At 42.6% G+C, this 72,089-nt stretch overlaps 1 protein-coding gene across 1 annotated transcript; it reads left to right on the forward strand.

Annotated features, from left to right (window-relative positions):
* The first annotated feature begins 32,408 nt into the window (after positions 1-32,408).
* LOC135932652 (mucin-19-like) lies at positions 32,409-47,746 on the forward strand. Its single transcript, XM_065470175.1, has 2 exons — positions 32,409-47,444; positions 47,681-47,746. The coding sequence occupies exons 1-2, from the start codon at positions 32,409-32,411 to the stop codon at positions 47,744-47,746; spliced, it is 15,102 nt and encodes a 5,033-aa protein (XP_065326247.1).
* Positions 47,747-72,089: the final 24,343 nt, after the last annotated feature.

The following is a 72,089-nucleotide window of genomic DNA, read 5'->3' on the forward strand; positions in this document are numbered from 1 at the left end:
AAAACCTGCAGCTTCATATGTCGGCATTCAGCACTGATGGCCTGTCCGTGTACGTGCAGTCGGGTGAATGATCCACACTTTTTGTTTACATCTTTGCAGAATCTGTTTACCTGCTCTCATTTGCTGTTTTAGCTGTTTGGTGATTTTTGAAATAGTTTTGTGAGCTTTAACCTGAGAGTCTGACGTTTCTGGCAAAATACATTGATTCAACATGAAACAGGGACTAAGAGTGCCTGAAAGTCTCAGTATATAAAGTCTTAATTATTGTTGAGCTGACTTTGTGTTTACCTTTAGATAGATCAAGAAAGAAACTTCACAGGTTTGAAAAGGTTTTAAAATGTGTAAGAATACAGCTTCATATACAGGTTTTGACTGCCAGATTTTCTATGGTTAGACACCTTTTTATGATTCACAGTTCAAGCTAATCCTTAATCCTTATCTTATGCCGGGCCTTTGTTAATCTGAAATAAACTGCTTTATTTCCTTGCCCTTTAATCTAACCAACTACTCACTACACGTCCTTTGCAAACAGAAGGTTTGAACCAGGGGCAATTTTAGCCCATTTTTGGGGGTGCTGAAGCACCCCCAAAAATGAATCAAAGGATTTCTTACTTTTTTTTGACAATATTTGCTGTTTGTGTGTCACACTACTAAAAATATAAAAAGCATACAGTACTTGCTTGAGATGTAACATTTTAACAACAAAAGTATAGATCATTCCAGCTCGCCTCTCCCCTACTCTGGCTCTAGCGCTGTTGCTGCCAGAGCGATAGTTGCTGAGACGCAGCGGAGCGGAGGTGTAAGTGCCTGGCTTAAAACAGGACATGTTAGCTGCATTTAACCTGCAGTTACTCTTTATATAGTTAGGTAGGAGTCAGACCATGTTTCTTTTTAGCTGAAAAACATTACATCCAGGTAACCAGCAGTGTTGGAAACGTGTTTTCCGACGATGTTTGCTACCCTACAATCCGTCCTGCTCTGTAGTAAAATCAGCGACATTTGACCGTCCTGCTGCTCCCATTGAAATTTATACAGCCTATTTAAAATCTAAAAATTAAAATTGTCCGTAGCCTACTGTTGTTACCACTGTCCTGTTTGAAATGGAATGAGAGAAGCTGGTTATTTTGTCATATGTGCATGTGCCGATATTGAACCCAGGAGCAACATTCAGGTAAAAGTGTAAGAACAAATGATCCATCAATAAAGGATAATGTTGGATCAGTGTTTCAGTATTTATATCTTTTATTAGATGTTCGTGTGGTTTGGTTATTTGCCTTTTGGTTGAAAGTACACTGAGAGAGGACTTTTTTATTAGTGATCTTAATAATATTTTTTTTCATATTAATGTAATTTTTTCATCCAATTGAATACAATCTATTTGCGTATGATTGTCAGTCCAAAGAGAGAGAGAGGAAAGAGGGGAACATGTGGAGAAAGTACAAGGTCAGGAAGAACCAGGTAAGAAAACAGACAGGGAACAGTGACAGGCAAAACAGAAACTGTTGAACTGCTTGAGAGAGTTCACCAAAATTGATTTGCCAACCTCAAGGTGAGGCTAAATAGGTTAAAAGAAAAGAAAAGAAATCTGCAGAGCCATAGTAGTATCTGCAGTAAAGATCTTTTCATACATTGTGTGCATTGTACCACAGGCCAAGGTGTCTCCATTTTTATAATTTTTTTTAATCAATATTTTTTACATTTGTACATTTCAAGGACTCTATTTTTGGAGTGTTTTTTTGTATCTGTATTATATTATACATACACATTAAAAGTGAATCTCTGTCCAAAAAATGCACTCAGTTTACTTCTTACTCACTGTGAGCATCATTCATCATTTTCCCACAGTAATTAAGGTTAGGATATGTATTTTTTTTTATTCCAATCCATTCTTCTTTTGCAGCATTTAAATAACCTTTATCAGATTTGATGGTTTTGTTACAGACTTTAAAAAAAGTGTTTTGCTTTTCTTTCACAAATGTGGGGATTAAATTGTGTTAAAATGTACAAAACAGTCATGTCATGTTTTGTGACGAGGACCCAGGCACAGAGAGACTTGATGAATTTAAGAATCTTATGATTTAATAAAGAAATTTGCAGACTTGCACAGAGATGGTAAAATTATGATGACTGATAACGGAGATGAGGACAACAGACGACGATGACAGGGAGGAACAGGGGTTTAAATTCACCAAGGAGACAGTCAGAGGGAACTCGGGACAACTGGAGACATTTAAGGATGCAGGGACTCACAGAGACAGGGAAGAAGTCTCATTGTGACGAGTAAAGTTTATCTTGCCTGGCTGGGCAGCTCTCTGTGTGCTCAGCACCCCCAAAGCTCTGATCCTAGAATCGCCCCTGGTTTGAACCGCCATACGCCTTTTTGACATGACACAGGTTCAAGAGTAGAAAAAAATAGGGTAAATAAGCATTCATGGTAGTCCTTATCCTTAGTTTTGGGCTCACAGTGATTATTTCTGCATATATTTACCTCATTATTTGAAACTTTATCTGACACAGAAAATAAAGTAAATTTTAACTGTGCCTCTTTAAGTGTAATAATTTGTAAAGGTTTTGGTTTCTCCTCTGACCAGATGAATCAGGGCGAGGTGATGACATTACTGAAGCAATTCCTGCCCCTCGGTGTTCTCCTTCTTCTGTCCATTGTTCCCACTGAAACTGAAGTGGTGGCATTACTGGAAAAGTGTAATGAGTTTTTTCTGCTGAAAACTCCACCAAACATCGCGAGAATTTTGGAGAGAGGGAAAATCTTGAACCAAAGCAGATACAAGCTGATTTGCCAGACTTTGAATAACACCAGAACATTTGTGACGCTCTACGACACCCAGAACAAGATTCCAGTTTTTTCTGCTGCAAAGTTCAATGGGAGCACATCTGGAAGACCCCAGATCCCATGGAAGATTGAACCTCAGGTATCAGTATTTATGTGTAATGTATATCAGTTATGTGTAATAACTTATGTGTTACTTCATAATAACCGCTGTGATGCAGCTTTTAAACTGAAATAAAATATTATGACAGTGCAGGCCTACGTACATGATAAACTAATCACTGTACAGGCTGACTCCAAAACTCTAGTGTTGCTGCTACCATTTCTACTAATTCAGTAACTCTGCTTATGATTTGAGGGCTCTACAGATGATTTCCATTACAAAGTAATAATCAACATTGTTCGGTATATTTTCCTAAAGACATCACTGAGTTCGGCTTCATTGAATCTGGCTAAAATTAATTTAAATTATGTCAGTGTAAGTTTGCTCTGTAAATGAAAAAAAAAAAAGCAATATCAGCTGAATAAATTAACAGATTAAAAAAAATTTAATTTTTTTTAATCTGTTAATTTATTTAGCAACAACCATGCATGCATTAATAATCTACCCTTTTGATTTTGACAGCTTGAAAACATAACTGACAATCCAAATATGAGAAGATCAAACGACAATATCACCTACAACTACCAGGCTGGGAACAAAGACTACAAAAATACAGGTTTTGACAGAGGACACTTGTTTCCAAGCTCTTATGGATCTACTGATTTAGAAAGAAAATCTACTTTTACTCTGACTAACATTGTTCCACAAATAGCTGAATTCAACCAGGGAAGCTGGAACAGAATGGAGGAATGCATCAGTTGTGTTTTGAATAAATATTGCCACAACAATAGCAATATAGAAGGCTTTGTAGTTATCGGAGCACAGCCCAGCAACAACAGTCTCAACAATAGCATCAATATTCCTTCAGTGCTCTGGTCGGCCTTCTGCTGCTACAGTGAGAGTCAGAACAAATGGCTGGCAAGTGCACACTGGGGCAACAACACAGTTGGTGGCTCTGATTATCTGGAGACAAGGACCTTGGGAGAACTCAACACAGAGCTGGGAATTGAGACATTTCCTGAAACAAAATGTCCTAAAAATACAAATGTCACTCACCTTTACTCAGAGTCTGCTTGTAAATCTGAATGCAGAAAGTCTGAGAAACAGGAGAAAGTCAGGGGAAAAGGAAGGAAGAATAAATTTCATCCTCCTACAACCACCGCTATTCCTTCAGATTCAACACCTTTGTCTTCTTCTTCCACATCTAATTCACTGACCCCTCCCAGCGCTACATCTTTCTCTTCATCTGGAACATCTGCTCCACTTTCCACCACATCTGGTCCTCTGAGTACTACAACTAGCATTGCTACTGGTGCATCTGTCCAAACTTCTAGTACATCCACCCGTGTTAGAAAGTTTAGAGTAAATGAGAATGATGAGATTCCTCATCAGGCTGTTGGAAGAAAAACATTTTCTTGGAGCTAAAAAGAGGAAAATTATGGTTCAAAAATCAGCTGTTTTCAGTTAAAGTACCTGGAAGCATCATGTGAGAAGTGAAGGTTAAATTGTAAGTGATTGGGAAAAGCTGACAATCATGAAAACATTAAAAGAATAAATCATCAGAAATTGTATAATTTACTTTTATGTAGACAAAAATTAAAAAGAGTCTTAGAATACTTTTACTCGTTATGTGTTTTATTTTTTTATTCATAATAAAGTTGTTCTCATGTGCTGCAGCTGTCTTTAGATTAGTTACTGTGGACACTTCCCTGCTTGGCATTTCTCAGATGATGAATACAGACATCATGCACAGTAAAGGAACAGTGAAGGTTATTCATCTTTATGAGTGCAAATACCTCTTACAGGTTACTCTAACATTTTTAATCATAACCTTCCCTTAGAGCCTGCTGTCCAGGCCTCTAAAGTTAAGCCCAGAAATAAGAAGTGCCATGATCGATAGGGGATCTACATTATCAGGTGGGACTGATAGGATTTGACCTATCAATCAGACTCCTGAATAGAGGTCATGGGTCCTGCAGATCAACAATTGTGATTAAGATAAGATAAGATAACCTTTATTAGTCCCACACGTGGGAAATTTGTTTTGTCACAGCAGGAAGTGGACAGTGCAAAAGTTATGAAGCACAAATTAGAATAAAATAAAATAAGAATAAATACAGTACACAACTGTACAGAATAGAATAAAATACTATATACAGTAGAATAAAATATACAATAGGATAAAAATAGAATACAAATGCTATATACAACTGAGTAAAAATACAACGATGCCAGAAACGATTATTGCACATTAGTGTTATTACACATTTGTGGATGTGTGTGTTTGATCAGTTAAAGTCTTTGTTGTGGAGTCTGACAGCAGTGGGGAGGAAAGACCTGCGAAATCTCTCCGTCCCACACCGTGGGTGCCGCAGTCTCCCACTGAAGGAGCTGCTCAGTGCTGTCACAGTCTCATGCATGGGGTGGGAGATGTTGTCCAGCAGGGATGACAGCTTAGCCACCATTCTCCTGTCACTCACCACCTCCACTGGGTCCAGAGGGCATCCTAGAACAGAGCTGGCCCTTCGGATCAGCCTGTTCAGTCTCTTCCTGTCCCCAGCAGAGATGCTGCCGCCCCAGCAGACCACACCATAAAAGATGGCTGAGGCCACCACAGAGTCATAGAAGGTCTTCATGAGTGGGCCCTCCACTCCAAACGACCTGAGTCTCCGCAGCAGGTACAGCCTGCTCTGCCCTTTCCTGTAGAGGGCGTCTGAGTTATGAGTCCAGTCCAGTTTGCTGTTCAGATGAACACCAAGGTACCTGTAGCTGTCCACAGCCTCGATGTCCATACCTTGGATGTTCAGTGGTTGCAGTGGAGGATGTTTGTGCCTGCGGAAGTCTACCACCAGCTCCTTGGTTTTACTGGCATTGATCTGGAGGTAGTTCAGCTGGCACCAGTCCACAAAGTCCTGAGTCAGTCCTCTGTACTCCTTGTCGTCCCCATCAGTGATGAGGCCGACTATAGCAGAGTCATCAGAGAACTTCTGCAGGAAGCACTGGGTGGAGTTGTGGGAGAAGTCTGTGGGGCCCCCGTACTGCAGACGACCCTGTCCGACACACAGCCCTGAGTCCTCACATACTGTGGTCGGTCGGTGAGGTAGTCCAAAATCCAGGTAGTGAGGTGATGGTCCACTCCTGAGTTCTCCAGCTTGTCCTTCAGAACCGAGGGAAGAATAGTGTTGAAGCCACTGGAGAAATCAAAGAACATGATTCTCACAGTGCTCCCAGCGGTCTCCAGGTGAGCGAGGGAGCGATGTAGGAGGTGAATGAGGGCATCATCCGCTCCAATGCCAGGCTGGTAGGCAAACTGAAGTGGGTCCAGTGATGAGCTCACAAGGCGCCGAAGCTGAGCCAGGACCAACCGCTCCAGGGTCTTCATCAGGTGGGATGTCAGAGCCACCGGCCTGTAGCTGTTGAGGTCCTTGGGGCGTGAAGTCTTTGACACTGGTACAACACAGGAGGTTTTCCAGAGCTGTGGGACTCTTCCCAGCCTCAGGTTGAAGAGGTGCTCCATCACACCACACAGTTGGTCCGCGCAGGACCTGACGACCCTCGAGCTGATGCCATCTGGACCCGCTGCCTTTACAGGAACAAGTGCTGCTGTTTTAGATGATACTGTCTCAGTATGGATTCAACCCCTTTTTACTTCACTGTGTTCCTGTAGACAGACTCCATGTTAAACTATGACACCATCATCTTCACTGCTGCTGTTGTGTTTTCAGCATTTCTGTTGAAAAACTGGGGCTGCTTACTTTTGTAATCCTTTTGATTCACAACATTGCTGTGCATGTGTTTCTACTGCAGTTCTGTTTTTAGATGCAAATGTGGGTGAAATACTAGAGCTTCCACTGTGACTCTACAGAGTTGTGCTTTAAATGAAGCATTGAAGTAAAAAATGTCGTCAAGGATTTTAAAAAAAATATTTGCGTTACTCAGTGAGTCGTTGCAGTCCTAAATATTTCTAATTTCTAATTTTGTTTCTTATCTGTTTGAGATCATCATACAAAGAAACAAAAACAACACAAAACAACAAGGTGACAGGAAGAGAAACAGAATGAAGTCTTTGCATTTCACAGTTATGTTTCTGAAAATAAACGCTCCCTAAAATACACTCCCTATAGAAGTCTAGATACACTGATACACACCAACCAGACTCTATTGTGTTTTCTGGAGACATTGTCCACTTGACAACGATGTGTTTTATGAGGTCCAAAAAAAAAAAACCAACAATATTGGGTCTTTAAAGGGACAATGATGTCATTTTTAAATAGCTCATCATTACCATGAATACACATCTGACAGGACACAGGATTACTGGAACATCATTTTATTAGCTGAACATTAATTTTAACCATAAATAAAAAAGAAATCTATGGACAAAAATGCCCACGCTTCCCACAGAAATATAAAAATATAGAAAACAGAAAAATTAAAAACATTTAAAATGAATTTTAATAGTTTAAAGGTAAATATTAAGGGGAGAAAATATGCATTTATAATTTTTTATTTTAAATATAACCTGTCAAAAAATATATATTAAAATAAGAACCTGTCAAAAAAAACCTAAATAAATTAAATTTAAAAATTATGAAATACAAACTACTTCTGTAATTAACAAGAACTTTTTTTTCTTTAAACAGAACATCAGTGAGGCAGCCTGCTGCACAATAAGTCAGTTTTAACAACAGTTCGGCAATCTGACCAAGATGTAAAACCACATCTGGCTAAACAGTTATTTTAGTTCATTTTTTTCTGCCTTTTTGCAGTTAATCCTCTGTTTCTTACAAAATCTCTTATGTTTTGAACTGTTCTTCCTGCCAACACCGGATCTTCTACCAATTTGCAATGACTGCATTCATTTTTGGTGGCCAGTTTCCCTTCGTTTATGTGGTCTTTAAAATGCCTCATCACTGCAGCAGCCTCAGCCTTGGACCACATGTTTTTGGGAGCTCTTCGGGAATTGTGGGATTGAGCAGCATTTTTATCTGGAAGATATATAAAGTAGTAGTAGTTAAAACAAACAAACCAAACAAAAAAAAACCCAAAAATCATTTGCTTGTAAAAAGAATGGATGCTACCCTGTCCTAACTTCTGAAATGTGTTGGTACCATCAATATCAAAACGAGCTAAAATTCTCTTTGAAAATTTATCAAATATCTAAAATGAGACAACATTTAGTGTTCCACTGTGAATAAAAGACTGAATAAAAAGTTGAATAAAAGTCTCTTGATGCATGCTCAATCATCCAGGTAAGTAAATCCCAAAACGTTGATTCTGTTAATCTGGACGTAGCGTTTTCAGTGGGAGAAACATTTTGTCACTCATCCAAGTGACTTTTTGCCACCACTCTGCAGTTTGCCATATGTTGCAAAGTGATGAAACAATAGATGATGAACAATTCAAGAACCTTAAAGCACAAACATCTAAGTGACGAAACATTTCTCCCACTGAAAAAACTACGTTCAGATGAACAGAATCAACCTTTTTACTTACTTACCTGGATAATGAGAATGCATCATGCAAGCACCATAGTATGTCACATGAAGTAGTCTGTAGACAGGCCTCACCCAGTCATTAAATTGTTTGTCAGCTATACAATTACCCTTGAGCTTCTGAGAATAATAGACTATGCATAATGGCTGTGATGTGATGATTCCGTCAAATCCCTAGAATTAAAGCAGGAAGTCTACTTTAACACATATGGCTATTGTTTGATTTTAAAATCCATTGTGGTGGTGTACAGAGACAGAATTGCAATGAAATTACAAAGAACGTGTCCATAAGCTTAGAGAACCAACTGCACCCCTTACCTTCAGAGGGAGCAGCAGTCTCACTTGCTGCAGGCATTGTGAGTGGTCCTTCATCTGCTGATTACACAATTTGATTAAGTTTTAATATTTGTAACAAACATTTTATCCACAGAAACCAAGCTAGTGGTAACTTACCACAATCTACAGTGTCTTGGAGCTGTGCTGTGTTTGTGGAATCAGCTACTGCATGTACAGGCTCACTGGTGCCACACGCCGACATTGTGAGTGCTGTGTCATCATCATCTGATTCACTCTCACTGTCCTTTGTTTCAGCATCACTTAATGCAATTTCATCTGAGAAATTGTGGGGAAAAAAAACAAAAAAAAAAAAACAAACACACACCCCCCAAAAACCTCACATTAACAACGAGATATGACAAAATACAGAACAAATACTGGAAATTATACTTTTTCCACAGTACATAGTTTTACTATTTAAGGCCACCACTCTGCAGTTTGCCAAATGTTGCAAAGTGATGAAACAATAGACTTCAAGAACCTTAAATCATGGACATTTAACAGAATGGTCTGTGCTTTTAGGTTTTAATTCTGTTGATAAAGCATAATATTCAGCTACTGCCCTAATATTTGCTCCTTTCAATACAAACCTTCAATTTCGATCTCATCCAGTGATTTCCCCTGGATCTGGGAAAGATGTCCTTTTTCCAGTGTTAAAAGCAGTTTGGAAATCTTGGCCAGCTGTGTTGTGGGAACTGGTAATCTGTAGAATTCGCGGTGAACACGGTGAGACACCATCTCGGACCATTTGGAGACATACAACTTCTTGAACGCATCAGTGGACTTGATTAGGGCTTCATTCTCTGTCATGAGGGCACGACAATGGATAATGTCAGACATTTTATGCAGTGCATATCCCAGTTTCAGCGCAAGGCTTGGAGTTTTGTATGACAGTGTCTCTTCATCAAAACCTGAAACTTTCTTTACTGCTTGCACAACTCTCTGGAAGTTAGCAGGCTTAATAGCTTCTTCCATGTTATGCACTGAGAATTCTGTACGCAGACACAACAACAAGCGTCCCACTTCACGAAGCTTCTGTCGTATATAATCATACTTTGTAGGGTCTTGTCCATGTTTATTGTAGAGGGACTGGGCAAACTGAATAACAGTAAAGTCATTTCGCACAGCTGAGGCAATCTCATCTTGTTTCATAACAGCAAGAACCTTCCACACTCCACTTGACACCTGCGGATAACACTGAGACTCCAGAGTTAAAGCCAGGCCGAGTACTTTGGTTCTTCCAGGTTCTTTATCCGTGTCATCTTTTGGTTTGTTAGTACATCTGCGGACATGTTTCCAAAGATCCTTGCGAACATACATCCCTTGACAATAAAAGCAATGAGCAAACTTTCCCTCTACTGCTTTAATCTTGGGTCTTCTCTTCACTTTCAGCGGTCCCACTCCACCATGCAAAACTGCAGCATTATGCTTAAAATTTCCCTTATTTCTCAATTTCTCTAACAGGCTTTTACGCTCGTTTGAGTCTCTAGGCAGGGAAAATGCATGCACAACATCAGGAGCTGTTTTGTGCATTTTCAGGTGGCGGGAAATTTTAGCTTGTGGTTTGCCACAAAAATAGCAGTAATTTCTTTTACTTAAAGTCATTTTTTCTGATTCAGTTTCGCAAAGCTCACTTTTATCTTCTGGCTTGTCCTTTGTCAAGTTGTGGATTAAATTCGTTGAATCTGATTGTTCATGCGCTTTGGAGATATCATCTTGGCATAGCAGACCTTTTGATGTGCTTGGCAATAATGAGATGTCTTCATCTGAATCTTCATCATATGACTCTGAATCTGGCACATATTCTTCTTCTGATATGCTGTGGTTGCCATCATCATCGCTTGATATTTGATCCAGAACTGAATGTGGCAATCCATCCTCCCCTGAATATTCAGAAATTTCTTCTTTCTGGAATGTAAGAATAAAAGTTATTTTAATTGATCAATACTTTAGACAGGTAAAAAATAAACTGAAAAAAAGTCAAGCCAAATATGAATGGGATACACACCTGTGTTGACTGGTGACAATTCTGATTTGCCAATTTTGCAAGGCAGGATTTGTGCCAGACCCCTAAACAAACTGAAACATTTTGATAGACTTAATTTAGCTTTGCAGTTTTATTTAAGTGAAGTAGGTTTTTGTCAAACCATTGCAGTAATGTCAAATGCTGAAAAAAAAAACAAAAAAACAAACTGTTCACACTTAAGGATATTTTAATGACTACACATACATTGCTAACCCCCCCAAAAGGACATCCCAGATGTGAATGAATGAATTATTCTTATTAAATACTTTGTTCTTTAGGTAGTTGAATGGCATGAAAGTGTGTAGTTGAATGTGTGTGGCCTCCAGATGCCTGTATGACTTCCCTACAATGCCTGGGCATGCTCGGGATGAGGTGGCGGACGGTCTCCTGAAGGATCTCCTCCAAGACCTGGACTAAAGCATCCGCCAACCCCTGGACAGTTTGTGGTGGATGGAGTGAGACATGATGTCCCAGATGTGCTCAATTGGATTCAGGTCTGGGGAACAGGCGGGCCAGTCCATAGCATCAATGCCTTTGTAATGGAGGAACTGCTGACATACTCCAGCCACATGAGGCCCAGTGTCGTCTCGCATTAGGTGGACCCCAGGGCCAAACGCACCAGCATGTGGTCTCACAAAGGGTCTGAGGATCTCATCTTGTTACCTAATGACAGTCAGGCTCTCTGGCAGGCACAGAAATGCCACCCCACACCATTACTGACCCACTGCCAATATGATCATGCTGGAGGATGTTGCAGGCAGCAGAACGTTCCCCACGGCATCTCCAGACTGTCACATGTGCTCAGTTTGAACCTCCTTTCAGCTGTGAGGAGCATAGGGTGCCAGTGCCGAAGTTGCCAAACTTTGTATTTTCTGGCAAATGCCAAATGTCCTGCATGGTGTTGGGCTGCAAGCTCAATCCCCACCTGTGGACGCTGGGCCCTCAAGCCACCCTCATGAAGTCAGTTTCTGACCATTTGAGCAGACAGATGCACATTTGTGGCCTGTTTGAGGTCATTTTGCAGGGCTCCTCTTGTTCTTCCTTGCACAAAGGTGGAGGTAGCGGTCCTGCTGCTGGGTTGTTGCCCTCCTATGGCCTACTCCACATCCAGGTAGCACCTCCATGCTCTGGACACTACACTAACAGGCACAGCAAACCTTCTTGCCACAGCTCACATTGATGTGCTACGCTAGATGAGCTGCACTACCTGAGCCACTTGTGTGGGTTGTAGACTCTGTCTCATGCTACCACTAAAATGAAATCACCGCCAGCATTCAAAAGTGACCATAACATCAGCTAGAAAGCATAGGTGCTGAGAAGTGGTCTGTGGTCACCACCTGCAGAACCAGTCCTTTATTATGGTGAATTGACTATAATTTCCACTTGTTGTCTACTCCATTTGCAAAACAGCATGTGAAACTGGTTGTCAGTGTTACTTCCTAAGTGAACAGTTTGATTTCACAGAAGTGTGACTGACTTGGAGTTACATCGCATTGTTTAAGTGTTCCCTTTGTTATTTTGAGCAGTTTATGTTATGGAATGGGGAATTGAGGACAATCCCAAGTATACCATTTTTACAAGGTCCTGCACCAAAAAGGTAATACTACATTTCTTTAATTAGACGTGACCACCCACTGATTAAAAAGGGAGCAGTGTTCATTTCAGCTAGTCTTAACTTGTTGAACTCTATTAATGCTTTTTACTATATACTGTACCTATTCACTAAATGTCTCACCTTTGCACTTATAGCCAAGCCACTTGAGGGAGGAAACCGGTCTCACACACTGAATGCACTTGTCCAAAGAAGATATTGTTGTGCACACCAGACGATGACTGTGACACTGTTAGCAAAATATTACAACATTTATTTGTTTTGGACAGTTGGAAAGGTGAGGTGTTTTCAATTCAGTTGCAGATATCAACTAATACACTTCATCCCAGTATAAAATTTGAACGCAATCGACCTCTTCACTTTTTTCTACTGGAACCATTTTACTGGGATTAGGGGAACTGATTCTTTCACTTTGTTGTTATCTAGAATAGCAAATTGAGTTAAAACACTGCAGCTTCTTAAAAACGGCACATGCATTCTTATCTGTGTGGAGTGGGTCAGAGTGTAAAAAAACAAAAAAACAAAAAAACAAAAAACAATCCTTCCTTATTTGCTTATCCTTGCGGCTGGAACCTATTCCAAATATGATGGGTGTACATTGCCTCTCACCCGAGTTGTATCTGGCAACTACAGCTTCCGCTACACTACAACTTCTTATCTTAATGTTCAAGCCTGAGTTTCAAACCATTTCAACATAGAAACAAAGCACATGCAGTCAGTTCTGCGTGCTGTAGGTCAAACTGTCAAAAAATAAGAGAAGACCCCTCCTAAAACCAGAGTGATGTCACCATGAAGCAAACTTTGACGGAGTCCCCCAATAACAGTGTGGTGTAACAGATAGAGAATGAAAATACAGTGCATTTTTGAAGAGGCTTTTGAAACATTAAAGAAACTGTATGAGAAAGATAAGTTTCAAGCTAATGTCTTTAAAATATTCACTGTCATGTATAGAGAATTTAAGGCCCTATGATTAAGAGAAAAATAGTCCGTGTGATTTCTTTAATCTTTTTTAAGCCATTGCTAAAGGAGTAAAACAATCACCTGTAGCAGCAACGAACTATCACTAGGGTCCATTTATCCTCGAGGGACAAAATTTAAACTGAATCTAACTAAAGAGGCTAGAATCACATTAAACATCAATCACTGTTAAAATTTAGAAACCGAAAGCCATTTTTTATTTCTGCATACCTGCTGATATTTTTTTTAGTGCTTTTAGAGAGCTTTGATGTGGCAGCCATCACAATTGCCTGTTTTCCATTAGTACCTACCCCTGTTTTTCCAGTAGGTTATAGTACCATGTAGTTTTTCAGTAACGACTGCACCAAATTCCAAGTGATCCAAAGTGATCAGAAAATTTGACATAGACAGACTGAATGCCACCAGGTGGCTGGTCAATGGTGTCACTTGATAAGTTATGAGTGCGCCTCCTTCATGAAAATCCAAGCCATCATTTTTGAAACTCTGAAATGTTTGAAATGGCTACCAAAATTAACAGCGTGATCCCTGAATTGAACACTAAAGTATAGACTGAGCAGCAGGCATTTTGTCACCTTGACGTCCATGCTTGCTGTGGCATTTATATCACTGGATGCTCGGCTGCATTGCTATAGTGACCCCAGGCACAGTAGGTGATACTCAATTTCAATGGAAAACTAGATGCCCTAAGTCACGTTAAGCCAATTTGAGTAGGTACAAATGTAAAAATGGCTTACGGTATGCAATTTATCAGTTCCAAAAAGTACAATTGTAGAAATACCTTGCATCTCCAGGGGCAATCCGAGTCACCATAATTATAGTCTATTTCTTCGCCTGGACTTATGTCTCTGCTTGCAAATAAGCATAGATGGGGCTTTCCATTGATATTTAATATTTTCATCTTAGCACTTGGACTGATATGGTTGTTGTTGACAAGTCTGCCTAATGACCCATCTTCTTGAGATGCATCCACACTGTGGGGTTAGGCAAAAAAGTATTAGCTTAACTAGTTTTTGTTAGGAAGCTTTTTTTTCATAAATCAAAAGCAATGTGTAATTTAATCTTAATCAAACTACACTGATATAATACGCACCACCAGAGTTTTCCATCAAACTTGAATTCAAACATGAACACCTTCAGGCTGTCATGATAAACTCTGTGTCTCTGCTAACATACCAAAGCATATAAAGTATTACGATTATCGTCATCATCATCAGTAGTAGTAGAACTAGCAGTATTGTAGTTTACAGCATAAACACAGCTGACTTATTCATAGTCCTAATTTATGCCTTCTTTTAAAATGTTAAAGGCCTAGTTCTCAAAATGGCGACATGTGACATTTCTGTAATGGCGACTGCAGAGAGTGATACAAGTACTGAGAAAGCTTAGGCATCAAAACTGTAAGAAGTTTTTTCTTCAGGCATATAAATAAATACACGACTCAATACACTTATACCCCTTGCTTTTATTTTAGGGCTGTCAGCAGAATGGACAGACATTGGACAAACTGCCCGAAATTAGCTGACAGCGACATCAGGGATTTTGACTCAGACTGCGCTGGTTTAATTGTTAATCGCGTTAGTCGCGATGTCGGCATTAACACGTTTAAGCCACATTAATGCTTTAACACCGAGTAAATCCTAACACGGGTTAGCCCGCTTTATCGCGTTGACGCGGTTAGTCGTCAGCCCTATTTTATGTACTCAATGACAAACACTGAGGCAGTTTTACTTCTTCAAAAACTAACTAACAGTCCATAAAGCATAAATTAAACCAGTTTAACCCTTTAAGACCTACCATAGAATCAAGTCCGCCAGAGCTTATATTATATTTTTACATGCTGTAGTGCCATTTTTGGGAGCATTTCAAGTTGATATACATCAATACAACCTTTATAGCCCAAATTTTAATAATATGTATGCATTAAGTGCATAGTAAGTACATAAATTGCAAAAAAGTGCAATAAACTACAAAAAATTTGAAAATCGTTTTTGTTTTTTTAACATATATTTCTAGTTAGAGAAATTTAAGAGGCTTATCCCTCAAAACTGTAAATACAGAAAAGTTGCACAAACTAGTTTCCCACCACAGGAAATTTATTTTAAGTGTCTTCATAGTTTTATTTTTGAAATACACCAATTTACATATACTGCAGGAAAAACAAAAATAAATATTATAATGCAAATTTGCAAAAAAACAGCATATGCATCAAAATAAACTATTTCCAGCAGTGCAATATGAGTCCTAAGCATCCCAGAAACGACACAGAAAGTCATAAAGTCAAACATAACTTTTAAAAACACCAGTATAGGCTCATGAGGCCCTGGTGGTAAAAAACTACATTTCCGCAAAATGACGTCACTTCCAGTTTCGGGCAGGTCATGGAGGACATGCGAGAGTTCACGCTGATGGATGTAGGAAGTGTTACGAACAGCTGATCGGATCGGCAAAGCGTGTTTCTGGAATATTATGTTTTTGTTGCTGCAAGCGCTTTTTATGCAGTTTTTGCAAAGCTATATGTGGAAGGAAACTGTGACCTAGGACAAGCTGATGGCATAAGATGTAAGTACAACTCCTCCGGTTTCATATGCAAAAAAAAATATCGCGCTAGCTTACGTGGTTGCAGTGCTACAGGGATTTAAAAATAGTTACGCAAAACGGAGCGTGTCCGCTCCGACCGGCTTTAAAGGGTTAATATAGGCCTGTGCACCTATAATTTCATATAGTATTAAAGTCATGGTGCATTTTACATTAAAAAAGGCTTACCTTTGTGCTTTTAGTCAGTCTTCGTATTGCCGTCGACATATACTTGTTAAAGGGCACGCGCACGAAGTCGATTCCTGTAGGTACCGCCTATATATATAGCTTACCAATCACAATGACTTCCAGCCGTGTGTATTGAAAATGTGTATTAAATTGTAGTACTTACACACATCCACTCTAACTCAAAACGTCGCTGTGCAATAAACTGGAATACACAAAAATCAGCTGAGGGGTATAGGTGGACTTTTAAGAAAATCAGAAAATCTTTTAATTATAGTTTAATAAATGAATTTACACTACAGTTTAAGCAAATACAGGTCAAAAGATAAATAATGACCTCATAAGAAGTAGAAAAAATGATTATTTAGACACTTAAAAATGCATTTACGAGTCATGTTTTAGGGGGACACATGAATACACAGCAAAAAGTCGAAATGTCCCCGGAGCCCAGGTACAGTGTCAGGTCAAATGTCCATCCATACCACATAGACCAGGGGTGTCCAAACTTTTTTCACTGAGGGCCACATACATAAAAATCTAGGAGGGGCTGGGCCACTTACTAGAAATTAGGTATATAATCTTAACTTTACTGTATTAAAGTTAGAAAAATCATTTAAAAGTGGTCAAATGTGTTATATTGTTGAATATCATTAAAGACAAAACTGCCTTCATCACAGCTTTCCATAAATGGATCTTTATTGATTTATTCAGAAAAAGCTTTGGTAGCTCATTCTCAGAACAGCAGCCTCAGATTTCTTCTTGGACAGAAGATTTACAGCACTGAGAAAAACAATAAAGGGGAAAATGGGACGGGTACATTTCAAGCTTGTTATTTAAGTTCTTAGGCTTAGCAACACACCTATTAACGTTCGTTTGAAACTGTTATCAACATTAACAGACTGAACTGGACTTAATAACAGGAGTGCATATAATTTTAGTAAATTATTCTGGTGAGTATCAGCTGCGCTGGGTATGTAAATCGGGCCATCCAGCCGCGGTGCTGATCGCCACTCGTGCCAAAAATCCAGACAAATGTCACTTGATCAAGGAGCAGCTCTGCATCAGATGAGATCAGCTGACTTTGCGAGTGCGCGCGCTGTGCACAGCAGTGTGTACTCTGTGTGTGTTAACAAGAAAAACGCATATAAGAAAGTGGTGCGCAAAAGCAGCGTAGTGACAGAATTGATGCGCATTATTGATATTTGAAGCATGTGTACCTGCACATTAACACACGGGTACTGTGGAATATATTTTTTACTCACCTAAAGTGCTCGTGCTCTCGTCCACAATTTGAGCACGAAAAAATACTGTTGCTGACCCCGCAGGCCAGCTAGCATTTGCTTTAATTTCTGCTCTCGCTCAGCACCAGTGTAGGATGCATAGGCCTGATGTTTGGTTTCATAATGACGTCGTATATTATACTCTTTCATAACTGCCACAGTTTCAGTGCAGATCAAACAGACACACGTCCCCTTGAGTTCTTTGAAGAAATATTCACTCTCCCACCGTGTCTGAAATTTTCTGCACTCACTTTCTACCTTTGGCTTCTTTGGTTCTGCCATGTTTAGTAACTTGGGGGTAAATTTCTTCTGTGATTGTCCTTTTTGGTAGAGCAACTGCCTTGATCAACAGTAGCTCCCCTGGTGTTAAAACTAAGAAGTGCAATACACTCAAGCAAAAGTTGAAGTGCAGGCCATATTCTATTCTATTTATAAAATTACTTGAGGGCCAATTAAAAATGGACCGCGGGCCGCATTTGGCCCGCAGGCCGGACTTTGGACACCCCTGACATAGACGCACGCACACACACACACACACACACACACACACACTCTGAGTAGATCCTGACTTCCTCTTTGAGCCTAACTTATATTTAAGGAGGGTGACTCTGCACCACACCATATATCTTGTTTCCACTGCTCTGTTAACCTATAAAGGAAACTGGTCATCTTAGTGGATGTGCACACACACACACACACACACACACACACACTTGGAGTCAACAAAATAAAGCGAAATTTCTTTAGTTATCATAACAGTCACAAGAAGCTGTACAATATAAAGTATACATTAATTAGATTAAAGCAGCACAAATATTTGGTTATATTTAATTAGAATATTCACCATGTTATGTAGCAGTATATACATGAAAAATGAAGGAAGTAGGTCTAATGTAATACTTTTTTTTCTCCCATTACCTGATGACACACAGCTCGCTGATGATGTATCACTGCTCTCCTCCTTCTGTCCATTTTAGTCCATTTAGAAATTTAGAAATTTTAGTGGGAAGTGTCAGGAATAGTAAAATATTATGCTGCTATTATTTGCTGCTATTTTTTATAATCATTATGATTATTCCATTAATTATTAATATTGATATTGCATTTGGATGTTTAAACATATTGGCACCCAATTAAGCTTTTATTACAGGTCCAGTAAGAACCACTTTAAACTGTTGAGGTGAATCTATAATTTTAAAGGCTTTTGAATGTTTTTATATTCTTACACTGAAGTCCAGACTTCAGTGGGTGAGAGGCTGAGTTGCAGGCTGACAGGAAACACAGGCTTGTGCAGAGTATGCTTTGCAAAAGTGAAACCGAAAGCAGAGTCTGAGTGCAAGTATTTTGAGCAGGTTATTTTATTATGCATTTATATCTTTGAGTAAGCTTTGATTAAGTTTTAAAGTTTTAAGTTTTAAGAGTTAAGCAGTCTCGTTTATATTTTGAGTAACATCATTTGAGTGTGACATTTAGTCTAGAAATTACACATATAGTTCCAGTTGTGTACGTGCTGGCCTTCTGTCTAGTGGAAAGGTTACAAGGTCTAGCTGGGGAGCTGAGAGGTGAAACAAAGTGCAAGCAGAGGCTGACACATACACACACATACACACATCGTAGATAGACTCAGTTATATAGGTAAAAGTTAATCATGTTTTGCTTGCAACTGCAAAATTGTGCGTGCATATGTGACTGTTTGATGAAGAAGCAGGTGCAGGATGTTCCAGAGACAAGCGACAGCGAAGGCGAGCTGAGGGGAAGCACCTGGATGGAGACGAGACGATGTTCTTTTAAACTATGTTAAAAGTCATTGCGGTTTTGGATTGATGTAGGAGATATTGTGTCTGCCTGGCAACAGAAGGGGGGCTGTACTATTTCACCCCTATAAATACTGTGTTCTGACTATTGTAAGAGAGTTCAACACTGAATCTGTACAGTGTTGGCTCCACGCTGCGTGTATTCATTAAAATGTCGTCTAACTTTACCCGGCCGGATCAGTGGTCGTTATTTTGGAATCCCCCTCAATTTATGAATCTTAACAGAAGGAACATCCAGGATCAGAACAGATGCAAAGTAATTTGTGAGACTTTAGGAAACATCAGCAGGTTTGTCATGCTGTATGACACCCAAAACAGAATCCCAGTTTTTTCTGCTGCAGGGTACAGAGGTGGAAGCGAGGGACGCAAACCTCTGTGGAAGATTAAACCACAGGTATCATTATTAGTAACAGTCATCAGTTTTAATACATCTTTTTAAGCTGTAATTAAATATGTTGCTGCTGCCGTGCTGCATGACAGAAAATTAATCTATTAATGTTTAATCTTAGTATAATAACATTCACAGCCAGTGCTAATTACAGAACTTTATGTATAAAAATGTAACTATCAGCCCACAGAGCTACTGTAATGTGCTACTGGAACAGCAGCACCCACTACTACAATAACGTTTACTTATTATTCAGTGACCCTGTTTATGAGTTATTACGGTTCTACATTTTTTTTATATTACTCTGTGATATTGGGCAGCACTCATTGTATTTACTATGTAATAGTAAAACAGTTTTACAAAGTTTCCAAAGTTTTCAAGTTTGCTTTGCAAAATGCAAATACAAATGCAATAAAATATGTACAGCTGATAGCATAAGACAGATGTATTATAATGTTTAAATTATTCACCTTTTTTTTTTTACCAAGTAATACATTTACATGTAATCCACTTTGCAGTAGCAATGCATGACTGACTCATGAACTGTTTTGATTTTTATAGCTTGAAAACATAACTGATGATGACAACAAGAACATCTACAAGCACCAGGCTGGAAACACTGATTACTACAACCAGCAAGAGTTCGACAGAGGGCATTTATTTCCAAGCTCTTATAGATCTGATGTAGTGACAAAAGATCTACCTTTACCCTGACTAATGCTGTTCCACAAGAAAAAAATGTAATCATGGAAGCTGGGGAAAAATGTAGAGATGTGTCAAATGCATTCTGGATAATTACTGCATTAACAACATCAACAACAAAGGCTTTGTAGTGATCGGAGCACAGCCCAGCAACAACAGTCTCAACAACAGGATCAATGTTCCTTCGGTGCTCTGGTCGGCTTCCTGCTGCAGCAGAGGCAGTCAGAACAGCTGGCTGGCAAGCGCACACTGGAGTAACAACACAGATGCTGGCCGGACACATCTGCAGACACAGAACCTGACGGAGCTCCACAGAACTCTGGGAAATGAAGCATTTCTGGAACACAATGTCATAAAGACATAAATGCCATTCAGTTTGACTCAGAATGTGTCTGTGCAGCCCAATGCCGACAACAGTGGAATGAAAGAGACTACATCTACTCCTCCTACAACCACCGCTACCCCTTCAGATTCCTCACCTGTGTCTTCTACTTCCACATCAAATACACCAGTCCCCACCAGAATTTATGGTATTCGTTGTGTTTTTAGCCTATTTTTCTCATTGTGTGTTTTATTTTTTATTCATAATAAAGTTGTTATCACATGCTGCAGCAGTAGTTTAGTTACTGTGTACTCTTCCCTGCTTGGCATTTCTCATATGATGAACACACACATATATACCAGCTGTCTTAGTACTGGATGTTTCATGCCTACATACTGTAGCATTGATTTATGTTTTTGTTTTTTTTCCTTTTCCTTTTTGTTTTTTTGTTTTTTTTTTACATGTGCTAACAGAGGATTATATAAAAGTATGTGCTTTTTATACATGTTTATGTGAGAAGGAAGCATGTGTGCACCTGAGTAAGGTGATCAATCTAACTTTGTGTTTATTTGATTAAGGTTTTTCCATTAATTTGTCTGCCATGTTTATGTTAAACCTGAGATGTATTTACTTTTTAATGTAATAATGGCTTCATTTCTTTTAAATAAAATAGCACCGGATGATTTTTTATTAAAAAAAATGTTAGAAGCATTGCGAAATGGACGGACCTGACATTTTTGCCCATGTCACTTTGATTATTTCATGCCAATGTTTTCTCAGCAGTCTCCCTCTGACAGACGGGTACCATAGATCACATCACGAGGTAAACTTACTTTCCTAGGAAAGCTTGTTGATGATTAACTGAGGAAACCTACAGACAAAACTCAGGGTTGAATAAACAACACAACATTATTATTAATTTAAAATGATTGGCAAAGTTAAACTAAAAAAACAAGTTTTGTTATATCATTGTGTTATTTATCATTAAAGGAAACTAAGCACACTTAGTTAAAGGTCTATTTTTATTAATGTATATTTCAATAATTCATCCATCCATTCTATTCCACTTATTATTGGTCAGGGGCAGAGCTGCAGCCTATCCCACCTGTCTTGGGGTTGGATATGTCGCCAGCCTCTCACAGAGCTAACAACCAGTCACATTCAGGTAATATAGGCTACAATTATGGTCTGGTTGACCGAACCCCGGTAACTGCATGTCTTTAGGAAGTCAGAGTACACAGAGCATAGAAACTCACAGAAACATGGAAAGATCATGCCCTGATGGTGGACTTGAATTCAGAAGCTTCTTTCTTTCAGTGCAATGATGATGCACAAGCTGCAGATATAATCTATTAAAATAATGTTTCTGGTCAGGAGTTCACCTACAGTATTTGTTAAGTTTTAGTTCCAGTTTTGTCATTGCCACGTTGTTATGGTCCTCCAGTATACCTGTGCATAACTGCTATTTTCTCTCTCTCTCTTTCAGTGTGCGTGTGCATGTGCGCGTGTTCTAACCACGCCTTACTCTGCCTCGTTCTGTGCTCACCTGAGGCAATGAAGTCCACCTGTTTGTCATCTGGCTCCTTCTTATACAGAGATCTTACCTTCATTCTTCACCTGAGCATTGAACCAGCTGCAATAGAGATCACTCCTCCGATTGGTCAGTCTGCCTTTTATTTCCCTGATGATTTCTTACCTGTCTCATCCTCTGCGCTGAAGTCTGGCGTGTTTCTCTGGGCGAGAAGAGTGAGCTGTGGAGAGGAGCCTGTCCCCGTGTGATTCCAGCGTTATTCACCTGCATCTTGTTTACAACATGTTTATTCCTGATTATATTTTGATAATTGCTTTTTTAACAAAGTTCTCTTTACCTCATGTTGAAGCTCGCTAAGTAGGTACTTACTACTACCGTTAGCCTTTTCTGAGTAAAGGTTTTGATGCTGATTACAGGAACAAGCGCTGCTGTTTTGGATGATACTGTCTCTGTAACAGCTCCACCTCTTGGCTATTCACCATGTTCCTGTAGACAGACTCAGTGTTAAACTATGACACCATCATCTTCAGCACTGCTCCTCTAATTTCTGATTTTGTTTCTTGCCTGTTTCAGATCAACATACAAAGAGACACAAAAACAACATGAAACAACAAGATGACGGGAACAGAAACTGAATGAAGGCCTTGCATTTCACAGTAAAAATATTTCAGAGAACAACCAAGAAAAGCAGAACATGCAGACTAAAATAAATTAGCTAACTATGAGAACAAAACTGCTGTATCAACAAAACACATTAGTGTGACAATACATCTCGAATTGTTAACATAAAGAAGGACAAATGAATATAAAATTCAAAAGTCTAAAAGTTTAAAAGTCTTTTCTCCCAAAAGACTCTTATGCACACACAGCAGTCTTTTTTGCAGTGTTCCCTTTACAGTGGAAACAGACTTGCTTACTATGAACACTATTAAGTCAGAGTTTCCTAAATTTTCTCAGAGTCTTTTTATGGTGAAGAAAATTGTACTCACTGACACGCTGACTTTCTTCTCAGTTTCTCTGTAGGAAGGAACTGCACTCTTATGTGTTATGATGTCTCTCTTCCATTGTTCATTTCCTTTTTTATTTTTAAAAACACACTACTTTCTGCAGCACAGTACTGTTTAAATAATACTCACAAGGTTGCGGTACCACAGTGTGTTCCAACACTACTTCTACAATCCCGCTCTCTGAAGACAGAGAGGTTTGTAGTAATCAAGAAAGTTTGGGACAACTATTGCAATTGGTGAAACCAACTTTTAAGGCTTGATCAACATCCATTTCTGAAAAACAGCTTGAAATTGTTAACCCACTTCCTGCTCTCTGAAAAAGGCCTTTTTTGTGTAATCTTGAAATTTAGGTTATATTTCAGTTTTGGGTAACCTTACCTTTTTTTCTTAAGCTCTCGAATTTCAGCACTTACCTTTGTACTATTTCAAGCTGTTCATTGGACAAGAGCCGCTTGAATTTCAATTAAAAAAGTGGAAGCCTTTGACAAACTGCTGAGTAAATACTGACTTCGTCTTTGAGCCTAGTTTATATTTAGGGAGGATGATTCTGCACCACCCCAACTAACTGCTTTGTTTATTTCATTCATCTCCACATTAGGGTTCTTAGTGGACACTAATTTACTGACACACACACTGTCAAAAAGCAGGAATGAACTGAAGTGCAGAACTTAGTTAAAAAAAGGTTGAACAGTTTGTTTACAACCACACCAGGTGCTACATACAAAATGTGCAAGGGGAAAAAGTCCAGGGAATCCAAGAGTGGGGAAGGGCAACAACAATCCTGTGGGTCACACAAACGAAAACGCCGTCTACACTCACACACGCCTCTTGAACACACTCGCATTTGCACTCTTGGAGTGGAAGCCAACATTTTCATAAATTGCTAATCATGCATAAAAAATAAGCATGATGCTAAAGATCTTTGTGATCTTTGTTATTCTGAAATAATAAATGCAAATTTTTAAACCATAAATAATTACCTACGATGTATACCTGAGGTATTTTTCTTTCCTTTTTCTTTCTTTTTTATTACAAAGTTCTCATTACTTAATGTTGGAGCTTGTTAAATAGATGGCTTAATGCAGGATTCCTGTTAGCTTCTTGTGATAAGTAAAGGTTTTAATGGCGACTGCAGGACCAAATGCTGCTGTTTTGGATGATATCATCTTGGTAACAGTTCTGCCTTTTTGCTCTTTGCCATGTTGATAGATACATTGATAGAAACACTGATAGAAACGTTAAATTGCTGTACAGCACTAATTTCCATTGGAAATAAAATTTCTTTCCTTATCCCAGATATGTTTCTACTGCACATTTGTTTTCTTGGATACAAATGTGCTTGAAACATTCACACTTCCATGGCAATCAGAGCCATGTGTCAAATGAAAAATCAAAGGGAAAAATAGCTTCATGGATTTTTTTAAAAACTCAAGTTATTCATATTAGATTAGATCTAATTTCTAACATGATTCGGTTTCTTGCCTGTTTGCAATGTACAAAGAGTGGTAACACATAAACAACAGGAAACGACAGTGTGACAGGGACAGTAACTCTATGATGGCCTTGCATTTCACACATAATCTTTCCAAGAAAAACATGAAAAGCGGAAAATGCTGAAAATAACATAAAGTCGCGTACCACAAAACTAAAACTGCTGTATAAGTATTTTCAATCAATTAAGTCACATTATTGTGACAGTACATCTCAAGTTGTTTACTTTGACAAGAAGAAGGTCAAATTAATGTAAAACCCTGAAGTATTTTCTCCAGTAAGGCTAACATTTATGACCTTAATGTGTGTTGTTTGTTGAAAGAGCGAGAAAAAGGAAGCTATGGCAGGTCACTGGTGACCATAGATGTTTTGAATACAGTGTAAAACTGATAACAATCACGATTAACACCTTTTGGCAAACTGCTGAGTAAATATTGACTTCCTCTTTGAGCTTAGCTTATATTTATGGAGGATGACGCTGCACTGCACAGACTATCTTGTTTCCACTACTCTGTGAACCTATAAAGTAAACCTGAAATGGTACGAACTGCTGTGTTTCTCTTAGATATCGTATATAGCTTATATCTTATATTTATTCATATATATCCATTACATATACAGTGGCTTGCAAAAGTATTCACCCCCCTTGAACTTTTCCACATTTTGTCACATTACAGCAACAAACATGAATTAATTTTATTGGAATTCGACGTGAAAGACCAATACAAAGTGGTGTACACATGAGAAGTGGAACGAAAATCATACATGATTCCAAACATTTTTTACAAATGAATAACTGACAAGCGCCCGCGTCTGCGTATGTGCCGTCGGGTGAGAAAGGCCACGGATTCTCACTGATTCGGATGCGTTGAGTCCGCGTTTTGCGCTTACGTCTTTGTGCAGAATCCGTGTACCTGCTCTCATTTACTGTTTTAGCTGTTTGATGGTTGTAGAAATTCTGGCGTTAATTACTTTTTTAGAAAAGTAATTATGTGATTATTATTTTTAAACCTTTATTACAGAAGGTTTAAAAATAAAAGCAGCAGTCAGCCTTAATTTGGGGAACAAAACATGTAAAACTGCATAAAATGCATTGAGGAAATCCATTTCAACACACTGTTATCCACAAAAATAAAACTTCCTCCTTAGGGTCAGTTTATATTTGAGGGGAACAACCTTACTTCTCAGAAACAAACGAGAGAAAAGCAGAACAGTCTGGCACTCACAGTCTCTAAACCAGAGTATAAGACTGTCATGCATAAAAGGAAACTTTGTTATTCTTTATTTATTGATGCCATTTTAACCATAAATGTGAGGTTTGTATAATTCATGCAAATACACATCATCTCTATCCACACCCATTACTGTTGGAACTTGTTTTTTTGTTTCAACTGAGATATTTGTTTTCTTTATGAAACTGTAACTTTAAAACTGTCAGTGTGAAAGAGGAATATGAGGTTTCTTTGAAATCTGCTTTTCAGAAATTCAGACATTAACCCTTGTGTAGTCCTCAGCTCTGCAAAACCTGTTCAAAATGTTAATTACAAGAAAAACTTTAAATTTTCAGTGACTCCTGCTGCTACTTTTTTCACACAATATTGTTTCACTTCAAATGCCTACATCTCTTTGCTCCCACTTTCCTGCACATTTCACCCTCTGTTTTACAGAAACTGCTCTACAGTTTGTCACACTCCCAGCTGCAAACTGAGGGTGTGGTGCAACAATCAGTAACTTTCCTTGTGTGGCTCCTTATCCAATTATCCTTATCCTTTTCCAATTTCATTGTACTACTGTACTATGTATGACTGTGCAATGACAATAAAGAGTTATCTTATCTTATCAGTCAAGATAGCAAAAAATCTTATCTGCCCAGAGAACCTCAGTGATTTTAGAAGAAAGACGATTTGAAAGATGAATGTTTTTAGAACTATTTTGCCTTGATTGGATATGTACAGACAGGATGGCAAGGAGAGAGTGAAGAAGAATGACACATAGAAACTGTTCTGGGGCAGACTCAAAATTAGGCCTCCGCAGTAAAGACTAACCTTCAGTATGAGATGTTCCCTGATTTAAACTCTGTTCTGGAACCAGTAGCAACACATAGAGCTGAAATGTATGTGTATAGACAGAAAAACACAGAGTACTCCGTATACATACACACACACACACACACACACACACACACACACACACACACACACACACACACACACACACACACACACACACACACACATATACATACATACATACATATATATCTATATATATATATCTATATATATAGATAGATAGATAGATAGATAGATAGATAGATAGATAGATAGATAGATAGATAGATAGATATATAAATAGTATAAATATACATACTTTTCTGGATGAGAGATCTTGGATGTTGTTCCTACAATATATATTAACCATATATATTGTGTGTGTTGCTAGGAATTCAGATAAAGCAAATATTTGTGAAGTATTTTTACATAAAAGCTTATGGTTGAATTGATTTAAAAACTCCAAAATGCAGTGGATCCAACAGACACATCAATATTATTCAAGCATTAAATATGTAAGTCCCACTGAGGAACACAGTGACAATGACAGTTTAAGGTTTAAAAGATCACATTTAAAAGAGAATTTGCTAACTTCATTAAAATATTTACTGTATTCAAGTTTAGAACAACTGAGGTTTCATTTTTATATTTCTGTCTATAGTGTCCTTTCATTTTAAATGCTGCTCATCACGTTAAACACTGAATGCTTAAGGATCATCTCAATCCTTCAGATCACACAGTCAAAGTTTAAGTGCATTCTGAAGTCTGCAGCTCAAGCCCATACTTAATATACTATGATCTCGAGCTGCATTATATATATATATTTTCCCGACACATGAAGCTCATCATAATCAGGAGCCCATAAATTTTACTTTGCTAACTGTACTCATTAGGAGGCCAGTCCTCTCTCTCTTTTCTATATAGTTTGATGTTTATCAAAAAATACATTTTTAAAAATGTGCCGTAACAATTTTTAGCTGAAGTTTCATGAATTGATACCTTATCAATGATTTATGGTTAATATGAAATTATACTTTAATTAATAAAATAACATAATGGTTTTTAATAAATACATTCTGTATTATAAAAAGAGATCAAATGAAACCTACAGCCAGTTCGAACGTGGCTATTGAGAAATGTGCTGCTCAAGTCCACATTGATGGTCTATTGGATGCAAAAATTAAACTTCCTCATTGGGATCAGTTTATATTTGAGGACAACAGTCTTGTGCCTTACTGACTGTCTTGTTTGTACCATTGTATGGACCTATGAGGACACCAATGTAGCTGGTTTTCAGGAGACGAAAGACAGTAAGAATTTCTTTTTTTTTAATTTTTGTATTTGGAATTTGAGTGCTGATAAATTTGGAGAAATGACAGAACAAAACAACGTTCATGTTTGTTTTTGCAATTACGAAAGGCTTCCAACACAAATAGCATGCTTTAACTCTATGATTATCATATCATTCGGTCATTTTTAATGTGAGCATCCTTTATTTTAACATATGTATATGTATATATATAAATACCCACCCATTGCTTTGCACACTCTTGGCATTCTCTTCATGAGCTTCATGAGGTAGTCACTTGAAATGGTTTTCCAACAGTCTTGTAGGAGTTCCCAGAGATGCTGAGTGGGTTTAGCTCAGATGATCGAGGAGGCCACACATTCCAAGTTTTAGCAATTTTCTGGACTGACTGACCTTCAGTTCTTAAAGTAATAACGGACTGTTAGAATTCATATTATGTTGCCATAATATGAATTCTAACAGTTGTCAAATAGGGCTGTCAGCTGTGTACCAACCTGACTTCTGCAAAACACAACTGAGGGTCCCAATCCCATTAAGAAGGCAAGAAATTCAAATCAAATCAAATCACTTTTATTGTCACGTCACATGTGCAGGTACACTGGTACAGTGAGTGAAATTCTTGTGTGCGAGCTTCACAAGCAACAAAGTTGTGCAAAAATACAATAACGTAAAAAAAAGCAAAATATAAGAATGGCTAAATCTGAAAGTAATAAATATATGTACAATATATAAGAGTATATGCATTACTGGATGTGTATACTAAATATGTTTCTCTACGTGTGTATGTGTGTGTGTGTGTGTGTGTGTGTGTGTGTGTATGTGAGTGTGTATATACATATTTTACAAATGAAATAGAGTAAACAATAAAATAAGATATATAAAATATACAGAGGTCGGTAGTTGACATGTGCAAAACAGTGGCATTAATGTACAGTATGGAGTGCATAATGTTGAAGTTCCAGTAGTGAGGGTGAGGTGTCTATGACGTGTTCAGCAGTCTGATGGCCTGGTGGAAAAAGCTGTCTCTCAGTCTGCTGGTACGGGACCGGATGCTGCAGAACCTCCTTCCTGATGGAAGTAGTCTGAACAGTTTATGGCTGGGGTGACTGGAGTCCTTGATGATCCTCTCCGCTTTCCTCAGGCACCGCTTCCTGTAGATGTCTTGGAGGGAGGGAAGCTCACCTCCAATTATCCGTTCAGCACACCGCACTACTCTCTGGAGAGCTTTGCGGTTGTAAGCGGTGCTGTTGCCGTACCAGGTGGTGATGCATCCAGTGAGGATGCTCTCAATGGCACAGCGATAGAAGGTCCTGAGGATGCGGGGGCTCATGCCAAATCTTTTCAGTCTCCTGAGAAAGAAGAGGCGCTGCTGCGCCTTCTTCACTGTTTTGTTTATGTGTACTGACCACGTAAGATCCTCAGCCAGATGTACACCAAGGAAGCGGAAGCTGCTCACTCTCTCCACAGCAGCGCCGTTGATGGTGATGGGGGTGTGCACTTCTCTGCACCTCCGGAAGTCCACTATCAACTCCTTTGTCTTTGCGACGTTGAGGGTGAGATGGTTGTCTTGACACCAGTGGGTCAGGGCGCTGACCTCCTCCCTGTAGGCCGTCTCATCACCGTTGGTGATAAGACCCACCACTGTAGTGTCGTCCGCAAACTTCACAATGATGTTGGAGTTTCTAGTGGCCGTGCAGTCGTAGGTGTAGAGTGAGTACAGGAGAGGGCTCAGTACACACCCCTGTGGAGTACCAGTGTTCAGTGTGATGGGGGATGAGGTGGCGCTGCCCAGCCTGACCACTTGGCGTCTGTCAGACAGGAAGTTAAGGATCCAGCTGCAGAGGGAGCTGCTCAGTCCTAGATCCTGCAGTTTCCTGTCCAGCTTCGAGGGAACGATGGTGTTGAATGCTGAGCTGTAATCTACAAACAGCATTCTCACATACGTGTCTCTCTTCTCCAGGTGTGACAGGGCAGCATGGAGTGTCAGGGCTATGGCATCATCAGTGGACCTGTTGTGGCGGTATGCGAACTGTAGAGGGTCCAGTGAGTCGGGTAGTGCAGAGCAGATGAAGTCCCTGACCAGCTTCTCGAAGCATTTGCTCACGATGGGGGTCAGGGCTACAGGTCGCCAGTCGTTCAATGAGGAGATGGTGGAGGATTTGGGTACAGGGACGATGGTGGCCGTTTTGAAGCAGGCTGGGACTACAGACAGAGAGAGGGAAAGGTTGAAGATTTGTGTAAACACTCCAGCCAGCTGAGCCGCGCATGACTTGAGGACGCGGCCGGGAATCCCGTCCGGACCAGTAGCTTTGCGTGCGTTCACCCTCCTGAAGCACTTCCGCACATCCTCCTCAGACACAGTGTGCGCACTGACGTCATCCGCGGTGCGCACACTGTCCGGTCTCATGGTGTTCGCTGTGTCGAATCTAGCGTAGAATACGTTCAGATCCTCACACAGAGAGGCCGTGGTCTGCGGTGTGCTGGTTTTCCCTCTAAAGTCTGTGATTGTGTTTAGTCCCTGCCACATACTCCGAGGGTTGTCAAACTGTTGCTCCACCCTGTCCCTGTACTCACGTTTGGCTGCTTTGATCGTCTTCCGGAGTTGGTAATGTGCGTGTTTGTAGTCCGATGTGTTCGTGGAGGCAAAAGCGGTGCTCCGTGCCGCCAGCGCCGTGCGAACATCTCTGTTAATCCATTCCACAAATGACCCTGGACAAGGCACACCTGTGAAGTGAAAACCATTTCAGGTGACTACATCATGAAGCTCATTGAGAGAAGGCCAAGTGTTTGCAGCACTGTCAACAAAGCAAATGGTGGCTACTTTGAGGAGTCTAAATTATAAGACATATTTAGAGATACTTATTAGTGTTTTCTTTGCTACATAATTCAATATATCTTGCTTCGTATAGCTGATGTCTTCAGTATGTATCTACAATGTAGAAAGTTGTAAAAACAAAAAAATAACATTAAATGAAAAGATGTGTCCAAACCTTTGGCTGGTATGTATGGCATGGAATCAGGGAAATCAGAGTAAATGTAATGAAATTCTTTATTTCTTCTCTTGTCTGGTGACAGAGGGCTTGAAAATGATATTTAGGAAGGTAGAGCACCTTCTGTCCCTTGCTGTACTCCTCCTTCTGTCGATCATTCCCACTGAAACTAAAGTGGTGACATCAGTGGAAGAATGTAATGAGTTTTTTCTTCAGCAAACTCCACCAAGAATCCCGAGAATTTTGGAGGGAGGGAAGATCCTGGACCAGAACAGATACAGACTGATTTGCCAAACCTTTAATGACATCAGAACGTTTGTGACGCTCTACGACACCCACAACAAGATTCCAGTGTTTTCTGCAGCAAAGTACAGAGGAGGGGGAGGCAAGAGACCAAACAGCATTTGGATGATTGAACCACAGGTATCAGTAATAGTAATTCTCATCAATCGTAATATATGATTTTAAGCTCAAATAAAATATTATGATACCATATTGCTGCATTGCTGCATTCCTGAAATAAGATATATTTACTACCTTGATCATAATGAATCAACACGTGGCCACAGTACCATCTACAGCATTTCACTGGCTGACGCCAAAGCGCTACGGCTGCTCCTATTGCTAAAGGGCTGGACTTCCCATCACTAATAGATTCACACATAACAAGATTATGACATCAGTTTTTATACTTTGTAAATACTCAAGTAACAATTTCTAAATAAAGTGTTATATTAAGGTGTCATTTTATTGTATTTACACTCTGTAACTTTCTGTGTTTACACAATTCAATAGGATCCACTTTACAGCAACCAGGCATAGATCACTAATGTACCCTATTTATTTTTACAGCTTGAAAACAATGACAACATGAGAGTAGCAAAGAATATTACTTTGAAAAATCAGGCCGGGAACGATGATTATAAAAACACACATGGGTTTGACAGAGGACATTTATTTCCAAGCTCGTATGGATCTACTGAAAGTGAACAAAGCTCTACTTTTACCCTGACTAACATTGTTCCACAAACAGACAACTTCAACCAGGGAAGCTGGAATAATATGGAGAAGTGCATCAAATGTGTGTTGAATGAATATTGCATTAACAATAATGGCAATGTAGAAGGCTTTGTAGTGATTGGAGCACAGCCCAGCAGCAGAAATATCCTGAACAAAAAGATCAATATTCCTTCAGTACTCTGGTCGGCATTCTGCTGCTACAGTCACAGTAAAAAAAAATGGCTGGCAAGTGCACACTGGGGCAACAATACAGCTGATGGGCCAAAATATCTGGAGACACAGAACTTGAAAGCACTCCAAAGAACTCTGGGAGTTGAAGCATTTCCTGAAACACAATGTCCTATTCATACAACTGTAACTCAGCTTTACTCAGACCTTTCCTCTAACTGCAACTGCCCACCAGCCATGTCAAATACAACCACTAATGGCCCTCCCAGCACCACGCCCTCCGCCACCTCTGGCCTGCCCAGCACTACTCACTCTACCACTGACACCACCTCTGGCCCTCCCAGCACCATGCCATCCACCACTTCTGGTGCACCCAGCACAACTCACTATACCACTGGCACCAACACTGGCCCTATCACCACCACGCCCTCCACCACCTCTACTGCTCCCAGTGCTACTAACTGTACCACTGACACCACTTCTGGTGCTCCCAGCACTACTCTCTCTGGCACTGGAATCACCTCTGGCCCTCCCAGCACCATGCTCTCCACCACTTCTGTTGCTCCCAGCACAACTCAGTATACCACTAGCACCACCTCTGGCCCGCTGAGCATCACACCGTCCAACACTGACACTACCTCAGAGGCTCCCAGGACCACGTCCTCCACCACCTCTGGCCCTCCCAGCACTACTCACCCTAGCAGTGGCACCACCTCTGGCTCTCCCAAAACTACTCACTCTACCACTGGAACCACTTCTGGCCCTCCCAGCACCATGCTCTCCACCACTTCTGGTGCTCCCAGCACTACTCACTATAACACTGGCACGACCTCTGGCCAGCTGAGCACCACACATTCCAACACTGGCACTACATCAGAGGCTCCCACCACCACGCGCTTTACCACCTCTGGCCCTCCCAGCACCACAATGTCCAACAATGGCACTACCTCAGAGGCTCCCAGCACCACGTCCTCCACCACCTCTGGCCCTCCCAGCACTACTCACCCTACCAGTGGCACCACCTCTGGCTCTGCGAAAACTACTCACTCTACCACTGGAAGGACTTTTGGCCCTCACAGCACTACTACATTTCCGCTTACTACCACATCTAGTCTTTTCACTACCACATTTCTTCCTCCTACAACAACATCTGGACCAACTTCTACCACATCTGGCCACTTCACTACCACATCGGACACTGTCACAAATACATCGCTTAATATTTCTACAACAACTGGCCTCTTCACTACCACATCGGACCCTGTCACTACTACATCTGGCCCAACTTCTACCACATCTGGCCCCTTCACTACCACATCGGACCCTGTCAGAACTTCATCTCTTCCTCCTACTACAACATCTGGCCCAACTTCTACCAAATCTGGCCCCTTCACTACCACATCGGACCCTGTCAGAACTTCATCTCTTCCTCTCACTACAACATCTGCCCCCTTAACTGACACATCTCTTCCTGTTATTGCAACATCGGGTTCAACATCTACCACAACTGACACTGACACAACTACATCTCTTCCTCTCACAACAACATCCGGCTCCTTAACTACCACATCAGACCAAGTAACTGCATCGTTTCCTCTTACTACAACATATGGCCCCTTCACTACCACATCTCTTCCTGTCACAACAACATCAGGACCAAATTCTACCGAATCTGGCACCTTCACTACCACATCGGACCCTGTCAGAACTTCATCTCATCCTCCTAGTACAACATCTGGCCCAACTTCAACCACATCTGGCCCCTTGACTACCACATCGAACCCTGTCACAACTATATTGCTTCCTATTTCTACAACAACTGGCCACTTCACTACCACACCAGACCCTGTCACTAACAAATCTGGAACAACTTCTACCACATCTGGCACCTTCACTACCACATCGACCCTTGTCACAACTACATCTAATCCTCTCACTACAACATCTGGCCCCGTAACTAACACATCACCTCCTGTTATTGCGACATCTGGCTCAACATCTAGCACATCTGACGCATTCACTACCATATCGGACACTGTCACAACTACATCTCTTCCTCTCACAACAACATCTGACCCCTTCACTACCACATCAGACCCAGTCACAACTACATCCCTTCCTCTCACTACAACATCTGCCCCCTTAACTAACACATCTCTTTCTGTTACTGCGACATCTGGCTCAACACCTAGCATATTTGACACCTTCACTACCACATCAGACCAAGTAACTACATCGTTTCCTCTTACTACAACATCTGGCACCTTCACTAACACATCTCTTCCTCTCACGACAACATCTGACCCCTTCACTACCACATCAGACCCGGTCACAACTACATCTCTTCCTCCTACTACAACATCTGGCCCCTTCACAACTACATCTCTTCCTCCTACTACAACATCTGGCCCAACTTCAACCACATCTGGCCCCTTCACTAACACATCTCTTCCTCTCACGACAACATCTGGACCAATTTCTACCATATCTGGCCCCTTCACTACCATATCGGACACTGTCACAACTACATCTCTTCCTCTCACAACAACATCTGGCCCATTCACTGCCACATCGGACCGAGTCAAAACTACAGCTCTTCCTCTCACTACAACATCTGCCCCCGTAACTAACACATCACTTCCTGTTATTGCGAAATCTGGCTCAACTTCTACCACATCTGGCCCCTTCACTACCATATCGGACACTGTCACAACTACATCTCTTCCTCTCACAACAACATCTGGCCCACTCACTGCCACATCGGACCAAGTCAAAACTACAGCTCTTCCTCTCACTACAACATCTGCCCCCGTAACTAACACATCACTTCCTGTTATTGCGACATCTGGCTCAACATCTAGCACATCTGACGCATTCACTACCATATCGGACACTGTCACAACTACATCTCTTCCTCTTACAACAACATCTGGCCCCTTCACTACCGCATCAGACCCGGTCACAACTACATCCCTTCCTCTCACTACAACATCTGCCCACTTAACCAACACATCTCTTTCTGTTACTGCGACATCTGGACCAACTTCTACCAAATCTGGCACCTTCACTACCACATCGGACCCTGTCACGACTACATCTCTTCCTCTTACCACCACATCTGTCAGCTTCACTACCACATCGAACCCTGTAACAACTACATTGCTTCCTATTTCTACAGCAACTGGCCACTTCACTACCACATCGGAGCCCGTCACTAACAAATCTGGAACAACTTCTACCACATCTGGCCCCTTCACTACCACATCGAACCCTGTCACAACTACATCGCTTCCTATTTCTACAACAGCTGGCCATTTCACTACCACATCAGACCCTGTCACTAACAAATCTGGAACACCTTCTACCACATCTGGCCCCTTCACTACCACATCGAACCCTGTAACAACTACATTGCTTCGTATTTCTACAACAGCTGGCCATTTCACTACCACATCTCTTCCTCTCAATAAAACATCTGGACCAACTTCTACCAGATCTGACCCCTTCACTACCACATCGAACCTTGTCACAACTACATCTAATCCTCTCACTACAACATCTGCCCCTTTAACTAACACATCTCTTTCTGTTACTGCGACATCTGGCTCAACAGCTAGCATATCTGACACCTTCACTACCACATCAGACCAGGTAACTACATCGTTTCCTCTTACTACAACATCTGGCCCATTCACTAACACATCTCTTCCTCTCACGACAACATCTGCACCAACTTCGACCAAATCTGGACCCTTCACTACCACATCGAACCCGGTCACAACTACAATGCTTCCTCTTACTACAACATCTGGCCCCATCAATACCACATCTATTCCTCTCACAACTACATCTGGACCAACTTCCACCAAATCTGGCCCCTTCACTACCAAATCAGACCCTCTCAGAACTTCATCTCTTCCTCCTACTACAACATCTGGCCCAAATTCAACCACATCTGGCCCCTTCACTACCACATTGAACACTGTGACAACTACATCTGGACCAACTTCTACCAAATCTGGTGCCTTCACTACCACATCGGAGACTGTCACAACTACATCTCTCCCTCTCACTACAACATCTGCCCCCTTAACTGACACATCTCTTCCTGTTATTGCAACATCGGGTTCAACATCTACCACAACTGACACCGACACAACTACCTCTCTTCCTCTCACAACAACATCCGGCTCCTTAACTACCACATCAGACCAAGTAACTGCATTGCTTCCTCTTACTACAACATATGGCCCCTTCACTACCACATCTCTTCCTGTCACAACAAGATCAGGACCAAATTCTACCGAATCTGGCACCTTCACTACCACATCGGACCCTGTCAGAACTTCATCTCATCCTCCTAGTACAACATCTGGCCCAACTTCAACCACATCTGTCAGCTTCACTACCACATCGAACCCTGTAACAACTACATTGCTTCCTATTTCTCCAACAACTAGCCACTTCACTACCACATCGGAGCCCGTCACTACCACATCTGGAACAACTTCTACCATATATGGCCCCTTCAATACCACATCGAACCCTGTCACAACTACATCTCTTCCTGTTTCTACAACAACTGGCCATTTCACTACCACATCAGACCCTGTCACTAACAAATCTGGAACACCTTCTACCACATCTGGCCCCTTCACTACCACATCGGACCCTGTTACGAATACATCTCTTCCTTTTACTACAACATCTGTCAGCTTCAATAACACATTGAACTCTGTAACAACTACATCTCTTCCTATTTCTACAACAACTGGCCACTTCACTACCACATCGGAGCCTGTCACTACCACATCTGGAACAACTTCTACCACATCTGGCCCCTTCACTACCACATCGGCCCCAGTCACAACTACATCTCTTCCTCCTACTACAACATCTGGCCCAACTTCAACCACATCTGGCCCCTTCACTAACACATCTCTTCCTCTCACGACAACATCTGGACCAACTTCTACCAAATCTGGCCCCTTCACTACCACATCGGACCCTGTCACGACTACATCTCTTCCTCTTACTACCACATCTGTCAGCTTCACTACCACATCGAACCCTGTAACAACTACATTGCTTCCTATTTCTACAACAACTGGCCACTTCACTACCACATCGGAGCCCGTCACTAACAAATCTGGAACAACTTCTACCACATCTGGCCCCTTCACTACCACATCGGACCCTGTCACGACTACATCTCTTCCTCTTACTACCACATCTGTCAGCATCAATAACACATCGAACCCTGTAACAACTACGTTGCTTCCTATTTCCACAACAACTGGCCACTTCACTACCACATCGGAGCCCGTCACTACCACATCTGGAACAACTTCTTCCAAATCTGGCCACTTCACTACCACATCGAACCTGGTCACAACTACATCTCTCCCTCTCACTACAACATCTGGCCCATTCACTGCCACATCGGACCAAGTCACAACTACATCTCTCCCTCTCACTACAACATCTGCCCCCTTAACTGACACATCTCTTCCTGTTATTGCAACATCGGGTTCAACATCTACCACAACTGACACTGACACAACTACATCTCTTCCTCTCACAACAACATCCGGCTCCTTAACTACCACATCAGACCAAGTAACTGCATCGCTTCCTCTTACTACAACATATGGCCCCTTCACTACCACATCTCTTCCTGTCACAACAACATCAGGACCAAATTCTACCGAATCTGGCACCTTCACTACCACATCGGACCCTGTCAGAACTTCATCTCATCCTCCTAGTACAACATCTGGCCCAACTTCAACCACATCTGGCCCCTTGACTACCACATCAAACCCTGTCACAACTATATTGCTTCCTATTTCTACAACAACTGGCCACTTCACTACCACACCGGACCCTCTCACTAACAAATCTGGAACAACTTCTACCACATCTGGCACCTTCACTACCACATCGAACCTTGTCACAACTACAACTAATCCTCTCACTACAACATCTGCCCCCTTAACTAACACATCTCTTCCTGTTATTACGACATCTGGCTCAACATCTAGCATATTTGACACCTTCACTACCACATCAGACCAAGTAACTACATCGTTTCCTCTTACTACAACATCTGGCACCTTCACTAACACATCTCTTCTTCTCACGACAACATCTGGACCAACTTCTACCAAATCTGGCCCCTTCACTAACACATCTCTTCCTCTGACGACAACATCTGGACCAACTTCTACCAAATCTGGCCCCTTCACTACCATACCGGACACTGTCACAACTACATCTCTTCCTCTCACAACAACATCTGGCCCATTCACTGCCACATCGGACCAAGTCAAAACTACAGCTCTTCCTCTCACTACAACATCTGCCCCCGTAACTAACACATCACTTCCTGTTATTGCGACATCTGGCTCAACATCTAGCACACCTGACGCATTCACTACCATATCGGACACTGTCACAACTACATCTCTTCCTCTCACAACAACATCTGGCCCCTTCACTACCGCATCACTTCCTGTTATTGCGACATCTGGCTCAACTTCTGCCACATCTGGCCCCTTCACTACCATATCGGACACTGTCACAACTACATCTCTTCCTCTCACAACAACATCTGGCCCATTCACTGCCTCATCGGACCAAGTCAAAACTACAGCTCTTCCTCTCACTACAACATCTGCCCCCGTAACTAACACATCACTTCCTGTTATTGCGACATCTGGCTCAACATCTAGCACATCTGACGCATTCACTACCATATCGGACACTGTCACAACTACATCTCTTCCTCTTACAACAACATCTGGCCCCTTCACTACCGCATCAGACCCGGTCACAACTACATCCCTTCCTCTCACTACAACATCTGCCCACTTAACCAACACATCTCTTTCTGTTACTGCGACATCTGGACCAACTTCTACCAAATCTGGCACCTTCACTACCACATCGGACCCTGTCACGACTACATCTCTTCCTCTTACCACCACATCTGTCAGCTTCACTACCACATCGAACCCTGTAACAACTACATTGCTTCCTATTTCTACAGCAACTGGCCACTTCACTACCACATCGGAGCCCGTCACTAACAAATCTGGAACAACTTCTACCACATCTGGCCCCTTCACTACCACATCGAACCCTGTCACAACTACATTGCTTCCTATTTCTACAACAGCTGGCCATTTCACTACCACATCAGACCCTGTCACTAACAAATCTGGAACACCTTCTACCACATCTGGCCCCTTCACTACCACATCGAACCCTGTAACAACTACATTGCTTCGTATTTCTACAACAGCTGGCCATTTCACTACCACATCTCTTCCTCTCAATAAAACATCTGGACCAACTTCTACCAGATCTGACCCCTTCACTACCACATCGAACCTTGTCACAACTACATCTAATCCTCTCACTACAACATCTGCCCCTTTAACTAACACATCTCTTTCTGTTACTGCGACATCTGGCTCAACAGCTAGCATATCTGACACCTTCACTACCACATCAGACCAGGTAACTACATCGTTTCCTCTTACTACAACATCTGGCCCATTCACTAACACATCTCTTCCTCTCACGACAACATCTGCACCAACTTCGACCAAATCTGGACCCTTCACTACCACATCGAACCCGGTCACAACTACAATGCTTCCTCTTACTACAACATCTGGCCCCATCAATACCACATCTATTCCTCTCACAACTACATCTGGACCAACTTCCACCAAATCTGGCCCCTTCACTACCAAATCAGACCCTCTCAGAACTTCATCTCTTCCTCCTACTACAACATCTGGCCCAAATTCAACCACATCTGGCCCCTTCACTACCACATTGAACACTGTGACAACTACATCTGGACCAACTTCTACCAAATCTGGTGCCTTCACTACCACATCGGAGACTGTCACAACTACATCTCTCCCTCTCACTACAACATCTGCCCCCTTAACTGACACATCTCTTCCTGTTATTGCAACATCGGGTTCAACATCTACCACAACTGACACCGACACAACTACCTCTCTTCCTCTCACAACAACATCCGGCTCCTTAACTACCACATCAGACCAAGTAACTGCATTGCTTCCTCTTACTACAACATATGGCCCCTTCACTACCACATCTCTTCCTGTCACAACAAGATCAGGACCAAATTCTACCGAATCTGGCACCTTCACTACCACATCGGACCCTGTCAGAACTTCATCTCATCCTCCTAGTACAACATCTGGCCCAACTTCAACCACATCTGTCAGCTTCACTACCACATCGAACCCTGTAACAACTACATTGCTTCCTATTTCTCCAACAACTAGCCACTTCACTACCACATCGGAGCCCGTCACTACCACATCTGGAACAACTTCTACCATATATGGCCCCTTCAATACCACATCGAACCCTGTCACAACTACATCTCTTCCTGTTTCTACAACAACTGGCCATTTCACTACCACATCAGACCCTGTCACTAACAAATCTGGAACACCTTCTACCACATCTGGCCCCTTCACTACCACATCGGACCCTGTTACGAATACATCTCTTCCTTTTACTACAACATCTGTCAGCTTCAATAACACATTGAACTCTGTAACAACTACATCTCTTCCTATTTCTACAACAACTGGCCACTTCACTACCACATCGGAGCCTGTCACTACCACATCTGGAACAACTTCTACCACATCTGGCCCCTTCACTACCACATCGGCCCCAGTCACAACTACATCTCTTCCTCCTACTACAACATCTGGCCCAACTTCAACCACATCTGGCCCCTTCACTAACACATCTCTTCCTCTCACGACAACATCTGGACCAACTTCTACCAAATCTGGCCCCTTCACTACCACATCGGACCCTGTCACGACTACATCTCTTCCTCTTACTACCACATCTGTCAGCTTCACTACCACATCGAACCCTGTAACAACTACATTGCTTCCTATTTCTACAACAACTGGCCACTTCACTACCACATCGGAGCCCGTCACTAACAAATCTGGAACAACTTCTACCACATCTGGCCCCTTCACTACCACATCGGACCCTGTCACGACTACATCTCTTCCTCTTACTACCACATCTGTCAGCATCAATAACACATCGAACCCTGTAACAACTACGTTGCTTCCTATTTCCACAACAACTGGCCACTTCACTACCACATCGGAGCCCGTCACTACCACATCTGGAACAACTTCTTCCAAATCTGGCCACTTCACTACCACATCGAACCTGGTCACAACTACATCTCTCCCTCTCACTACAACATCTGGCCCATTCACTGCCACATCGGACCAAGTCACAACTACATCTCTCCCTCTCACTACAACATCTGCCCCCTTAACTGACACATCTCTTCCTGTTATTGCAACATCGGGTTCAACATCTACCACAACTGACACTGACACAACTACATCTCTTCCTCTCACAACAACATCCGGCTCCTTAACTACCACATCAGACCAAGTAACTGCATCGCTTCCTCTTACTACAACATATGGCCCCTTCACTACCACATCTCTTCCTGTCACAACAACATCAGGACCAAATTCTACCGAATCTGGCACCTTCACTACCACATCGGACCCTGTCAGAACTTCATCTCATCCTCCTAGTACAACATCTGGCCCAACTTCAACCACATCTGGCCCCTTGACTACCACATCAAACCCTGTCACAACTATATTGCTTCCTATTTCTACAACAACTGGCCACTTCACTACCACACCGGACCCTCTCACTAACAAATCTGGAACAACTTCTACCACATCTGGCACCTTCACTACCACATCGAACCTTGTCACAACTACAACTAATCCTCTCACTACAACATCTGCCCCCTTAACTAACACATCTCTTCCTGTTATTACGACATCTGGCTCAACATCTAGCATATTTGACACCTTCACTACCACATCAGACCAAGTAACTACATCGTTTCCTCTTACTACAACATCTGGCACCTTCACTAACACATCTCTTCTTCTCACGACAACATCTGGACCAACTTCTACCAAATCTGGCCCCTTCACTAACACATCTCTTCCTCTGACGACAACATCTGGACCAACTTCTACCAAATCTGGCCCCTTCACTACCATACCGGACACTGTCACAACTACATCTCTTCCTCTCACAACAACATCTGGCCCATTCACTGCCACATCGGACCAAGTCAAAACTACAGCTCTTCCTCTCACTACAACATCTGCCCCCGTAACTAACACATCACTTCCTGTTATTGCGACATCTGGCTCAACATCTAGCACATCTGACGCATTCACTACCATATCGGACACTGTCACAACTACATCTCTTCCTCTCACAACAACATCTGGCCCCTTCACTACCGCATCACTTCCTGTTATTGCGACATCTGGCTCAACTTCTGCCACATCTGGCCCCTTCACTACCATATCGGACACTGTCACAACTACATCTCTTCCTCTCACAACAACATCTGGCCCATTCACTGCCTCATCGGACCAAGTCAAAACTACAGCTCTTCCTCTCACTACAACATCTGCCCCCGTAACTAACACATCACTTCCTGTTATTGCGACATCTGGCTCAACATCTAGCACAGTTGATGCCTTCACTACCATATCGGACACTGTCACAACTACATCTCTTCCTCTCACAACAACATCTGGCCCCTTCACTACCGCATCACTTCCTGTTATTGCGACATCTGGCTCAACTTCTACCACATCTGGCCCCTTCACTACCATATCGGACACTGTCACAACTACATCTCTTCCTCTCACAACAACATCTGGCCCATTCACTGCCACATCGGACCAAGTCAAAACTACAGCTCTTCCTCTCACTACGACATCTGCCCCCGTAACTAACACATCACTTACTGTTATTGCGACATCTGGCTCAACATCTAGCACATCTGACGCATTCACTACCATATCGGACACTGTCACAACTACATCTCTTCCTCTCACAACAACATCTGAACCCTTCACTACCACATCAGACCCAGTCACAACTACATCCCTTCCTCTCACTACAACATCTGCCCCCTTAACTAACACATCTCTTTCTGTTACTGCGACATCTGGCTCAACACCTAGCATATTTGACACCTTCACTACCACATCAGACCAAGTAACTACATCGTTTCCTCTTACTACAACATCTGGCACCTTCACAAACACATCTCTTCCTCTCACGACAACATCTGGACCAACTTCTACCACATCTGGCCCCTTCACTACTACATCGGACCCTGTCACGACTACATATCTTCCTCTTACTACCACATCTGTCAGCATCAATAACACATCAAACCCTGTAACAACTACGTTGCTTCCTATTTCCACAACAACTGGCCACTTCACTACCACATCGGAGCCCGTCACTACCACATCTGGAACAACTTCTACCAAATCTGGCCACTTCACTACCACATCGAACCTGGTCACAACTACAACTTTTCCTCTCACTACAACATCTGCCCCCTTAACTGACACATCTCTTCCTGTTACTACGACATCTGGCTCAACATCTAGCACATCTGATGCCTTCACTACCACATCGCACACTGTCACAACAACATCTCTTCCTCTCACAACAACATCTGACCCCTTCACTACCACATCAGACCCGGTCACAAGTACATCTCTTAATCCTACTACAACATCTGGCCCCTTCACTACCACGTCTCTTCCTCTCACTACAACATCTGGACCGACTTCTACCAAATCTGGCTGCCTCACTACCACATCGACCCCTGCCACAACTACATCTCTTCCTCTCACAACCACATCTGGCACCTTCACTACCACATCGGCCCCAGTCACAACTACATCTCTTCCTCCTACTACAACATCTGGCCCAACTTCAACCACATCTGGCCCCTTCACTAACACATCTCTTCCTCTGACGACAGCATCTGGACCAACTTCTACCAAATCTGGCCCCTTCACTACCATACCGGACACTGTCACAACTACATCTCTTCCTCTCACAACAACATCTGGCCCATTCACTGCCACATCGGACCAAGTCAAAACTACAGCTCTTCCTCTCACTACAACATCTGCCCCCGTAACTAACACATCACTTCCTGTTATTGCGACATCTGGCTCAACATCTAGCACATCTGACGCATTCACTACCATATCGGACACTGTCACAACTACATCTCTTCCTCTCACAACAACATCTGGCCCCTTCACTACCGCATCACTTCCTGTTATTGCGACATCTGGCTCAACTTCTACCACATCTGGCCCCTTCACTACCATATCGGACACTGTCACAACTACATCTCTTCCTCTCACAACAACATCTGGCCCCTTCGCTACCGCATCACTTCCTGTTATTGCGACATCTGGCTCAACATCTAGCACATCTGACGAATTCACTACCATATCTGACACTGTCACAACTACATCTCTTCCTCTCACAACAACATCTGGCCCCTTCACTACCGCATCAGACCCGGTCACAACTACATCCCTTCCTCTCACTACAACATCTGCCGCCTTAACTAACACATCTCTTTCTGTTACTGCGACATCTGGCTCAACAGCTAGCATATTTGACACCTTCACTACAACATCAGACCAAGTAACTACATCGTTTCCTCTTACTACAACATCTGGCACCTTCACTAACACATCTCTTCATCTCACGACAACATCTGGACCAACTTCTACCAAATCTGGCCCCTTCACTACCACATCGGACCCTGTCACGACTACATCTCTTCCTCTTACTACCACATCTGTCAGCTTCACTACCACATCGAACCCTGTAACAACTACATTGCTTCCTATTTCTACAACAACTGGCCCCTTCACTACCACATCGGAGCACGTCACTAACAAATCTGGAACAACTTCTACCACATCTGGCCCCTTCACTACCACATCGGACCCTGTCACAACTACATCTCTTCCTCTTACTACCACATCTGTCAGCTTCAATAACACATCGAACCCTGTAACAACTACGTTGCTTCCTATTTCCACAACAACTGGCCACTTCACTACCACATCGGAGCCCGTCACTACCACATCTGGAACAACTTCTTCCAAATCTGGCCACTTCACTACCACATCGAACCTGGTCACAACTACAACTCTTCCTCTCACTACAACATCTGCCCCCTTAACTGACACATCTCTTCCTGTTACTACGACATCTGGCTCAACATCTAGCACATCTGATGCCTTCACTACCACATCGCACACTGTCACAACAACTTCTCTTCCTCTCACAACAACATCTGGCCCCTTCACTACCACATCAGACCCGGTCACAAGTACATCTCTTCCTCCTACTACAACATCTGGCCCCTTCACTACCACGTCTCTTCCTCTCACTACAACATCTGGACCGACTTCTACCAAATCTGGCCGCCTCACTACCACATCGACCCCTGCCACAACTACATCTCTTCCTCTCACAACCACATCTGGCACCTTCACTACCACATCGGCCCCAGTCACAACTACATCTCTTCCTCCTACTATAACATCTGGCCCAACTTCAACCACATCTGGCCCCTTCACTAACACATCTCTTCCTCTGACGACAACATCTGGACCAACTTCTACCAAATCTGGCCCCTTCACTACCATACCGGACACTGTCACAACTACATCTCTTCCTCTCACAACAACATCTGGCCCATTCACTGCCACATCGGACCAAGTCAAAACTACAGCTCTTCCTCTCACTACAACATCTGCCCCCGTAACTAACACATCACTTCCTGTTATTGCGACATCTGGCTCAACATCTAGCACATCTGACGCATTCACTACCATATCGGACACTGTCACAACTACATCTCTTCCTCTCACAACAACATCTGGCCCCTTCACTACCGCATCACTTGCTGTTATTGCGACATCTGGCTCAACTTCTACCACATCTGGCCCCTTCACTACCATATCGGACACTGTCACAACTACATCTCTTCCTCTCACAACAAAATCTGGCCCATTCACTGCCACATCGGACCGAGTCAAAACTACAGCTCTTCCTCTCACTACGACATCTGCCCCCGTAACTAACACATCACTTACTGTTATTGCGACATCTGGCTCAACATCTAGCACATCTGACGCATTCACTACCATATCGGACACTGTCACAACTACATCTCTTCCTCTCACAACAACATCTGACCCCTTCACTACCACATCAGACCCAGTCACAACTACATCCCTTCCTCTCACTACAACATCTGCCCCCTTAACTAACACATCTCTTTCTGTTACTGCGACATCTGGCTCAACACCTAGCATATTTGACACCTTCACTACCACATCAGACCAAGTAACTACATCGTTTCCTCTTACTACAACATCTGGCACCTTCACTAACACATCTCTTCTTCTCACGACAACATCTGGACCAACTTCTACCACATCTGGCCCCTTCACTACTACATCGGACCCTGTCACGACTACATATCTTCCTCTTACTACCACATCTGTCAGCATCAATAACACATCAAACCCTGTAACAACTACGTTGCTTCCTATTTCCACAACAACTGGCCACTTCACTACCACATCGGAGCCCGTCACTACCACATCTGGAACAACTTCTACCAAATCTGGCCACTTCACTACCACATCGAACCTGGTCACAACTACAACTCTTCCTCTCACTACAACATCTGCCCCCTTAACTGACACATCTCTTCCTGTTACTACGACATCTGGCTCAACATTTAGCACATCTGATGCCTTCACTACCACATCGCACACTGTCACAACAACATCTCTTCCTCTCACAACAACATCTGGCCCCTTCACTACCACATCAGACCCGGTCACAAGTACATCTCTTAATCCTACTACAACATCTGGCCCCTTCACTACCACGTCTCTTCCTCTCACTACAACATCTGGACCGACTTCTACCAAATCTGGCTGCCTCACTACCACATCGACCCCTGCCACAACTACATCTCTTCCTCACACAACCACATCTGGCACCTTCACTACCACATCGGCCCCAGTCACAACTACATCTCTTCCTCCTACTACAACATCTGGCCCAACTTCAACCACATCTGGCCCCTTCACTAACACATCTCTTCCTCTGACGACAGCATCTGGACCAACTTCTACCAAATCTGGCCCCTTCACTACCATACCGGACACTGTCACAACTACATCTCTTCCTCTCACAACAACATCTGGCCCATTCACTGCCACATCGGACCAAGTCAAAACTACAGCTCTTCCTCTCACTACAACATCTGCCCCCGTAACTAACACATCACTTCCTGTTATTGCGACATCTGGCTCAACATCTAGCACATCTGACGCATTCACTACCATATCGGACACTGTCACAACTACATCTCTTCCTCTCACAACAACATCTGGCCCCTTCACTACCGCATCACTTCCTGTTATTGCGACATCTGGCTCAACTTCTACCACATCTGGCCCCTTCACTACCATATCGGACACTGTCACAACTACATCTCTTCCTCTCAGAACAACATCTGGCCCCTTCGCTACCGCATCACTTCCTGTTATTGCGACATCTGGCTCAACATCTAGCACATCTGACGAATTCACTACCATATCTGACACTGTCACAAATACATCTCTTCCTCTCACAACAACATCTGGCCCCTTCACTACCGCATCAGACCCGGTCACAACTACATCCCTTCCTCTCACTACAACATCTGCCCCCTTAACAAACACATCTCTTTCTGTTACTGCGACATCTGGCTCAACACCTAGCATATTTGACACCTTCACTACCACATCAGACCAAGTAACTACATCGTTTCCTCTTACTACAACATCTGGCACCTTCACTAACACATCTCTTCATCTCACGACAACATCTGGACCAACTTCTACCAAATCTGGCCCCTTCACTACCACATCGGACCCTGTCACGACTACATCTCTTCCTCTTACTACCACATCTGTCAGCTTCACTACCACATCGAACCCTGTAACAACTACATTGCTTCCTATTTCTACAACAACTGGCCCCTTCACTACCACATCGGAGCCCGTCACTAACAAATCTGGAACAACTTCTACCACATCTGGCCCCTTCACTACCACATCGGACCCTGTCACGACTACATCTCTTCCTCTTACTACCACATCTGTCAGCTTCAATAACACATCGAACCCTGTAACAACTACGTTGCTTCCTATTTCCACAACAACTGGCCACTTCACTACCACATCGGAGCCCGTCACTACCACATCTGGAACAACTTCTTCCAAATCTGGCCACTTCACTACCACATCGAACCTGGTCACAACTACAACTCTTCCTCTCACTACAACATCTGCCCCCTTAACTGACACATCTCTTCCTGTTACTACGACATCTGGCTCAACATCTAGCACATCTGATGCCTTCACTACTACATCGCACACTGTCACAACAACATCTCTTCCTCTCACAACAACATCTGGCCCCTTCACTACCACATCAGACCCGGTCACAAGTACATCTCTTCCTCCTACTACAACATCTGGCCCCTTCACTACCACATCTCTTCCTCTCACTACAACATCTGGACCGACTTCTACCAAATCTGGCCGCCTCACTACCACATCGACCCCTGCCACAACTACATCTCTTCCTCTCACAACCACATCTGGCACCTTCACTACCACATCGGCCCCAGTCACAACTACATCTCTTCCTCCTACTACAACATCTGGCCCAACTTCAACCACATCTGGCCCCTTCACTAACACATCTCTTCCTCTGACGACAACATCTGGACCAACTTCTACCAAATCTGGCCCCTTCACTACCATACCGGACACTGTCACAACTACATCTCTTCCTCTCACAACAACATCTGGCCCATTCACTGCCACATCGGACCAAGTCAAAACTACAGCTCTTCCTCTCACTACAACATCTGCCCCCGTAACTAACACATCACTTCCTGTTATTGCGACATCTGGCTCAACATCTAGCACATCTGACGCATTCACTACCATATCGGACACTGTCACAACTACATCTCTTCCTCTCACAACAACATCTGGCCCCTTCACTACCGCATCACTTGCTGTTATTGCGACATCTGGCTCAACTTCTACCACATCTGGCCCCTTCACTACCATATCGGACACTGTCACAACTACATCTCTTCCTCTCACAACAAAATCGGGCCCATTCACTGCCACATCGGACCGAGTCAAAACTACAGCTCTTCCTCTCACTACGACATCTGCCCCCGTAACTAACACATCACTTACTGTTATTGCGACATCTGGCTCAACATCTAGCACATCTGACGCATTCACTACCATATCGGACACTGTCACAACTACATCTCTTCCTCTCACAACAACATCTGACCCCTTCACTACCACATCAGACCCAGTCACAACTACATCCCTTCCTCTCACTACAACATCTGCCCCCTTAACTAACACATCTCTTTCTGTTACTGCGACATCTGGCTCAACACCTAGCATATTTGACACCTTCACTACCACATCAGACCAAGTAACTACATCGTTTCCTCTTACTACAACATCTGGCACCTTCACTAACACATCTCTTCCTCTCACGACAACATCTGGAACAACTTCTACCACATCTGGCCCCTTCACTACTACATCGGACCCTGTCACGACTACATATCTTCCTCTTACTACCACATCTGTCAGCATCAATAACACATCAAACCCTGTAACAACTACGTTGCTTCCTATTTCCACAACAACTGGCCACTTCACTACCACATCGGAGCCCGTCACTACCACATCTGGAACAACTTCTACCAAATCTGGCCACTTCACTACCACATCGAACCTGGTCACAACTACAACTCTTCCTCTCACTACAACATCTGCCCCCTTAACTGACACATCTCTTCCTGTGACTACGACATCTGGCTCAACATCTAGCACATCTGATGCCTTCACTACCACATCGCACACTGTCACAACAACATCTCTTCCTCTCACAACAACATCTGGCCCCTTCACTACCACATCAGACCCGGTCACAAGTACATCTCTTCCTCCTACTACAACATCTGGCCCCTTCACTACCACGTCTCTTCCTCTCACTACAACATCTGGACCGACTTCTACCAAATCTGGCCGCCTCACTACCACATCGACCCCTGCCACAACTACATCTCTTCCTCTCACAACCACATCTGGCACCTTCACTAGCACATCGGCCCCAGTCACAACTATATCTCTTCCTCCTACTACAACATCTGGCCCAAATTCAACCACATCTGGCCCCTTCACTAACACATCTCTTCCTCTGACGACAGCATCTGGACCAACTTCTACCAAATCTGGCCCCTTCACTACCATACCGGACACTGTCACAACTACATCTCTTCCTCTCACAACAACATCTGGCCCATTCACTGCCACATCGGACCAAGTCAAAACTACAGCTCTTCCTCTCACTACAACATCTGCCCCCGTAACTAACACATCACTTCCTGTTATTGCGACATCTGGCTCAACATCTAGCACATCTGACGCATTCACTACCATATCGGACACTGTCACAACTACATCTCTTCCTCTCACAACAACATCTGGCCCCTTCACTACCGCATCACTTCCTGTTATTGCGACATCTGGCTCAACTTCTACCACATCTGGCCCCTTCACTACCATATCGGACACTGTCACAACTACATCTCTTCCTCTCACAACAACATCTGGCCCCTTCGCTACCGCATCACTTCCTGTTATTGCGACATCTGGCTCAACTTCTACCACATCTGGCCCCTTCACTACCATATCGGACACTGTCACAACTACATCTCTTCCTCTCACAACAACATCTGGCCCATTCACTGCCTCATCGGACCAAGTCAAAACTACAGCTCTTCCTCTCACTACAACATTTGCCCCCGTAACTAACACATCACTTCCTGTTATTGCGACATCTGGCTCAACATCTAGCACATCTGACGAATTCACTACCATATCGGACACTGTCACAACTACATCTCTTCCTCTCACAACAACATCTGGCCCCTTCACTACCGCATCAGACCCGGTCACAACTACATCCCTTCCTCTCACTACAACATCTGCCCCCTTAACTAACACATCTCTTTCTGTTACTGCGACATCTGGCTCAACAGCTAGCATATTTGACACCTTCACTACAACATCAGACCAAGTAACTACATCGTTTCCTCTTACTACAACATCTGGCACCTTCACTAACACATCTCTTCATATCACGACAACATCTGGACCAACTTCTACCAAATCTGGCCCCTTCACTACCACATCGGACCCTGTCACGACTACATCTCTTCCTCTTACTACCACATCTGTCAGCATCAATAACACATCGAACCCTGTAACAACTACGTTGCTTCCTATTTCCACAACAACTGGCCACTTCACTACCACATCGGAGCCCGTCACTACCACATCTGGAACAACTTCTTCCAAATCTGGCCACTTCACTACCACATCGAACCTGGTCACAACTACAACTCTTCCTCTCACTACAACATCTGCCCCCTTAACTGACACATCTCTTCCTGTTACTACGACATCTGGCTCAACATCTAGCACATCTGATGCCTTCACTACCACATCGCACACTGTCACAACAACATCTCTTCCTCTCACAACAACATCTGGCCCCTTCACTACCACATCAGACCCGGTCACAAGTACATCTCTTCCTCCTACTACAACATCTGGACCGACTTCTACCAAATCTGGCCGCCTCACTACCACATCGACCCCTGCCACAACTACATCTCTTCCTCTCACAACCACATCTGGCACCTTCACTACCACATCGGCCCCAGTCACAACTACATCTCTTCCTCCTACTACAACATCTGGCCCAACTTCAACCACATCTGGCCCCTTCACTAACACATCTCTTCCTCTGACGACAACATCTGGACCAACTTCTACCAAATCTGGCCCCTTCACTACCATACCGGACACTGTCACAACTACATCTCTTCCTCTCACAACAACATCTGGCCCATTCACTGCCACATCGGACCAAGTCAAAACTACAGCTCTTCCTCTCACTACAACATCTGCCCCCGTAACTAACACATCACTTCCTGTTATTGCGACATCTGGCTCAACATCTAGCACATCTGACGCATTCACTACCATATCCGACACTGTCACAACTACATCTCTTCCTCTCACAACAACATCTGGCCCCTTCACTACCGCATCACTTCCTGTTATTGCGACATCTGGCTCAACTTCTACCACATCTAGCCCCTTCACTACCATATCGGACACTGTCACAACTACATCTCTTCCTCTCACAACAAAATCTGGCCCATTCACTGCCACATCGGACCCAGTCAAAACTACAGCTCTTCCTCTCACTACGACATCTGCCCCCGTAACTAACACATCACTTACTGTTATTGCGACATCTGGCTCAACATCTAGCACATCTGACGCATTCACTACCATATTCGACACTGTCACAACTACATCTCTTCCTCTCACAACAACATCTGGCCCCTTCACTACCGCATCACTTCCTGTTATTGCGACATCTGGCTCAACTTCTACCACATCTGGCCCCTTCACTACCATATCGGACACTGTCACAACTACATCTCTTCCTCTCACAACAAAATCTGGCCCATTCACTGCCACATCGGACCAAGTCAAAACTACAGCTCTTCCTCTCACTACGACATCTGCCCCCATAACTAACACATCACTTACTGTTATTGCGACATCTGGCTCAACATCTAGCACATCTGACGCATTCACTACCATATCGGACACTGTCACAACTACATCTCTTCCTCTCACAACAACATCTGACCCCTTCACTACCACATCAGACCCAGTCACAACTACATCCCTTCCTCTCACTACAACATCTGCCCCCTTAACTAACACATCTCTTTCTGTTACTGCGACATCTGGCTCAACACCTAGCAAATTTGACACCTTCACTACCACATCAGACCAAGTAACTACATCGTTTCCTCTTACTACAACATCTGGCCCCTTCACTACCACATCTCTTCCTCTCACTACAACACCTGGACCGACTTCTACCAAATCTGGCCGCCTCACTACCACATCGACCCCTGCCACAACTACATCTCTTCCTCTCACAACCACATCTGGCACCTTCACTACCACATCGGCCCCAGTCACAACTACATCTCTTCCTCCTACTACAACATCTGGCCCAACTTCAACCACATCTGGCCCCTTCACTAACACATCTCTTCCTCTGACGACAACATCTGGACCAACTTCTACCAAATCTGGCCCCTTCACTACCATACCGGACACTGTCACAACTACATCTCTTCCTCTCACAACAACATCTGGCCCATTCACTGCCACATCGGACCAAGTCAAAACTACAGCTCTTCCTCTCACTACAACATCTGCCCCCGTAACTAACACATCACTTCCTGTTATTGCGACATCTGGCTCAACATCTAGCACATCTGACGCATTCACTACCATATCCGACACTGTCACAACTACATCTCTTCCTCTCACAACAACATCTGGCCCCTTCACTACCGCATCACTTCCTGTTATTGCGACATCTGGCTCAACTTCTACCACATCTAGCCCCTTCACTACCATATCGGACACTGTCACAACTACATCTCTTCCTCTCACAACAAAATCTGGCCCATTCACTGCCACATCGGACCCAGTCAAAACTACAGCTCTTCCTCTCACTACGACATCTGCCCCCGTAACTAACACATCACTTACTGTTATTGCGACATCTGGCTCAACATCTAGCACATCTGACGCATTCACTACCATATTCGACACTGTCACAACTACATCTCTTCCTCTCACAACAACATCTGGCCCCTTCACTACCGCATCACTTCCTGTTATTGCGACATCTGGCTCAACTTCTACCACATCTGGCCCCTTCACTACCATATCGGACACTGTCACAACTACATCTCTTCCTCTCACAACAAAATCTGGCCCATTCACTGCCACATCGGACCAAGTCAAAACTACAGCTCTTCCTCTCACTACGACATCTGCCCCCATAACTAACACATCACTTACTGTTATTGCGACATCTGGCTCAACATCTAGCACATCTGACGCATTCACTACCATATCGGACACTGTCACAACTACATCTCTTCCTCTCACAACAACATCTGACCCCTTCACTACCACATCAGACCCAGTCACAACTACATCCCTTCCTCTCACTACAACATCTGCCCCCTTAACTAACACATCTCTTTCTGTTACTGCGACATCTGGCTCAACACCTAGCAAATTTGACACCTTCACTACCACATCAGACCAAGTAACTACATCGTTTCCTCTTACTACAACATCTGGCACCTTCACTAACACATCTCTTCTTCTCACGACAACATCTGGACCAACTTCTACCAAATCTGGCCCCTTCACTACCACATCGGACCCTGTCACGACTACATCTCTTCCTCTTACTACCACATCTGTCAGCTTCAATAACACATCGAACCCTGTAACAACTACGTTGCTTCCTATTTCCACAACAACTGGCCACTTCACTACCACATCGGAGCCCGTCACTACCACATCTGGAACAACTTCTACCAAATCTGGCCACTTCACTACCATATCGAACCTGGTCACAACTACAACTCTTCCTCTCACTACAACATCTGCCCCCTTAACTGACACATCTCTTCCTGTTACTACGACATCTGGCTCAACATCTAGCACATCTGATGCCTTCACTACCACATCGCACACTGTCACAACAACATCTCTTCCTCTCACAACAACATCTGGCCCCTTCACTACCACATCAGACCCGGTCACAAGTACATCTCTTCCTCTTACTACAACATCTGGCCCCTTCACTACCACATCTCTTCCTCTCACTACAACATCTGGACCGACTTCTACCAAATCTGGCCGCCTCACTACCACATCGACCCCTGCCACAACTACATCTCTTCCTCTCACAACCACATCTGGCACCTTCACTACCACATCGGCCCCAGTCACAACTACATCTCTTCCTCCTACTACAACATCTGGCCCAACTTCAACCACATCTGGCCCCTTCACTAACACATCTCTTCCTCTGACGACAACATCTGGACCAACTTCTACCAAATCTGGCCCCTTCACTACCATACCGGACACTGTCACAACTACATCTCTTCCTCTCACAACAACATCTGGCCCATTCACTGCCACATCGGACCAAGTCAAAACTACAGCTCTTCCTCTCACTACAACATCTGCCCCCGTAACTAACACATCACTTCCTGTTATTGCGACATCTGGCTCAACATCTAGCACATCTGACGCATTCACTACCATATCGGACACTGTCACAACTACATCTCTTCCTCTCACAACAACATCTGGCCCCTTCACTACCGCATCACTTCCTGTTATTGCGACATCTGGCTCAACTTCTGCCACATCTGGCCCCTTCACTACCATATCGGACACTGTCACAACTACATCTCTTCCTCTCACAACAACATCTGGCCCATTCACTGCCTCATCGGACCAAGTCAAAACTACAGCTCTTCCTCTCACTACAACATCTGCCCCCGTAACTAACACATCACTTCCTGTTATTGCGACATCTGGCTCAACATCTAGCACATCTGACGCATTCACTACCATATCGGACACTGTCACAACTACATCTCTTCCTCTCACAACAACATCTGGCCCCTTCACTACCGCATCAGACCTGGTCACAACTACATCTCTTCCTCCTACTACAACATCTGGCCCCTTCACTACCACATCTCTTCCTCTCACTACAACATCTGGACCAACTTCTACCAAATCTGGCCGCCTCACTACCACATCGACCCCTGCCACAACTACATCTCTTCCTCTCACAACAACATCTAGCCCAACTTCAACCACATCTGGCCCCTTCACTACCACATCGGACCCTGTCAGAACTTCATCTCCTCTTCCTACTACAACATCTGGACCAACTTCTACCACATCTGGCCCCTTCACTACCACATCGAACCCTGTAACAACTACATTGCTTCCTATTTCTACAACTGGCCACTTCACTACCGCATCGGAGCCTGTCACTACCACATCTGGAACAACTTCTACCACATCTGGCCCCTTCACTACCACATCGAACCTTGTCACAACTACATCTATTCCTCTCACTACAACATCGGCCCCCTTAACTAACACATCTCTTCCTGTTACTGCGACATCTGGCTCAGCATCTAGCACATCTAACGCCTTCACTACCACATCGGACACTGACACAACTACATCTCTTCCTCTCACAACAACATCTGGCCCCTTCACTACCACATCTCTTCCTCTCACTACAACATTTGGACAAACTTCTACCAAATCTGGCCCCTTCACTACCACATCGAACCCTGTCACAACTACATTGCTTCCTATTTCTACAACAACTGGCCACTCAACTACCACATCAGACCCTGTCACTACCACATCTGGAACTAATTCTACCACACCTGGCCCCTTCAATACCACATCGGACCTTGTCACAACTACATCTCTTCCTCTCACTACAACATCTGCCCCCTTAACTATCACATCTCTTCCTGTTACTGCGACATCTGGCTCAACATCTAGCACATCTGACGCCTTCACTACCACATCACACCCGGTCACAACTACATCGCTTCCTCTTACTACAACATCTGGTTTCTTCACTACCACATCTCTTCCTCTCACTACAACATCTGGACCAACTTCGACCAAATCTGGCCCCTTCACTACCACATCGGACCCTGTCAGAACTTCATCGCTTCCTCTTACTACAAGATCTGGCCCCTTCACAACAACATTTCTTCCTGTTACTACAACATCTTTCCCACCTACTACCACATCTGCCACTTCCCCCTCTTTCACTGGCCACCCTAGTACCACATTCATACCTACATCTGCACTAACTACTTTAAAACTAACAACCGCTTTCCTTACCACCACTCTTCCTACAACCAAAGCCCAGACTTCAAGAGTTTCAACAACACACCCCATTACCACTACAACAACAACTTCCACTACAACCACGGCTACCACAACAAAAAAGAAGCAAGATGAGGAGGAACACAAAAAGGAACAAACTAATACACCAAATGAAGGCAGTCCAGAGGGAAATTCAGTTCAGGACTTAAAAGCCGTTTTAAAAAAAATACTGAGTGGAACTCTTGCACTTGGTGGAGGTGGAAGTGTGCTAGCTGCAATCATAGCTGCAAGTGCTTCAGCAATAGGGGGAGGTGCAAGTGCATTAGGAGTAGGAGGTTCTCTAAGTGTACTGGGAGTAGGTGGTACTGGAAATGCACCAGAAGTAGGCGGAGTTATAGGCAGAACTGAAAGTGGATTACCAGTAGGAATAGCTGGACATCAGTTAGGCATAAATGCAGATGGAAATGCATCTTATCCACAGAATGTTTCTTTCAGTGGCTCTGTTACTACTTACAATGCAACATTTCCTGTTAGCTCATCATCCAATGATAGTAACATACCTGGTTTTCAAGCTATAAATGCTTCTCATCCAACACCAAGTGTTTCTAACTTGAACACCACTTCAGCTTCCATCCTCATTTGGAGTTTGGATTCTCTTTCAGTTCCATCTCCAACCTCAAACCCCCAACCAAATTCTTTGTTTCCTTTTTCAAATTCCTCAAGCCCATGTCTTTCTCTTACACAGTTTATTGATCATTACCAGAATATTCTTGCCTATTACCAAATGTTGTACCAGTATCAGAATAGCAGCTAGCTTTTTGCTGGAATATTAATTAAACTGAAATAAAAAAAACTATTACAATTAATCTTTTTAAATCAGTTAATATGAAAGAAATATACAACAGAATCAAAGGCCTTTAAAGACTTTAAAATAATTGAACATAGTTTATATTCATTTACTTTCATTTCATTGTCATCTTCAAAAATCCAATAAAAGGATATTCTGTGAAATTGTGGCTTGTAACTTTTTGCTATATTGCTAAAATACATATTTTTCTTTTTAGCATATTATTTGCATATCTTGATTTGCACCTGTTTGTAAATTTTTTAATTCTAAAAGAAAATGCACAAGTGTCTGCCAATAAACAGTTTTAATATTACTTAACATTTATTTAACCCAGATACCCATACACACAAAATGTGTACATGAGATAAAAACCATGAAAATTATAACCTTCAAATCTAAGTGTAAACTTAAACTTGACTATAAACAATTGTCTCTGGTAAAAAAAAAAAAGGTTTAGTTTCAGCATCTTTTACATTTTTACACCTCAAAAATTGCATACTTTAACATACTAAAAATTAACTCAGACATTTACAATCATCTTTCTAGTTTTGTTTTGACTTTTTATAGTTAGGTGTGTTGAATTTTAGTGCAACAAAAGGATGCTTTTCTTTTAATAATGCTTAAATGTATTTACAATAAATGTACTAACTAGCAGTTCTCTTTTAGTTGATTCTTACTGTATTTATATAAAGTGGAATAGCATTAAGTTCATTTCTTTTATTATTATTGTTGTTAGCAAAAGGTTTGCTCCTAGAGGTATTGCTTAATGTTTATGGTCATTTGTGCAAGTTAAAGCAAGCTGTTTCCCTGTACCTAATTTTTGATGTCAATGTGGTTTCACTTCATCAAAATAAAAAATACACCAGATCATGTTTACTGTCGTCTTCCACTTTTCAGGGTTGTTTTCAGAAAACTTATTGTGAAATGGAAAGGCACCATCCAGTTTTTTCCAGGAAAATTATTCACCTGCTCATGATAGTCAAGCTCCTGCCCCTCACCCATGCAATAGCCGCCTATCCGTCTGTTACAGAATCCCTCCCGTTCCTCTGTTCTCTTTACTGTGACCACTTCTGAGACCTAACTTTCGAGGACAATCCCTCTTGGTCCCAGTCACCGACACTCCAGGGCTATAATTTACCTAAGCCTTTGAGCACTCAGGATTCTATTAATCTAAAATATACATTCATGTAAAAAATTACTTTGCAAATTTTTGGTAGGGGTGGGTTTTGATTATCGATTTATCGATTAAAATCGATTCTAGCTTGGATAACGTGATATCGATTGATTAAAATACTGAATCGATTTGTAAATATAAAATTAATTTGCCCTCAGGTTAAACCTCACAAAATTTCAACAACTACCAAACCAACACGTTCTCACTCCCAACTCGTCAAATGTGTGACGCATGGTCAGGCTCCCTCTGCTTCACTTATCGATGCGCAGGGTACCCCCCTCGCGTCGAGAATTGATGTGAAGGGTCCTCCTATTGAATACAATAGATCTCCTTAAATGTTGTGTATCGACGACAAGAGATTTCCGCGGAAGAGCCTGTTGTCCTTATATTTATACATTTCCGAAATCACATTGTAGTGACGTGTACTGAACACAATATATTATATAATGTAAGCAACTACCTGAGAAACAGCAGATGCAGCAGATAAATTAATTATAGGCCATTACTTTTGTATCGTTTATTGCATTTATGGAGGGAGAGGTGTATGCTGGGTAATGGCACAGCCAGTGACTGGGTGACTTTATTCACCTGCTTCAGATGTTATCAGTCCATACAATGGGTGTTATTAGCAGAAATCAGTCCGATAGATATGGGCCATCCACCTGCTAGATTGTTCAGAAGGTTGTTATCATCCATCCAGATGGAGGATCACTAACACGAGCGTGGGAAGACTCCGGAATCCACTCTGGCTGGGGCCGTTTGAAATGACTGAAAGATTAATAGGCGTTGTTTTGAGTTTTGTTCAAACAAGAATGACTTCATATAGGGAAAAATAAATATCACATATGCAGGACACCTTAAACTAGTTTTTTAATTAAGCAGCAAGGTAGAACAAAATCAGGGCTGTATCAAGACACGAGGAAAAAAACCCAATTCAACCAGACCCAGAACTGATCCGGAATTAAAACAGGACTACAACAGTTCAAAATCAGGAATACTTAGGACTTCACCAAAACAGAACCAGAATCAGAACTAGATGATAGTAGCACTAAAAATCATCATAGACCTGCACTACACTTATTTTTTAATTCTACCAAAGTCCACTATTTAGATTCAGAAAAGTTTATATAATTATTTAGCCTTGTTGTGCAAACAAGCCTGCATAACTTAATAAATATAGAATTTGAAAAATAACAAACCTAAAAAGAAACACTAGGTACTAGATACATGAGTACCTATGATACGGTGATACTTTTGGTAAACAACCATTTGACTAACATGTGTGTCTCACCTGCTCTTGTTCCATCTCTGTTCTGTCCTCATTCTCCATCTCCCTCTCTGTTCCTCTCTCTCCCTCTCTGTTCCTCTCTCTCCCTCTCTGTGCTGACAATCAAGCCAAACACCAACATCATCAAATATACAGTTGAAACCAGATATTTACATCCTCTTCAGATAAAAACACAAACACTTTTTTAATTGTAACATCAAATCATACTGAATGTTTATTTTTTTTAGATTGATAAATATAAAAAACACATTTGTTAACTTTAAGAGTAAAGAGAGAAACTATCTGTATTTCTTAAATGTAAATGGCACCAAATTGTATTCAAAATTGAGTCACACTTATGGAGGTCCATTCGTCTGGAGTGTTCTTATTAATTAACAATAAACTTAGTGTATATGTACTCCTAAATTTGATGAAAGTGATAAAAAATAGACGGCTCTGTCTCTCTTTATTCTGACATTTAACTAATTCAAAAGATATTTCAATATTTATTTATCCAAAACAAAACAAGTTTACTCTAAATTGATGTTTAACAGTAAAAAAAATGTTCTTGTGTTTTCCATAAAGTGTATGTAAATATCTGGTTTAAACTGTGAATATACTGCTGTGTATTGAAATTCCTCTTGTTTTGCATAGAAATATACTGAACAACATACAAAGCATAATATATAAAGTAACATCTATCTGAGTTTTTTCTTTGAAAGAAGCTCCTTATGTCCATTCTTGTATATCAGTACATTACTGAAACTGATTTATTTAGCCGTGAAGGGTAACAACTGAAAATATGAAATAAACATACACGTAAGCTAAGACTCTCTAAAGAAACAGCGTTGTTGTTGTTCGGCTTTTCATTTCGCCATTTGTTGATTCACTTGAGGAGCAAGTAATGTAATATGGGTCACGTGATCAGTTTGATATCAATCTTTGGTGATACACCGTCATATTTACATTATTTGTACAGTACGAATGATTTACTTTGGCACCTGGTCGAACTTCAGTTCTCCTCTGTCTGCCTGGATGCGTTTCTCCAACAGCGCACTGGCAGGCAGCAGTCGCTTAGTGCCTGAGCTCGGATCATACCATTATTAGGGGGGGATTTACGCACAGTCGTAAATTCCCACAGTGTGCACTATGTGCTTCGAATATTGTGTGTAGTTTTTGTTTTATACAGTTGTCAGCCAGGCATCTAACTATAAAAAAATTACACTCCAAAAGACCCCGGGCTTCAACTCGGGCTTAAGCCCAGTAAGCCACCCCCCCGCGAGTGTCAATAATGTTAATGTGGTTATGTTAGTGATGCACCGAGTGCTAATATAACAGCTTTAAGATGCATTTGTAGATATTATTACGTGTTTTACGGTCTTTATGGTGCTAGCTTAAAGTTACGGTGTAACGTTAGCTTATATTGTAGTAAAGCTGTTACTGTTTAAACGATGTTAGCACAGAAATATTAGCTTCTGTCATGACTGATGAAGTTACTAGTTAATAAAGTTGCCAGTAAAGTGATTAATCGCAGCCACAGATTGACAGTAAATATCTCGATTAGCTTCAATGCATCTCTAATAAATATGTGCAAGTTTCAGTGCTTCGTTTAAACTGTATGATACTTATACTGACCCAGGGTCAGTATAAAATACAATCCTAGCTGTGTGAATAAAGTCTGGCTCTTTTAATCCTGCATGACAAACCTCAGGATGCAGGTTATTATTACTCTTTCCTGCTGGCACACCTGTCACACCTGAGAGTCAGCTAGAAACTTACAGTGACGTGGACATCATGCAAAGACTGCCAGACTCTGTAATACTGTAAATGATCAGTGACTCAGGTTAACACTAAACTTTAAACAGTACCTCTGTGTCTCTGTGTGTGCTGAACATCTAGAATCAGATTGAGTCAGGCTGCATCAGCTGAAGCTGTTATATGTAAATATCAGTATTTTTTATTCAGGTGTGGGGAAAATATGTAAGACTGCAGTGAAGCGATGTACCAGATTAATCCCTGGCCAAAGGTATCGTACTTAAATCAGACTACTGATCCAGCCACATCAGCCTTTTGTGAGGTCTGTTTAAAGTAGACTAAAAATGAACTCCAGGTTCCTGAGAGGTGGACTGTGAGCACAGAAACACATGTTCATACATACAGCTGCAGCAAGCTTACATTAATTTTAAATAGATTTGTTACTCTGATGTCTGTCTCTCTGTTAGTCCTCTGACAGACTGGTACCTGTCCAGGTGTGCTCTACCTGTGACTACTGGGACAGGCTCTGGCTCCTGTAATAGAGATTTTATTTATTTATTATTCTTTTTTAAAGTATTTAAGTGCTTATGCATATGCTTAGTTGTGACACTGTTATAGACTGTTCAGTGAAAGTTTCTAAAACTAGATGAACTTACTTCAGCATCAGCAGTTTGAGAAAACAACTCCCTTTACAGGTGCTGATAAGGCCAAGGGCACAAAACAGCTTAACCATTGTTCGGTTAGGTTTCATAGCGAGGCACGTGAAATGTGGTATGATCGGTTTGTAGCTTCCTCCCTCTTCCTTGGAATGCATAAAGGAATGGGAGCAACAATCCTGTGGCAGAGCTAACCCACCCTCCCACTGTGAACTTGAATTGAATATTCAGAAGACATTTGTTTAAATACTTCTAGAAATCTGAGCTGTTGGTGTGTCCTTGGATTGGTGGTAATAATATTAGAGCTGGCAATCTTTCTTACTAAATCTCTGCTATGAGTCATGTTACCTGAGATTAATTCTGTTTACCCGACAGCCTGGACAAATGTGCTGTGTGAAGGATGTAAATCAAATCAGATCTTATCTGTTTACATTTAAGGAGCCTGTTCATATTTAATTGAAATATGATTCAATGATTTTTTGATTGCTGATTCTAAGAGAGTCTTTGTGGAAATCCTGTTTGGCTTTTTGTCATTTTAATTCTCTTTTCCGTTTGCCAGAACAGTTCTCCACAGTCGCTGTCCACATGGGTCAGTGGGACCAAGCAGCACTCTGCTAATGTGTGGACTCTGACCAGCAACATCCAGCAAGACCCAGGCAACGTTTTCTATCTCCCAGCTGGTGTTTTTTGTTTGTGACTGGAGAGTCAGATTTTTGTTGAAGCTGGAGGAACAGCCTCACACTTGCAGAAGTACAATCAGGTCCATAAATATTGGGACATCGACACAATTCTAACATTTTTGGCTCTATACACAACCACAATGGATTCCAAATGAAACGAACAAGACATGCTTTAACTGCAGACTGTCAGCTTTTATTTGAGGGTATTTACATCCAAATCAGGTGAACAGTATAGGAATTATGACAGTTTGTATATGTGCCTCCCACTTCTTAAGGGACCAAAAGTAATGGGACAATTGGCTTCTCAGCTGTTCCATGGCCAGGTGTGTGTTATTCCCTCATTACCCCAATTACAATGAACAAATAAAAGGTCCAGAGTTCATTTCAAGTGTGCTGTTTGCTTTTTGAACTTGTTGCTGTCAACTGCCAGGATGAGATCCAAAGAGCTGTCACTACCAGTGAAGCAAGCCATCATTAGGCTGAAAAAAACAAAACAAACCCATCAGAGAGATTGCAAAAACATCAGGCGTGGCCAAAACAACTGTTTAGAACATTCCCAAAAAGAAGGAACGCACTGGTGAGCTCAGCAACACCAAAAAACTAGGAAGACCACGGGACACAACTGTGGTGGATGACCAAAGAATCCTTTCCCTGGTGAAGAAAACACCCTTCACAACAGTTGGCCAGATCAAGAACACTCTCTAGGAGGCAGGTGTATGTGCGTCAGAGTCAACAATCAAGAGAAGACTCCACCAGTGTGAATACAGAGGGTTCACCACAAGATGTAAACCTTTGGTGAGCCCCAAAAACAGGCAGGCCAGATTAGAGTTTGCCAAACGACATCTGAAAAAGCCGTCGCAGTTCTGGAACAACATCCTATGGACAGATGAGACCAACATCAACTTGTACCAGAGTGATGGGAAGAGAAGAGTATGGAGAAGGAAAGGAACTGCTCATGATCCTAAGCATACCACCTCATCAGTGAAGCATTGTGGTGGAAGTGTCATGGCGTGGGCATGTATGGCTGCCAGTGGAACTTGTTCTCTTGTATTTATTGATGATGTGACTGCTGACAAAAGCAGCACAATGAATTCTGAAGTGTTTTGTGCAATATTATCTGCTCATATTCAGACAAATGCTTCAAAACTCATTGGACGGCGCTTCACAGTGCAGGTGGACAACGACCCAAAGCATACTGCAAAAGCAACCAAAGAGTTTTTGAAGGGAAAGAAGTGGACTGTTTTGCAATGGCCAAGTCAATCACCTGACCTGAATCCGATTGAGCATGTATTTCACTTGCTGAAGACAAAACTGAAGGGAAAATGCCCCAAGAACAAGCAGGAACTGAAGACTGTTGCAGTAGAGGCCTGGCAGAGCATCACCAGGGATGAAACCCGGCGTCTGGTGATGTCTATGTGTTCCAGACTTCAGGCTGTGATTGACTGTAAAGGATTTGCAACCAAGTATTAAAAAATGAATGTTTGATTTATGGTTCTTATTCTGTCCCATTACTTTTGGTCCCTCAAGAAGTGGGAGGCACATTTGCAAACTGTTGTAATTCCTACACCGTTCACCTGATTTGGATGTAAATACCCTCAAATAAAAGCTGACACTCTGCAGTTAAAGCATGTCTTGTTCGTTTCATTTGGAATCCATTGTGGTGGTGTATAGAGCCAAAAATGTTAGAATTGTGTCGATGTCCCAATATTTATGGACCTGACTGTAAGTCAGTTTGTAGAGATCCCTCCCACCCTGGCTTTTATGTGCTAGATTTCTTATCTGAAACAGTAATATTTCAGTGACTGCTGCTTATATCACAGGTTAATACACGCTACTGATCCCTGATGGGAGAATCATCACCTCTGCCAACAAAGAAGCCTGGTGGATGTCTGTTTGCAGTCATCTCCTGCACCTCTCCCTCCATGGGACATCATACTCTGCATCTTCAAAGTTTACCTCCTCATTATTATTCATACACAGTAATGTGACGTATGCTTATATCTAGTATAACTGAACCAACGTGGTGCTCTTCATTTATGGAGGCTGTTGAGTCTGAATGTTGGATGTTGTGTAGCTCGTGTTCTCTGGGCTTTGTTGTCCTCAGTCTTTTTGCAGGATCAGAAAACAAAACCAGGAGGCACGTAAATGTTTCTTCTCCAATTGGAGACTGTGACACCGGATGCCACCTTTAGTCTTGTGATGAAGCAAAGCTCAGGAAGAAGTGTGATTAAATGGTACCCACATGTGTGCTGCTGAGAAGGATACACAGGGGCACCTGCAGCCAAATCCAAGCATCCTCAGGTTAGTTGTAGTTGCAGAATGCTATAGGACTGAGACAGCTGAGGCATCAAATGTTTGATTAAACGGATAAAAAAAAGAGAAGTTTCTTCCCTATAATTATCACTTGTTTAGCAACTTCAGGTCTGTCAGCGTGCTGAGGTCACAGAAACGGTGGTGTTTCCTCAGAAGAACTAGCAGAGTCACCAAGGGCACCAGTCCATCTCACCACCTTGACTTGCTGACTGATGCTCGTCTGCACTGCACAGAGGAAATCAACTGACCGAGGTTCGTCCAGTGACGTGTTATGAAATGTATATTTGTTTTATGCTTACAGATATGTTTTTCTTGACAGAGGGGCTCTGCAGGGGTTAGACAAAGCAGAGAAAACATGTGCTTTACGTTTTACTGTGATTTACTGTGATATTTGTTGCCTGATGTTCAGCAGGAATGGAGGAATGGAATCAAAGGGAGATGTTTTTGTAATGTTGTGAGTAAATCTTCAATATTATTTATTTGCTTGGTTATATTAGGAGTGTTTCTGAGTGAGGGAGAGAGGAGTCATCATCCAGGTAAAGTGATGTGGATCAGTGGATACACTTGTCTCCCCTTTAAAGGAGACACTCTTAGAGAGAGACGATCTGAGCCATCCTTAAATGTTAGTGCTTTCAAATACACAAACATTTTTAAAGGACAAAAATGAACATCCAACTTTGACTGTAACACAAAATAAATCTTTGCATGTGTGTTTTCAAACTGTCAGATGGGAAGGATATCAGTCTTGGACTGTCTAACCTGCCTGTGCAGCACTGAATGATCACCACACATGAGCATGTTCCTGCAACATTCAGCAGCTTTGCTTTTAGTAAGTAGAGTTACCTAACTACAGTAACTCTAAATACATGCCATCCATTTCTAACGGCCTGGTGACTTCCTGTCAGTTATTTTAGAAACCATGTGGTCACCTGACCTAACACTGTTTTTTCTTCTTCCCCTTAATGTTGAAGTGTCAAATGTCAAACAGCTGGAGAGGAAACTAAACCAGTGTACTGGCATGTTTCACCAACACGTGCCAGATGCTGTTCCTTCATGTTTTCATCACCAGAGACGGAATTCTCTGTATGTTTGACCCTGTAGACTGTTTAATGGACTGCTTGTCTTCCTGTTTGTAACCACCGCCTGTTTTTGACTAAAGATTTGGATTTCTGACTTTAACACAGCCTCTGCGTGTCCTCCCTTTGTGTCCTCTTCCTCTGTGAATGTGTTGTATGTGTCACAGATTCATTTTATTAACAGCTTTCCCACAGTGAGTTGCATCAGCATTCATTCACAGCACAGTTCAGAAGGATTCAGATTAATACAGTGATCTTACAGTCAGAATTATCCTGACAGACTGCCACTGTAAATTATCTTTCATCAGGTAAATTTTAAAGTTCAGTATTTCAAAGCAGGAGTTATGAAGAATCATACTGGCATTAGGACTGTAACAATATGTACTTACAAAGTCAAAGTTTTTTAATTATGCTAGAATATTGGAAGACAATCAACTTTTAGTGTTTTCTGCATATTAATTATACTGAAATAGAGATGGTGACCCTAACTGTACAGAAGCACACTAAACAACTGACAATCTAACAGACATCATTGGCCTGAGCCGTCATGCACAGTGAGTCTGATCCTGTGCTGTGAGAGTCTGACAAGCATGTTTCTGGTCAGTTTGGAAGAAATAATATCACAATGTTGATCTTTTTTTCAATATTGCTTTTACAACATAAACTGTGATCAAAGCTACTTATGTTCACAGCATGTAATAATAGTGACAGTCCAGGGCATTGTGGTCTGTTGAGCTAGGGTTAGGGTTAGCATTTCTGACATATGTAATCAATCTCTTGCTGGATATAACAAACACCTAGGAATTCATATTATAATTTGATTTTCATGAAATATTCATATTCAGTATCAGTCATTTTATATTATAACCACGTATCCACCCAGGCTCATGGTGGGGCAGGGCTCTGTCCTGGGATGCTTGAGTGAAAGGTAATGTACACCCTGACCAGGTATCCAGTCTGTCAGAATTGTTTTCAATATTTGGTTAAAAAATATGAGTGAAAACAAAAATCCAACTAGGATTCTTGCATATGATGGATGAAGTCTGTCTTTGACTGTATTGTCCAGCTGATCCATCAAACCCCCAGCAGGTGAACCTTATTCATGACATAACACAGTAACAATGTAAAAAATTAAACAGCAACAGTCTAAATGTAAAGTGCATTCTAAACTCCTCTTCAATAAATTATTTGGATGTGCAGTGAGTCATTCGGGACTGTAAAACGTGAACTACAGAACCCAGAGTCTTCATCATTAAATCTCTGGTTGCTTCATTTTTCTATCCTATATCAGATACTTTAAAGGTTTTAGTAAAGTTGCATTCTCATGGTGAGGCAAAGTGCTTTATGTGTGTGTGCGTGTCATGAACGGCTATAAAATGCCTTTAATTACAGAACAAAGCGGGGTGTGAGTTCGAGTTATGGCAGACTGTCGCTACTTCTAAACGGAATGCAGCCTTCCTACGGCGGACAGCTAATAACAGGAATTGGACGCGCGGTCCACCCTAGTCCACAGCAACCACCATAGCAACAGCCTAGCATGAAATGATTTGTAAAGTGTGAAAGTGTTAGAGCTGCAGAGAGCTATGGCAGCATCTTTGGAAGCTGTTTACAGAGCTAATAATATACGATGTAACCATGGAGACAGTCAGTCACGTGAGCAAGCGGTGCATGTTTACTACAGTGAATAAGGTGATTGTGTGCACAGCGTCCACACACTGCAGAGGGTAAAGACATTACTTCAGTATTGTTTTATATTTATATATATTTGCCTTGTGTTGACCATCACCTCAGGTTCACCATTACAGTTTCAGTATACAATGTAAACTGTCTAAATATGAACACATTAAAAAAAATGATGTCTCAGAAATAAGCACAGCTGTTCATGTTTGTCATTATAGTTTTATTTGTAAGAAAATTGTGAACTTCATATTGTGTATCTAATCAAAGAACATTTGACAAGTCTGAGTCATTCCTTTGTCCTGTGAGAGCTGGAATAAATATATATCCTGACAGTTACAGTTGAAACAGTAGAGACAGGTAGAAATGGGATCAGATTAATCTTTGCTTAATCAGATACCTCCTGTGTTCAGTCCATCATATTAAAAAACAAACAATAGCACGATCTGTATGATTTTGCATCCATTTCCAAATTGTAGTCAAGCAGCCCAGTCTCATACATAGGTAACAGAAATGTCTGTAATGTAGACGTGTACAGTGTAGTGTAAGCATTAAAAGACCATAAAGGAAACACTAACTTTTATTTGAAACTAATTGTAATAAAAAAAAAATGAACAGGTGCTTTACAGATTTAAAAGAAAGAATCTGAAAACAACACTTTTTTTTGGTCTAAGTGGTCAAAGTAGAAAACAGAACTGAGGTTCAAGAACAAACCGTAGCTGCACTAATATTACACATCTCGATTGTTGTGGTGAACAGACATGTTGCTTTTAAAACCACATGCAGTGTGTGACCATGACTGTCCACTGGCCTGTTTGGCGCCCCGGGCGAACACTCCCCCCCCACACACACACACACATATAAAACATATTAAGGATTGTACATTAACATAAAACTGTTGTCGGAACCATACTGAATTTCACCAGAGAAACATACACACATATGAAGAGAGAGAGAGTATGCGTTGTATGCAAACAGCTACCAAACAGCCATCATAATTCATCATACAATGAGAGCAGGACAAATCAACAATTGACACTGACTAATTAATATTAAAATCTGTAACATAATGTATTGTTTGGAGTTTAGTCTGTTACTGTTACTATTTTTACCATTTCTTTTTGGAGCAACTGTAACCCACATCTTTTCCTTAGTAATAAAGTATTCTGATTCTGATTGTTTCAGGATGACCTGCCATTATCCAATGACACATCTGCTTACCTGTATCTTTTGCTCGTTTCTCCTCCCCTTCTTTTCTTTTTTTTTTTTTTTCTTTTTTTTTAAAAGAAAAGGGAGAAAGAAAGAGGGGGGAAAAAACAAAACAAAACAAACAAAAAAAAAAACAGCGGAGAAGAGGGACGGGGATAAAGGGCAAAAAACAAAAACCAACAAAATAAGCAGACAAAAAATACATATATCGATCACCTGGATCACCTGTTGAGAAAGAAAAAAGAAAACAAGCAGAAGAAAACGAGAGTAATAGAATAAACAACATCACAATGATATATGGGAATATAACACTAAATACTTAATATTAAACATTATTGTGCAGCACGTAAGATCGACAGCGCACAGTGTGCTTTGAGGTAGGAGCCAAAAAGGGTGTAGTTTGTGTGTGTGATCACCTGTGTGTACACCTGTGAGCATGAGCGCGCTTGTATTTAAAAGGTTCCTTAATGTAATGATCTGCTAGAGGGTGTGGGGGGCCACAGTCCCATCCTCCAGGGCATGAAGCAGGTATGGAGGAGATCAAAACTCCAGACATCCAGAGGCCCCCAGAACACAAGAGACCAAGGAAGACCAACAGAGGGGCAGCCGCGCCACTGTCCCAGAAAGAGCTGAGGAGAGTCCCAGATGAGGGATCACTCAGCAGCCGCGGAGCAGAAGCCAGGGGGGGTTGCAGTGACGTGCCCGTGAGCTCCGCCGGCAGCCAGCTGTGCCTGAGTGACCGAGCCCCAGGCCGAGAGGCCGAGGGCACCCCACCCCCGAAGTGGCCCGAGCGAGCCCCAGGTTCCAGGCCCGGATAAGCAGCCACCAAGGAGTGAGCCGGTGTGTACCCGGACGCCCACCCCCGGACACAAAGAACCACCAACGATTCGATGTCTGAGGGCGTCTGCCACCGGCAGGGGAAGTGGTGGGGGGAGATAGGCCTCCAAACCTTGGAGGGCCTGAGATGTCCCCAGAGAGGTGGCGTCTGATACCCAACCTGACATATAGACACAGACATACAGGCACACTCAAATACAAACATCCATTCCCACCCTCATGCTCTCATAGGCAATTACTCCACACTCAACCAACGTGGAGACAGACATAAAGAGACGCTGTACACACAATCACACTCCCCAAGCGTACTCTAAGAACCGGGTCTAGGTACCCTTGCCCCTGGAGGGGGAAACTGCACCCAGACCCAGGTGGTGTTACCCTTTTCCCTGCAGTGGGGAGAAGCAGACTGCCCCGACTCCGCAGCAGCAGGGAGGCCCCACACACCAGACCCCAGTCGGACGGCCAACTCCTCCTCCTAGCCCCCCCGCTCCAGCAGGCCGCAGAGACCGGGGGTGTGAGAAGACTCCAAACCTCCCTCTACCCGCTCATATGTAGTGTTGATGTATATGTGTTCTAAGGTGCAATTAAAACCCAGGAGGGCATGGAGCTACCTGCCAGAGAGCAGCAGGTAAGCGCATAGCCCCTCCTGATAGCCCTCAATGTCTACGTGTATTTAAAATTGAGAGGTGGGCAACGACGCCAGGGGTGCGGTGTACACCCTGATGGTAATTTGGAGTCCGTGTTGTGAGCCCACCCCCAAGATCCTATATGTATGTGTTATGAGAGTGTGAGTAATGTGAATGTCTAAGTTGTGAGATAAAATTGAGGCAGAGGCAGCCAGAAGGGGACAGAGGGGGGGGATGCCTCCTCTGCACCCTGGTGACACACCCCTACCCCAAGGCCCTGCATGTGTGGGTGATTGTGGTGGAGCGGGAAGAGGGAGGCAGCTGGAGATGGGGAGGGAAGAAAGGGAGGGGCAAGTGACCCCTCCCTGGGGCCAGCTCCCCCGCTGACCCCAGTAGGCACCCCCATGCTCTGCAACCCGCCAGGGAAAGGGGGCCCAGGCCCATCCGGACCAGGGCCCAGTGCAGCAGCGCCGCCCGGCCCCACAGAGCCCGGGACAGCCCACCCGACCCCACTACAGAGAAAACTGCACCCACCCCATCATCCACTCATCTTCCAGACTACACAAGACAATAGACGCCCAGGCTGAGATCTTCCTCCACCTCTCCTATATCTCCCCTTCCTGCAGAGAGAATTCCTGAGGAGAGGAAAGCTCCTGCAAGATGTGACAACCTCCCCCACCAGTTGAAGAGTCCCCCAGGTGGCTCGATGCACCGGCGGCGCCCTGCGCCAGGACTGGGCCCCCATATACCCACCCGCCCACAACCCCAGCAACACACCAACCAGGACCCGAGCCCCCGAGGCCCGGCCAGGGCCCCAGCCCAGAGACGGAGCGCCCCCAGAACCTCACGGCTGTCCC

The sequence above is a fragment of the Pelmatolapia mariae genome, linkage group LG3_W (genome assembly GCF_036321145.2).
Source record: "Pelmatolapia mariae isolate MD_Pm_ZW linkage group LG3_W, Pm_UMD_F_2, whole genome shotgun sequence".
Taxonomy (NCBI): domain Eukaryota; kingdom Metazoa; phylum Chordata; class Actinopteri; order Cichliformes; family Cichlidae; genus Pelmatolapia; species Pelmatolapia mariae.

Bases quoted from the DNA above. Each gene is read 5' to 3' on its own strand.
- LOC135932652 (XM_065470175.1), top strand. From the start codon at position 32,409: ATGTCAAATACAACCACTAATGGCCCTCCCAGCACCACGCCCTCCGCC. The intron at 47,445-47,680 runs GTAACTAACACA...TCTTCCTCTCAG, and splicing joins TCACTACAACATCTGCCCCC to AACAACATCTGGCCCCTTCG.